Here is a 72,089-nt window from a genome sequence, read left to right on the forward strand (position 1 = left end):
CTCACCATATATTTTTTCTTCCGACCTTCATGATACTTTCAAGTAATGAGCAGTACACCAATCAAACTTGGATGCCCATGTTTTGTTCTCCTAGGTTGAAGCATTCGTTTGCAATAACAGTTTGAATTCTTAGGATTCACTCTGTTTTCTCCTATATTGACAGATGCGTTCGAACTCTAAATCAAACACGGTTTGTGCTAGCTTCTTGAAACGTGACACAATACATAAGTTTTACGTTCTATCTCTAAAGTTTGTTTCCTCTTGATGTAGCCTAAAGCTGGGACTGGCGAATAACACGTATATTGAAAGAGTTTGCCAAACTTCCAAAACACTAGAGTCTCCTGAAATCTCAACATATATTTCTTCATCCAATCTTCATGATACTTTCAAGTAATGAGCAGTACACCAATCAAACTTGGATACCCATGTTTCGTTCTCCTAGGTTGAAGCATTCGTTTGCAGTAACAGTTTGAATTTTTAGGTTTCACTCTGTTTTCTACTATATTGACAGATGCGTTCGAACTCTAAATCAAACATGGTTTGTGCTAGCTTCTTGAATCTTGACACAATACATTAGTTTTACGTTCTATCTCTCAGGTTTGTTTCCTCTTGATGGAGCCTAAAGCAGGGACTGGCGAATAACACGTATATTGAAAGGGGTTGCCAAACTTCCAAAACACTAGATTCTCCTGAAATCTCAACATTTATTTTTTCATCCAATCTTCATGATACTTTCAAGTAATGATCAGTACACCGTCCCACTTGGATGCTCGAGTTTTGTTCTTTTACGTTGAAGCATTCGTTTCCAGTATCAGTTTGAATTTTTAGGTTTCACTCTGTTTTCTCCTATATTGACAGATGCAGTTAGAACACTAAATCAAACACGGTTTGTGCTAGCTTCTTGAAACTTGACACAATTCATTAGTTCTACGTTATATCTCTCAGGTTTGTTTCCTCTTGATGTAGCCTGAAGCAGGGACTGGCGAATAACACTTATATTGAAAGGGGTTGCCAAACTTCCAAAACACTAGAGTCTCCTGAAATCTCAACACATATTTTTTCATCCAATCTTCATGATACTTTCAAGTAATGATCAGTACACCATCCCACTTGGATGCTCGAGTTTTGTTCTTTTGCGTTGAAGCATTCGTTTGCAGTAACAGTTTGAATTGTTAGGTTTCACTCTGTTTTCTACTATATTGGCATATGCGTTCGAACTCTAAATCAAACACGGTTTGTGCTAGCTTCTTGAATCTTGACACAATACATTAGTTCTACGTTCTATCTCTCAGGTTTGTTTCCTCTTGATGTAGCCTAAAGCAGGGACTGGCGAATAACACTTATATTGAAAGGGGTTGCCAAACTTCTAAAACACTAGACTCTCCAGAAATCTCAACATATATTTTTTCATCCAATCTTCATGATGCTTTCAATTAATGATCAGTACACCATCCCACTGGGATGCTAGAGTTTCGTTCTTTTACGTTGAAGCATTCGTTTGCAGTAACAGTTTGAATTGTTAGGTTTCACTCTGTTTTCTCCTATATTGACAGATGCAGTTAGAACTCTAAATCAAACACGGTTTGTGCTAGTTTCTTGAAACTTGACACAATAATGTAGTTCTACCTTCTTTCCCTAAGGTTTGTTTCCTCTTGATGTAGCCTTAAGCAGATACTGGTGAATAACACATTCAATGAAAGGCGTTGTTAGGCTGCCAAAACACTAGAGTCTCCTGAAATCTCAACATAAATTTTTGCTTCCGACCTTCATGATACTTTCAAGTAATGATCAGTACACCAGTCAAACTTGGATGCCCAAGTTTCGTTCTCCTAAATTGAAGCATTCGTTTGCAGTAACAGTTTGAATTTTTAGGTTTCACTCTGTTTTCCCCTATATTGACAGATGCAGTTCAAACTCTATATCAAACACGGTTTGTGCTAGCTTCTTGAAATGACCGAATACATTAGTTCTAGGTTCTATCTCTAAGGTTTGTTTCCTCTTGATGTAGCATAAAGCAGGGACTGGCGAATAACACTCATATTGAAATGGTTTGCCAAACTTCCAAAACACTAGAGTCTCCTGAAATCTCAACATATATTTTTTCATCCAATCTTCATGATGCTTTGAAGTAATGATCAGTACACCAATCCCACTTGGATGCTCAAGTTTCGTTCTTTTACGTTGAAGCATTCGTTTGCAATAACAGTTTGAATTTTTAGGTTTCACTCTGTTTTCTCCTATATTGACAGGTGCAGTTATAACTCTAAATCAAACACGATTTGTGCTAGCTTCTTGAAACTTGACACAATACAGTAGTTCTACATTCTCTCTCTAAGGTTTGTTTCCTCTTGATGTAGCCGTAAGCAGATACTGGTGAATGACACATTCAATGAAAGGCGTGGTTAGGCTGCCAAAACACTAGAGTTTCCTGAAATCTCAACATAAATTTTTGCTTCCGACCTTCATGATACTTTCAAGTAATGAGCAGTACACCAATCAAACTTGGATGCCCAAGTTTCGTTCTCCTAGGCTGAAGCATTCGTTTGCAGTAACAGTTTGAATTTTTAGGTTTCACTCTGTTTTCTACTATATTGACAGATGCGTTCGAACTCTAAATCAAACACGGTTTGTGCTAGCTTCTTGAAACTTGACACAATACATTAGTTCTACGTTGTATGTCTAAGGTTTGTTTCCTCTTGATGTAGTTTAAAGCAGCGACTGGCGAATAACACTTATATTGAAAGGGGTTGCCAAACTTCCAAAACACTAGAGTCTCCTGAAATCTCAACACATAAGTTTTCATCCAATCTTCATGATACTTTCAAGTAATGATCAGTACACCAATCCCACTTGGATGCTCAAGTTTCGTTCTTTTACGTTGAAGAATTCGTTTGCAGTAACAGTTTGAATTTTTAGGTTTCACTCTGTTTTCTCCTATATTGACATATGCATTTAGAACTCTAAATCAAACACGGTTTGTGCTAGCTTCTTGAAACTTGACACAATACAGTAGTTCTACGTTCTCTCTCTAAGGTTTGTTTCCTCTTGATATAGCCGTAAGCAGACACTGGTGAATGACACATTCAATGAAAGGCGTTGTTAAGCTGCCAAAACACTAGAATCTCCTGAAATCTCAACATAAATTTTTGATTCCGACCTTCATGATACTTTCAAGTAATGAGCAATACACCAATCAAACTTGGATGCCCAAGTTTCCTTCTCCTAGTTTGAAGCATTCGTTTGCACTAACAGTTTGAATTTTTAGGTTTCACTCTGTTTTCTCCTATATTGACAGATGCAGTTCGAACTCTATATCAAACACGGTTTGTGCTAGCTTCTTGAAATGACACAATACATTAGTCCTACATTCTATCTCTAAGGTTTGTTTCCTCTTGATGTAGCCTAAAGCAGGGACTGGCGAATAACACTTATATTGAAAGGGGTTGCCAAACTTCCAAAACACTAGAGTCTCCTGAAATCTCAACATATATTTTTTCATCCAATCTTCATGACACTTTCAAGTAATGATCAGTACACCAATCCCACTTGGATGCTCAAGTTTCGTTCTTTTACGTTGAAGCATTCGTTTGCAGTAACAGTTTGAATTTTTAGGTTTCACTCTGTTTTCTCCTATATTGAAAGATGCAGTTAGAACTCTAAATCAAACACGGTTTGTGCTAGCTTCTTGAAACTTGACACAATAATGTAGTTCTATGTTCTATCTCTAAGGTTTGTTTCCTCTTGATGTAGCCTTAAGCAGATACTGGTGAATGACACATTCAATGAAAGGCGTTGTTTGCCTGCCAAAACACTAGAGTCTCCTGAAATCTCAACATAAATTTTTGCTTCCGACCTTGGTGATACTTTCAAGTATGAGCAGTACACCAATCAAACTTGGATGCCCATGTTTCGTTCTCCTAAATTGAAGCATTCTTTTGCAGTAACAGTTTGAATTTTTAGGTTTCATTCTGTTTTCTACTATATTGACGGATGCGTTCGAACTCTAAATCAAACACGGTTTGTGCTGGCTTCTTGAAACTTGACACAATACATTAGTTCTACTTTCTACGTCTAAGGTTTGTTTCCTCTTGATGTAGCCTAAAGCAGGGACTGGTGAATAACACTTATATTGAAAGGGGTTGCCAAACTTCCAAAACACTAGAGTCTCTTGAAATCTCAACATATATTTTTTCATCCAATCTTCATGATACTTTCAAGTAATGATCAGTACACCAATCCCACTTGGATGCTCTAGTTTGACACTTTTACGTTGAAGCATTCGTTTGCAGTAACAGTTTGAATTTTTATGTTTCACTCTGTTTTCTCCTATATTGACAGATGCAGTTCGAACTCTATATCAAACACGGTTTGTGCTAGCTTCTTGAATCTTGACACAATACATTAGTTCTACGTTCTATCTCTAAGGTTTGTTTATTCTTGATGTAGCCTAAAGCAGGGACTTTCGAATAACACTTATTTTGAAAGGGGTTGCCAAACTTCCAAAACATTAGAGTCTCCTGAAATCTCAACATATATTTTTTCATCCAATCTTCATGATACATTCAAGTAATGATCAGTACACCAATCCCACTTGGATGCTCAAGTTTCGTTCTTTTACGTTGAACCATTCGTTTGCAGTAACAGTTTGAATTTTTAGGTTTCACTCTGTTTTCTCGTATATTGACAAATGCAGTTAGAACTCTAAATCAAACACGGATTGTGGGAGCTTCTTGAAACTTGACACAATACAATAGTTCTACGTTCTATCTCTAAGGTTTGTTTCCTCTTGATGTATCCTTAAGCAGATACTGGTGAATGACACATTCAATGAAAGGCGATGTTTGGCTGTCAAAACACTAGAGTCTCCTGAAATCTCAACATAAATTTTTGCTTCCGACCTTCATGATACTTTCAAGTATGAGCAGTACACCAATCAAACTTGGATGCCCAAGTTTCGTTCTCCTAAATTGAAGCATTCGTTTGCAGTAACAGTTTGAATTTTTAGGTTTCACTCTGTTTTCTACTATATTGACGGATGCGTTCGAACTCTAAATCAAACACGGTTTGTGCTGGCTTCTTGAAACTTGACACAATACATTAGTTCTACTTTCTATCTCTAAGGTTTGTTTCCTCTTGATGTAGCCTAAAGCAGGGACTGGTGAATAACACTTATATTGAAAGGGGTTGGCAAACTTCCAAAACACTAGAGTCTCTTGAAATCTCAACATATATTTTTTCATCCAATCTTCATGATACTTTCAAGTAATGATCAGTACACCAATCCGACTTGGATGCTCTAGTTTGATACTTTTACGTTGAAGCATTCGTTTGCAGTAACAGTTTGAATTTTTAGGTTTCACTCTGTTTTCTCCTATATTGACAGATGCAGTTAGAACTCTAAATCAAACACGGTTTGTGGTAGCTTTTTGAAACTTGACACGATACAGTAGTTCTACGTTCTATTTCTAAGGTTTGTTCCTCTTGATGTAGCGTTAAGCAGATACTGGTGAATGACACATTCAATGAAAGGCGTTGTTACGCAGCCAAAACACTAGAGTCTCCTGAAATCTCAAATTAAATTTTTGCTTCCGACCTTCATGATACTTTCAAGTAATGAGCAGTACACCAATCAAACTTGGATGCCCATGTTTCGTTCTCCTAGTTGAAGCATTCGTTTGCTGTAACAGTTTGAATTTTAGGTTTCACTCTGTTTTCTCCTATATTGACAGATGCAGTTCGAACTCTGTATCAAACACGGTTTGTGCTAGCTTCTTGAAACTTGACAAAATACATTAGTTCTACTTTCTATCTCAAAGGTTTGTTTCCTCTTGATGTAGCCTAAAGCAGGGACTGGCGAATAACACTTATATTGAAAGGCGTTGCCAAAGTTCCAAAACACTAGAGTCTCCTGAAATCTCAACATATATTTTTTCTTCCAATCTTCCTGATACTTTCAAGTAATGATCAGTACACCAATCCCACTTGGATGCCCTAGTTTCGTTCTTTTACTTTGAAGCATTTGTTTGCAGTAACAGTGTGAATTTTTAGGTTTCACTCTGTTTTCTCCTATATTGACAGATGCAGTTAGAACACTAAATCAAACACAGTTTGTGCAAGCTTCTTGAAACTTGACACAATACAGTAGTTCTACGTTCTCTCTCTAAGGTTTGTTTCCTCTTGATGTAGCCGTAAGCAGACACTGGTGAATGACACATTCAATGAAAGGCGTTGTAAGACTGCCAAAACACTACAATCTACTGAAATCTCAACATAAATGTTTGATACCGACCTTCATGATACTTCAAGTAATGAGCAGTACACCAATCAAACTTGGATGCCCAAGATTCATTGTCCTAGGTTGAAGCATTCGTTTGCAGTAACAGTTTGAATTTTTAGGTTTCACTCTGTTTTCTCCTATATTGACAGATGCAGTTCGAACACTATATCAAACACGGTTTGTGCTAGCTTCTTGAAACTTGACAAATTCATTAGTTCTACGTTCTATCTCTAAGGTTTGTTTCCTCTTGATGTAGCCTTAAGCAGATACTGGTGAATGACACATTCAATGAAAGGCGTTGTTAGGCTGCCAAAACACTAGAGTCTCTTGAAATCTCAACATAAATTTTTGCTTCCGACCTTCATGATACTTTCAAGTAATGATCACTACACCAATCAAACTTGGATGCCCAAGTTTCGTTGTCCTAGGTTGAAGCATTCGTTTGCAGTAACAGTTTGAATTTTTAGGTTTCACTCTGTTTTCTACTATGTTGACGGATGCGTTCGAACTCTAAATCAAACACGGTTTGTGCTGGCTTCTTGAAACTTGACACAATACATTAGTTCTACTTTCTATCTCTAAGGTTTGTTTCCTCTTGATGTAGCCTTTAGCAGGGACTGGTGAATAACACTTATATTGAAAGGGGTTGCCAAACTTCCAAAACACGAGAGTCTCTTGAAATCTCAACATATATTTTTTCATCCAATCTTCATGATACTTTCAAGTAATGATCAGTACACCAATCCCACTTGGATCCTCTAGTTTGATACTTTTACGTTGAAGCATTCGTTTGCAGTAACAGTTTGAATTTTTAGGTTTCACTCTGTTTTCTCCTATATTGACAGATGCAATTAGAACTCTAAATCAAACACGGTTTGTGGTAGCTTTTTGAAACTTGACACGATACAGTAGTTCTACGTTCTATTTCTAAGGTTTGTTCCTCTTGATGTAGCCTTAAGCAGATACTGGTGAATGACACACTCAATGAAAGGCATTGTTACGCTGCCAAAACACTAGAGTCTCCTGAAATCTCAAATAAAATTTTTGCTTCCGACCTTCATGATACTTTCAAGTAATGAGCAGTACACCAATCAAACTTGGATGCCCATGTTTCGTTCTCCTAGGTTGAAGCATTCGTTTACTGTAACAGTTTGAATTTTTAGGTTTCACTCTGTTTTCTCCTATATTGACAGATGCAGTTCAAAGTCTATATCAAACACGGTTTTTGCTAGCTTCTTGAATCTTGACACAATACATTAGTTCTACGTTCTATCTCTAAGGTTTGTTTCCTCTTGATGTAGCCTAAAGCAGGAACTGGCGAATAACACTTATTTTGAAAGGGGTTGCCAAACTTCCAAAACATTAGAGTCTCCTGAAATCTCAACATATATTTTTTCATCCAATCTTCATGATACATTCAAGTAATGATCAGTACACCAATCCCACTTGGATGCTCAAGTTTCGTTCTTTTACGTTGAACCATTCGTTTACAGTAACAGTTTGAATTTTTAGGTTTCACTCTGTTTTCTCCTATATTGACAGATGCAGTTAGAACTCTAAATCAAACACGGTTTGTGCTAGCTTCTTGAAACTTGACACAATACAATAGTTCTACTTTCTATCTCTATGGTTTGTTTCCTCTTGATGTAGCCTTAAGCAGATACTGGTGAATGACACATTCAATGAAAGGTGTTGTTAGGATGCCAAAACACTAGAGTCTCCTGAAATCTCAACATAAATTTTTGCTTCCGAACTTCATGATACATTCAAGTAATGAGCAGTACACCAATCAAGCTTGGATGCCCAAGTTTCGTTCTCCTAGGTTGAAGCATTCGTTTGCAGTAACAGTTTGAATTTTTAGGTTTCACTCTGTTTTCTCCTATATTGACAGATGCAGTTCGAACTCAATATCAAACACGGTTTGTGCTAGCTTCTTGAAACTTGACACAATACATTAGTTCTACTTTCTATCTCAAAGGTTTGTTTCCTCTTGATGTAGCCTAAAGCAGGGACTGGCGAATAACACTTATATTGAAAGGGGTTGCCAAAGTTCCAAAACACTAGAGTCTCCTGAAATCTCAACACATATTTTTTCATTCAATCTTCATGATACTTTCAAGTAATGATCAGTACACCAATCCCACTTGGATGCTCAAGTTTCGTTCTTTTACGTTGAAGCATTCGTTTGCAGTAACAGTGTGAATTTTTAGGTTTCACTCTGTTTTCTCCTATATTGACAGATGCAGTTAGAACAGTAAACCAAACACGGTTTTGTGCAAGCATCTTGAAACTTGACACAATACAGTAGTTTTACGTTCTCTCTCTAAGGTTTGTTTCCTCTTGATGTAGCCGTAAGCAGACACGGGTGAATGACACATTCAATGAAAGGCGTTGTAAGGCTGCCAAAACACTAGAATCTCCTGAAATCTCAACATAAATTTTTGATTCCGACCTTCATGATACTTTCACGTAATGAGCAGTACACCAATCAAACTTGGATGCAAAGTTTCGTTGTCCTAGGTTGAAGCATTCGTTTGCAGTAACAGTTTGAATTTTTAGGTTTCCCTCTGTTTTCTCCTATATTGACAGATGCAGTTCGAACTCTAAATCAAACACGGTTTGTGCTAGCTTCTTGAAACTTGACAAATTCATTAGTTCTACGTTCTATCTCTATGGTTTGTTTCCTCTTGATGTAGCCTAAAGCAGGGACTGGTGAATAACACTTATATTGAAAGGGGTTGCCAAACTTCCAAAACACTAGAGTCTCCTGAAATCTCAACATATATTTTATCATCCAATCTTCATGATACTTTCAAGTAATGATCAGTACACCAATCCCACTTGGATGCTCAAGTTTCGTTCTTTTACTTTGGAGCATTCGTTTGCAGTAACAGTTTGAATTTTTAGGTTTCACTCTGTTTTCTCCTATATTGACAGATGCAGTTAGAACTCTAAATCAAACACGGTTTCTGGTAGCTTCTTGAAACTTGACACAATACAGTAGTTCTATGTTCTATCTCTAAGGTTTGTTTCCTCTTGATGTATCCTTAAGCAGATACTGGTGAATGACACATTCAATGAAAGGCGATGTTTGGCTGTCAAAACACTAGAGTCTCCTGAAATCTCAACATAAATTTTTGCTTCCGACCTTCATGATACTTTCAAGTATGAGCAGTACACCAATCAAACTTGGATGCCCAAGTTTCGTTCTCCTAAATTGAAGCATTCGTTTGCAGTAACAGTTTGAATTATTAGGTTTCACTCTGTTTTCTACTATATTGACGGATGCGTTCTCTAAATCAAACACGGTTTGTGCTGGCTTCTTGAAACTTGACACAATACATTAGTTCTACTTTCTATCTCTAAGGTTTGTTTCCTCTTGATGTAGCCTAAAGCAGGGACTGGTGAATAACACTTATATTGAAAGGGGTTGGCAAACTTCCAAAACACTAGAGTCTCTTGAAATCTCAACATATATTTTTTCATCCATCTTCATGATACTTTCAAGTAATGATCAGTACACCAATCCGACTTGGATGCTCTAGTTTGATACTTTTACGTTGAAGCATTCGTTTGCAGTAACAGTTTGAATTTTTAGGTTTCACTCTGTTTTCTCCTATATTGACAGATGCAGTTAGAACTCTAAATCAAACACGGTTTGTGGTAGCTTTTTGAAACTTGACACGATACAGTAGTTCTACGTTCTATTTCTAAGGTTTGTTCCTCTTGATGTAGCGTTAAGCAGATACTGGTGAATGACACATTCAATGAAAGGCGTTGTTACGCAGCCAAAACACTAGAGTCTCCTGAAATCTCAAATTAAATTTTGCTTCCGACCTTCATGATACTTTCAAGTAATGAGCAGTACACCAATCAAACTTGGATGCCCATGTTTCGTTCTCCTAGGTTGAAGCATTCGTTTGCTGTAACAGTTTGAATTTTAGGTTTCACTCTGTTTTCTCCTATATTGACAGATGCAGTTCGAACTCTGTATCAAACACGGTTTGTGCTAGCTTCTTGAAACTTGACAAAATACATTAGTTCTACTTTCTATCTCAAAGGTTTGTTTCCTCTTGATGTAGCCTAAAGCAGGGACTGGCGAATAACACTTATATTGAAAGGCGTTGCCAAAGTTCCAAAACACTAGAGTCTCCTGAAATCTCAACATATATTTTTTCTTCCAACTTCCTGATACTTTCAAGTAATGATCAGTACACCAATCCCACTTGGATGCTCTAGTTTCGTTCTTTTACTTTGAAGCATTTGTTTGCAGTAACAGTGTGAATTTTTAGGTTTCACTCTGTTTTCTCCTATATTGACAGATGCAGTTAGAACACTAAATCAAACACAGTTTGTGCAAGCTTCTTGAAACTTGACACAATACAGTAGTTCTACGTTCTCTCTCTAAGGTTTGTTTCCTCTTGATGTAGCCGTAAGCAGACACTGGTGAATGACACATTCAATGAAAGGCGTTGTAAGACTGCCAAAACACTACAATCTACTGAAATCTCAACATAAATGTTTGATACCGACCTTCATGATACTTTCAAGTAATGAGCAGTACACCAATCAAACTTGGATGCCCAAGATTCATTGTCCTAGGTTGAAGCATTCGTTTGCAGTAACAGTTTGAATTTTTAGGTTTCACTCTGTTTTCTCCTATATTGACAGATGCAGTTCGAACACTATATCAAACACGGTTTGTGCTAGCTTCTTGAAACTTGACAAATTCATTAGTTCTACGTTCTATCTCTAAGGTTTGTTTCCTCTTGATGTAGCCTTAAGCAGATACTGGTGAATGACACATTCAATGAAAGGCGTTGTTAGGCTGCCAAAACACTAGAGTCTCTTGAAATCTCAACATAAATTTTTGCTTCCGACCTTCATGATACTTTCAAGTAATGATCACTACACCAATCAAACTTGGATGCCCAAGTTTCGTTGTCCTAGGTTGAAGCATTCGTTTGCAGTAACAGTTTGAATTTTTAGGTTTCACTCTGTTTTCTACTATGTTGACGGATGCGTTCGAACTCTAAATCAAACACGGTTTGTGCTGGCTTCTTGAAACTTGACACAATACATTAGTTCTACTTTCTATCTCTAAGGTTTGTTTCCTCTTGATGTAGCCTTTAGTAGGGACTGGTGAATAACACTTATATTGAAAGGGGTTGCCAAACTTCCAAAACACGAGAGTCTCTTGAAATCTCAACATATATTTTTTCATCCAATCTTCATGATACTTTCAAGTAATGATCAGTACACCAATCCCACTTGGATCCTCTAGTTTGATACTTTTACGTTGAAGCATTCGTTTGCAGTAACAGTTTGAATTTTTAGGTTTCACTCTGTTTCTCCTATATTGACAGATGCAATTAGAACTCTAAATCAAACACGGTTTGTGGTAGCTTTTTGAAACTTGACACGATACAGTAGTTCTACGTTCTATTTCTAAGGTTTGTTCCTCTTGATGTAGCCTTAAGCAGATACTGGTGAATGACACACTCAATGAAAGGCATTGTTACGCTGCCAAAACACTAGAGTCTCCTGAAATCTCAAATAAAATTTTTGCTTCCGACCTTCATGATACTTTCAAGTAATGAGCAGTACACCAATCAAACTTGGATGCCCATGTTTCGTTCTCCTAGGTTGAAGCATTCGTTTACTGTAACAGTTTGAATTTTTAGGTTTCACTCTTGTTTTCTCCTATATTGACAGATGCAGTTCAAAGTCTATATCAAACACGGTTTTTGCTAGCTTCTTGAATCTTGACACAATACATTAGTTCTACGTTCTATCTCTAAGGTTTGTTTCCTCTTGATGTAGCCTAAAGCAGGAACTGGCGAATAACACTTATTTTGAAAGGGGTTGCCAAACTTCCAAAACATTAGAGTCTCCTGAAATCTCAACATATATTTTTTCATCCAATCTTCATGATACATTCAAGTAATGATCAGTACACCAATCCCACTTGGATGCTCAAGTTTCGTTCTTTTACGTTGAACCATTCGTTTAAAGTAACAGTTTGAATTTTTAGGTTTCACTCTGTTTTCTCCTATATTGACAGATGCAGTTAGAAACTCTAAATCAAACACGGTTTGTGCTAGCTTCTTGAAACTTGACACAATACAATAGTTCTACGTTCTATCTCTATGGTTTGTTTCCTCTTGATGTAGCCTTAAGCAGATACTGGTGAATGACACATTCAATGAAAGGTGTTGTTAGGATGCCAAAACACTAGAGTCTCCTGAAATCTCAACATAAATTTTTGCTTCCGAACTTCATGATACATCAAGTAATGAGCAGTACACCAATCAAGCTTGGATGCCCAAGTTTCGTTCTCCTAGGTTGAAGCTTTCGTTTGCAGTAACAGTTTGAATTTTTAGGTTTCACTCTGTTTTCTCCTATATTGACAGATGCAGTTCGAACTCAATATCAAACACGGTTTGTGCTAGCTTCTTGAAACTTGACACAATACATTAGTTCTACTTTCTATCTCAAAGTTTGTTTCCTCTTGATGTAGCCTAAAGCAGGGACTGGCGAATAACACTTATATTGAAAGGGGTTGCCAAAGTTCCAAAACACTAGAGTCTCCTGAAATCTCAACACATATTTTTTCATTCAATCTTCATGATACTTTCAAGTAATGATCAGTACACCAATCCCACTTGGATGCTCAAGTTTCGTTCTTTTACGTTGAAGCATTCGTTTGCAGTAACAGTGTGAATTTTTAGGTTTCACTCTGTTTTCTCCTATATTGACAGATGCAGTTAGAACAGTAAACCAAACACGGTTTTGTGCAAGCATCTTGAAACTTGACACAATACAGTAGTTTTACGTTCTCTCTCTAAGGTTTGTTTCCTCTTGATGTAGCCGTAAGCAGACACGGGTGAATGACACATTCAATGAAAGGCGTTGTAAGGCTGCCAAAACACTAGAATCTCCTGAAATCTCAACATAAATTTTTGATTCCGACCTTCATGATACTTTCACGTAATGAGCAGTACACCAATCAAACTTGGATGCAAAGTTTCGTTGTCCTAGGTTGAAGCATTCGTTTGCAGTAACAGTTTGAATTTTTAGGTTTCCCTCTGTTTTCTCCTATATTGACAGATGCAGTTCGAACTCTAAATCAAACACGGTTTGTGCTAGCTTCTTGAAACTTGACAAATTCATTAGTTCTACGTTCTATCTCTATGGTTTGTTTCCTCTTGATGTAGCCTAAAGCAGGGACTGGTGAATAACACTTATATTGAAAGGGGTTGCCAAACTTCCAAAACACTAGAGTCTCCTGAAATCTCAACATATATTTTTTCATCCAATCTTCATGATACTTTCAAGTAATGATCAGTACACCAATCCCACTTGGATGCTCAAGTTTCGTTCTTTTACTTTGGAGCATTCGTTTGCAGTAACAGTTTGAATTTTTAGGTTTCACTCTGTTTTCTCCTATATTGACAGATGCAGTTAGAACTCTAAATCAAACACGGTTTCTGGTAGCTTCTTGAAACTTGACACAATACAGTAGTTCTACGTTCTATCTCTAAGGTTTGTTTCCTTTTGATGTAGCCTTAAGCAGATACTGGTGAATGACACATTCAATGAAAGGCGTTGTTAGGCTGCCAAGACACTAGAGTCTCCTGAAATCTCAACATAAATTTTTGCTTCCGAGCTTCATGATACTTTCAAGTAATGAGCAGTACACCAATCAAACTTGGATGCCCAAGTTTCGTTCTCCTAGGTTGAAGCATTCGTTTGCAGTAACAGTTTGAATTTTTAGGTTTCACTCTGTTTTCTCCTATATTGACAGATGCAGTTAGAACACTAAATCAAACACGGTTTGTGCAAGCTTCTTGAAACTTGACACAATACAGTAGTTCTACTTTCTATCTAAGGTTTGTTTCTTCTTGATGTAGCCTTAAGCAGATACTGGTGAATGACACATTCAATGAAAGGCGTTGTTAGGCTGCCAAAACACTAGAGTCTCCTGAAATCTCAAGATAAATTTTTGCTTCCGACCTTCATGATACTTTCAAGTAATGAGCAGTACACCAATCCCACTTGGATGCTCAAGTTTCGTTCTTTTACGTTGAAGCATTCGTTTGCAGTAACAGTTTGAATTTTTAGGTTTCACTCTGTTTTCTCCTATATTGACAGATGCAGTTAGAACTCTAAATCAAACACGATTTGTGCTAGCTTCTTGAAACTTGACACACTACAGTAGTTCTACGTTCTCTTTCTAAGGTTTGTTTCCTCTTGATGTAGCCGTAAGCAGATACTGGTGAATGACACATTCAATGAAAGGCGTGGTTAGGCTGCCAAAACACTGGAGTCTCCTGAAATCTCAACATAAATTTTTGCTTCCGACCTTCATGATACTTTCAAGTAATGAGCAGTACACCAATCAAACTTGGATGCCCAAGTTTCGTTCTCCTAGGTTGAAGCATTCGTTTGCAGGAACAGTTTGAATTTTTAGGTTTCACTCTGTTTTCTACTATATTGACAGATGCGTTCGAACTCTAAATCAAACACGCTTTGTGCTAGCTTCTTGAAACTTGACACAATACATTAGTTCTACGTTTTATCTCTAAGGTTTGTTTCCTCTTGATGTAGCCTAAAGCAGGGACTGGCGAATAACACTTATATTGAAAGGGGTTGCCAAACATCCAAAACAATAGAGTCTCCTGAAATCTCAACACATATTTTTTCATCCAATCTTCATGATACTTTCAAGTAATGATCAGTACACCAATCCCACTTGGATGCTCAAGTTTTGTTCTTTCACGTTGAAGAATTCGTTTGCAGTAACAGTTTGAATTTTTAGGTTTCACTCTGTTTTCTCCTATATTGACAGATGCAGTTATAACTCTAAATCAAACACGGTTTGTGCTAGCTTCTTGAAACTTGACACAATACAGTAGTTCTACGTTCTCTCTCTAAGGTTTGTTTCCTCTTGATGTAGCCGTAAGCAGATACTGGTGAATGACACATTCAATGAAAGGCGTTGTTAGGCTGCCAAAACACTAGAATCTCCTGTAATCTCAACATAAATTTTTGCTTCCGACCTTCATGATACTTTCAAGTAATGAGCAGTACACCAATCAAACTTGGATGCCCATGTTTCGTTCTATTAGGTTGAAGCATTCGTTTGCAGTAACAGTTTGAATTTTTAGGTTTCCCTCTGTTTTCTCCTATATTGACAGATGCAGTTCGAACTCTATATCAAACACGGTTTGTGCTAGCTTCTTGAATCTTGACACAATACATTAGTTCTACGTTCTATCTCTAAGGTTTGTTTCCTCTTGATGTAGCCTAAAGCAGGGACTGGAGAATAACACTTATTTTGAAAGGGGTTGCCAAAATTCCAAAACATTAGTGTCTCCTGAAATCTCAACATATATTTTTTCATCCAATCTTCATAATACTTTCAAGTAATGATCAGTACACCAATCCCACTTGGATGCTCAAGTTCGTTCTTTTACGTTGGAGCATTCGTTTGCAGTAACAGTTTGAATTTTTAGGTTTCACTCCGTTTTCTCCTATATTGACAGATGCAGTTAGAACTCTAAATCAAACACGGTTTTTGCTAGCTTCTTGAAACTTGACACAATACATTAGTTCTACGTTCTATCTCTAAGGTTTGTTTCCTCATGATGTAGCCTTAAGCAGATACTGGTGAATGACACATTCAATGAAAGGCGTTGTTTGGCGGCCAAAACACTAGAGTCCCCTGAAATCTCAACATAAATTTTTGCTTCCGACCTTCATGATACTTTCAAGTAATGAGCAGTACACCAATCAAGCTTGGATGCCCAAGATTCGTTCTCCTAGGTTGAAGCATTCGTTTGCAGTAACAGTTTGAATTTTTAGGTTTCCCTCTGTTTTCTCCTATATTGACAGATGCAGTTCGAACTCTAAATCAAACACGGTTTGTGCTAGCTTCTAGAAACTTGACACAATTCATTAGTTCTACGTTCTATCTCTAATGTTTGTTTCCTCTTGATGTAGCCTAAAGCAGGGACTGGCGAATAACACTTATATTGAAAGAGCTTGCCAAACTTCCAAAACACTAGAGTCTCCTGAAATCTCAACATATATTTTTTCATCCAATCTTCATGATACTTTCAAGTAATGATCAGTACACCAATCCCACTTTGGATGCTCAAGTTTCGTTCTTTTACGTTAAAGCATTCATTTGCAGTAACAGTTTGAATTTTTAGGTTCACTCTTTTTTCTCCTATATTGACAGATGCAGTTCGAACTCAATATCAAACACGGTTTGTGCTAGCTTCTTGAAACTTGACACAATACATTAGTTCTACTTTCTATCTCAAAGGTTTGTTTCCTCTTGATGTAGCCTAAAGCAGGACTGGTGAATAACACTTATATGGAAACGGGTTGCCAAACTTCCAAAACACTAGAGTCTCCTGAAATCTCAACACATTTTTTTTCATCCAATCTTCATGATACTTTCAAGTAATGATCAGTACACCAATCCCACTTGGATGCTCAAGTTTCGTTCTTTTACGTTGAAGCATTCGTTTGCAGTAACAGTGTGAATTTTTAGGTTTCACTCTGTTTTCTCCTATATTGACAGAAGCAGTTAGAACACTAAATCAAACACGGTTTGTGCAAGCTTCTTGAAACTTGACACAATACAGTAGTTCTACTTTCTATCTAAGGTTTGTTTCTTCTTGATGTAGCCTTAAGCAGATACTGGTGAATGACACATTCAATGAAAGGTGTTGTTAGGCTGCCAAAACACTAGAGTCTCCTGAAATCTCAAGATAAATTTTTGCTTCCGACCTTCATGATACTTTCAAGTAATGAGCAGTACACCAATCCGACTTGGATGCTCAAGTTTCGTTCTTTTACGTTGAAGCATTCGTTTGCAGTAACAGTTTGAATTTTTAGGTTTCACTCTGTTTTCTCCTATATTGACAGATGCAGTTAGAACTCTAAATCAAACACGATTTGTGCTAGCTTCTTGAAACTTGACACAATACAGTAGTTCTACGTTCTATCTCTAAGGTTTGTATCCTCTTGATGTAGCCGTAAGCAGATACTGGTGAATGAAACATTCAATGAAAGGCGTGGTTAGGCTGCCAAAACACTAGAGTCTCCTGAAATCTCAACATAAATTTTTGCTTCCGACCTTCATAATACTTTCAAGTAATGAGCAGTACACCAATCAAACTTGGATGCCCAAGTTTCGTTCTCCTAGGTTGAAGCATTCGTTTGCAGTAACAGTTTGAATTTTTAGGATTCACTCTGTTTTCTCCTATATTGACAGATGCAGTTCAAACTCTATATCAAACACGGTTTGTGCTAGGTTCTTGAAACTTGACAAATACATTAGTTCTACGTTCTATCTCTAAGGTTTGTTTCCTCTTGATGTAGCCTAAAGCAGGGACTGGCGAATAACACTTATATTGAAAGGGGTTGCCAAACTTCCAAAACACTAGAGTCTCCTGAAATCTCAACATATATTTTTTCATCCAATCTTCATGATACTTTCAAGTAATGATCAGTACACCAATCCCAATTGGATGATCAAGTTTTGTTCTTTTACGTTGAAGCATTCGTTTGCAGTAACAGTTTGAATTTTTAGGTTTCATTCTGTTTTCTCCTATATTGACAGATGCAGCTAGAACTCTAAATCAAACACGATTTGTGCTAGCTTCTTGAAACTTGACACAATGCAGTAGTTCTACGTTCTCTCTCTAAGGTTTGTTTCCTCTTGATGTAGCCGTAAGCAGATACTTCTGAAGGACACATTCAATGAAAGGCGTGGTTAGGCTGCCAAAACACTAGAGTCTCCTGAAATCTCAACATAAATTTTTACTTCCGACCTTCATGATACTTTCAAGTAATGAGCAGTACAGCAATCAAACTTGGATGCCCAAGTTTCGTTCTCCTAGGTTGAAGCATTCGTTTGCAGTAACAGTTTGAATTTTTAGGTTACACTCTGTTTTATACTATATTGACAGATGCGTTCTAACTCTAAATCAAACACGGTTTGTGCTAGCTTCTAGAAACTTGACACAATTCATTAGTTCTACGTTCTATCTCTAATGTTTGTTTCCTCTTGCTGTAACCTAAAGAGGGACTGGCGAATAACACTTATATTGAAAGAGCTGCCAAACTTCCAAAACACTAGAGTCTCCTGAAATCTCAACATATATTTTTTCATCCAATCTTCATGATACTTTCAAGTAATGATCAGTACACCAATCCCACTTGGATGCTCTAGTTTGATACTTTTACGTTGAAGCATTCGTTTGCAGTAACAGTTTGAATTTTTACGTTTCACTCTGTTTTCCCCTATATTGACAGATGCAGTTAGAACTCTAAATCAAACACGGTTTGTGGTAGCTTTTTGAAACTTGACACGATACAGTAGTTCTACGTTCTATTTCTAAGGTTTGTTCCTCTTGATGTAGCCTTAAGCAGATACTGGTGAATGAAACACTCAATGAAAGGCATTGTTACGCTGCCAAAACACTAGAGTCTCCTGAAATCTCAAATAAAATTTTTGCTTCCGACCTTCATGATACTTTCAAGTAATGAGCAGTACACCAATCAAACTTGGATGCCCATGTTTCGTTCTCCTAGGTTGAAGCATTCGTTTACTGTAACAGTTTGAATTTTTAGGTTTCACTCTGTTTTCTCCTATATTGACAGATGCAGTTCGAAGTCTATATCAAACACGGTTTGTGCTAGCTTCTTGAATCTTGACACAATACATTAGTTCTACGTTCTATCTCTAAGGTTTGTTTCCTCTTGATGTAGCCTAAAGCAGGAACTGGCGAATAACACTTATTTTGAAAGGGGTTGCCAAACTTCCAAAACATTAGAGTCTCCTGAAATCTCAACATATATTTTTTCATCCAATCTTCATGATACTTTCAAGTAATGATCAGTACACCAATCCCACTTGGATGCTCAAGTTTCGTTCTTTTACGTTGAAGCATTCGTTTGCAGTAACAGTGTGAATTTTTAGGTTTCACTCTGTTTTCTCCTATATTGACAGATGCAGTTAGAACAGTAAACCAAACACGGTTTTGTGCAAGCATCTTGAAACTTGACACAATACAGTAGTTTTACGTTCTCTCTCTAAGGTTTGTTTCCTCTTGATGTAGCCGTAAGCAGACACGGGTGAATGACACATTCAATGAAAGGCGTTGTAAGGCTGCCAAAACACTAGAATCTCCTGAAATCTCAACATAAATTTTTGATTCCGACCTTCATGATACTTTCACGTAATGAGCAGTACACCAATCAAACTTGGATGCAAAGTTTCGTTGTCCTAGGTTGAAGCATTCGTTTGCAGTAACAGTTTGAATTTTTAGGTTTCCCTCTGTTTTCTCCTATATTGACAGATGCAGTTCGAACTCTAAATCAAACACGGTTTGTGCTAGCTTCTTGAAACTTGACAAATTCATTAGTTCTACGTTCTATCTCTATGGTTTGTTTCCTCTTGATGTAGCCTAAAGCAGGGACTGGTGAATAACACTTATATTGAAAGGGGTTGCCAAACTTCCAAAACACTAGAGTCTCCTGAAATCTCAACATATATTTTTTCATCCAATCTTCATGATACTTTCAAGTAATGATCAGTACACCAATCCCACTTGGATGCTCAAGTTTCGTTCTTTTACTTTGGAGCATTCGTTTGCAGTAACAGTTTGAATTTTTAGGTTTCACTCTGTTTTCTCCTATATTGACAGATGCAGTTCGAACTCTATATAAAATACTGTTTGTGATAGCTTCTTAAAATGACACAATACATTAGTTCTACGTTCTATCTCTAAGGTTTGTTTACTCTTGATGTAGCCTAAAGCAGGGACTGGCGAATAACACTTATAATGAAAGAGGTTGCCAAACTTCCAAAACACTACAGTCTCCTGAAATCTCAACATATATTTTTTCATCCCATTTAATGATACTTTCAAGTAATGATCAGTACACCAATCCCACTTGGATTCTCAAGTTTCGTTCCTTTACGTTGAAGCATTCGTTTGCAGTAACAGTTTGAATTTTTAGGTTTCACTCTGTTTTCTCCTATATTGACAGATGCAGTTAGAACTCTAAATCAAACACGGTTTGTGCTAGCTTATGAAACTTGACAAAATACAGTAGTTCTACGTTCTATCTCTAAGGTTTGTTTCCTCTTGATGTAGCCGTAAGCAGATACTGGTGAATGACACATTCAATGAAAGGCGTTGTTTGGCTGCCAAAACACTAGAGTCTCCTGAAATCTCAACATAAATTTTTGCTTCCGACCTTCATGATACTTTCAAGTATGAGCAGTACACCAATCAAACTTGGATGCCCATGTTTCGTTCTCCTAAATTGAAGCATTCGTTTGCAGTAACAGTTCGAATTTTTAGGTTTCACTCTGTTTCCTACTATATTGATGGATGCGTTCGAACTCTAAATCAAACACGGTTTGTGCTGGCTTCTTGAAACTTGACACAATACATTAGTTCTACTTTCTATCTCTAAGGTTTGTTTCCTCTTGATGTAGCCTAAAGCAGGGACTGGTGAATAACAGTTATATTGAAAGGGGTTGCCAAACTTACAAAACACTAGAGTCTCTTGAAATCTCAACATATATTTTTTCATCCAATCTTCATGATACTTTCAAGTAATGATCAGTACACCAATCCCACTTGGATGCGCAAGTTTCGTTGTTTTACGTTGAAGCATTTGTTTGCAGTAACAGTGTGAATTTTTAGGTTTCACTCTGCTTTCTCCTATATTGACAGATGCAGTTAGAACACTAAATCAAACACGGTTTGTGCAAGCTTCTTGAAACTTGACACAATACAGTAGTTCTACTTTCTATCTCTAAGGTTTGTTTCTTCTTGATGTAGCCTTAAGCAGATACTGGTGAATGACACATTCAACGAAAGGCGTTGTTAGGCGGCCAAAACACTAGAGTCCCCTGAAATCGCAACATAAAATTTGCTTCCGACCTTCATGATACTTTCAAGTAATGAGCAGTACACCAATCAAGCTTGGATGCCCAAGTGTCGTTCTCCTAAGGTTGAAGCATTCATTTGCAGTAACAGTTTGAATTTTTAGGTTTCACTCTGTTTTCTCCTATTTTGACAGATGCAGTTCGAACTCAATATCAAACACGGTTTGTGCTAGCTTCTTGAAACTTGACACAATACATTAGTTCTACTTTCTATCTCAAAGGTTTGTTTCCTCTTGATGTAGCCTAAAGCAGGGACTGGTGAATAACACTTATATGGAAACGGGTTGCCAAACTTCCAAAACACTAGAGTCTCCTGAAATCTCAACACATATTTTTTCATCCAATCTTCATGATACTTTCAAGTAATGATCAGTACACCAATCCCACTTGGATGCTCAAGTTTCGTTGTTTTACGTTGAAGCATTCGTTTGCAGTAACAGTTTGAATTTTTAGGTTTCACTCTGTTTTCTCCTATATTGACAGATGCAGTTAGAACTCTAAATCAAACACGATTTGTGCTAGCTTCTTGAAACTTGACACACTACAGTAGTTCTACGTTCTCTTTCTAAGGTTTGTTTCCTCTTGATGTAGCCGTAAGCAGATACTGGTGAATGACACATTCAATGAAAGGCGTGGTTAGGCTGCCAAAACACTAGAGTCTCCTGAAATCTCAACATAAATTTTTGCTTCCGACCTTCATGATACTTTCAAGTAATGAGCAGTACACCAATCAAACTTGGATGCCCAAGTTTCGTTCTCCTAGGTTGAAGCATTCGTTTGCAGGAACAGTTTGAATTTTTAGGTTTCACTCTGTTTTCTACTATATTGACAGATGCGTTCGAACTCTAAATCAAACACGCTTTGTGCTAGCTTCTTGAAACTTGACACAATACATTAGTTCTACGTTTTATCTCTAAGGTTTGTTTCCTCTTGATGTAGCCTAAAGCAGGGACTGGCGAATAACACTTATATTGAAAGGGGTTGCCAAACATCCAAAACAATAGAGTCTCCTGAAATCTCAACACATATTTTTTCATCCAATCTTCATGATACTTTCAAGTAATGATCAGTACACCAATCCCACTTGGATGCTCAAGTTTCGTTCTTTTACTTTGGAGCATTCGTTTGCAGTAACAGTTTGAATTTTTAGGTTTCACTCTGTTTTCTCCTATATTGACAGATGCAGTTCGAACTCTATATAAAATACTGTTTGTGATAGCTTCTTAAAATGACACAATACATTAGTTCTACGTTCTATCTCTAAGGTTTGTTTACTCTTGATGTAGCCTAAAGCAGGGACTGGCGAATAACACTTATAATGAAAGAGGTTGCCAAACTTCCAAAACACTACAGTCTCCTGAAATCTCAACATATATTTTTTCATCCCATTTAATGATACTTTCAAGTAATGATCAGTACACCAATCCCACTTGGATTCTCAAGTTTCGTTCCTTTACGTTGAAGCATTCGTTTGCAGTAACAGTTTGAATTTTTAGGTTTCACTCTGTTTTCTCCTATAAAGATAGATGTGTTTGGAACTCTAAATGAAACACAGTTTGTGGTAGGTCCTTGAAACTTGACACAATAAAGTAGTTCTAAGTTCTCTCTATATGGTTTTTTCCTTATAAAATAGTCTTAAGCACAGACTTTGGAAAGACAATTATATTTGAAAAAGTCGCCAAGCTTTCAAAAACCTACTAGTTTTCTGAAATCTCAGCAAAAATTTTTTCACCCAATCTTGATGATACTTGGTGGTAATGATCAGTTCACTACACCCACATGGCTGCCCAATTTTCATTCTTCTAGGCGAAAGCGTTCGTTTCCAGTAACAGTTTGAATTTTTAGGTTTCACTTTGTTTTCTCCTATACAGATAGATGTGTTTGGAACTCTAAGTCAAACACGGTTAGTGCTAGCTCCTTGAAATCTTACACAATAAAGTAGTTCTAAGTTCTGTCTCTATGCTTTGTTTCCTCTTAAAGTAGCCCTAAGCAGAGACTGGCGAAAGACACTTTAATTTGAAAGGGTTGCCAAGCTTCCAAAAAATTACTAGTTATCTGAAATCACAGCAAATATTTTTTCACCAATTCTTGATGACACTTGGTGGTAATGATGAGTTAACTAAGCTCACTTGACTGCCCCATTTTCATTCTTCTAGTTTGAAGCATTCATTTCCAGTAACAGTTTGAATTTTTAGGTTTCACTCTGTTTTCTCCTATATCGATAGATGTGTTTTGGAACTCTAAATCTAACAATTTTTGTGCTAGCTCCTTGAAACTTAACACAATAAAGTAGTTCTAAGTTCTCTCTCTATGGTTTGTTTCCTCTTGAAGTAGCCCTAAGCAGAGACTGGTGAAAAACACTTTCAATTGAAAGGGGTTGCCAAGCTTCCAAAAAAACTACGAGTTTTCTCAAATCTCAGAAAATGTTTTTTCACCCAATCTTGATGATACTTTGGTGGCAATGATCCGTTCACTAAGCCACTTGGCTGCCCAATTTTCATTCTTCTAGGTTGAAGCGTTCGTTTCCAGTCACAGTTTGAAATTTTAGGTATTACTCTGTTTTCGACTATATAGATAGATTTGTTTGGAAATCTAATTCACACACCGTTTGTGCTAGCTCCTTGAAACTTGACACAATAAAGTAGATCTAAGCTCTATCTCTATGGTTTGTTTCCTCTTGAAGTAGCCCTAAGCAGAGACTGGCAAAAGACACTTTCATTTGAAAGGGATTGACAAGTGTCCAAAAAACTAGCGGTTTTCTGAAATCTCAGCAAATATATTTCACCCAAACTTGATGATACTTGGTGGTAATGATCAGTTCACTAAGCCCACTTCGCTGCCCAATTTTCATTCTTCTAGGTTGAGGCATTGTTTTTCAGTAACAGTTTGAAATTTTAGGTTTCACTCTGTTTTCTCCTATACAGATAGATGTGTTTGGAGCTCTAAATCAAACACGGTTTGTGGTAGCTACTTGAAACTTGACACAAAAAAGTATTTCTAAGTTCCGTCTCTATGGTTTTTCTCTTCTTGAAGTAGACCTAAGCAGAGACTGGCGAAAGACACTTTCGTTTGAAAGGGGTTGCCAAGCTTTCAAAAAACCACTACTTTTCTGAAATATCAGCAAATATTTTTTCACCCTATCTTGATGATACTTGGTGGTAATGATCCGTTGTCTAAGACCACTTGGCTGCCCAATTTTCATTCATCTAGGTTGAAGCGTTCGTTTCTGGTAACATTTCAAATTTTTAGGTTACACTCTGTTTTCTCCTATAGAGATAGATGTGTTTGGAACTCTAAATCTAACCCGGTTTGTGCTAGCTCGTTGAAACTTGACACAATAAAGTAGTTCTAAGTTCTATCTCTATGGTTTGTTTCCTCTTGAAGCAGCCCTAGGCAGAGACTGTCGAATGACACTTTCATTTGAAAGATGATGGCAAGCTTCCAAAAAACTACTAGTTTTCTGAAATCTCAGCAAATATTTTTTCACCCAATATTGATGATACTTGGTGGTAATGATCAGATCACTTTGCCCACTTGGCTACCCAATTCTCATACTTCTAGGTTGAAGCGTTCTTTCTCAGTAACAGTTTGAATTTTTAGGTTTCACTCTCTTTTCGACTACATAGATAGGTGTGTTTGGAACTCTATATCTAACACTGTTTGTGCTAGCCCCTTGAAACTTGACACAATAAAGTAGTTCTATGTTCAATTTTCACGGTTTGTTTTCTCTTGAAGAAGCACTTCGCAGAGACAGGCGAAAGACACTTTTATTTTTAAGTGGTTGCCAAGTTTCCAAAAAACTGTTGGAAGCTTTTTTCTGAAATCTCAGCAAATATTTTTTCACCCAATCTTGATGATACTTGGTGGGAATGATTCGTACCCTAAGCCCACTTGGCAGCCCAATTTTCATTCTTCTAGTTTGAAACCATCTTTTCCAGTAACAGGTTGAATTTTTAGGTTTCACTCTGTTTTCGACTATATAGATTGATGTGTTTGGAACTCTAAAGCCAACAAGGTTTGTGCTAGCTCCTTGAAACTTGAAACAATAAAGTAGTTCTAATTTCTATCTCTATTTTTTGTTTTCTCTTGAAGTATCCCTAAGCAGAGACTGGCGACAGACTCTTTCATTTGAAAGGCATTGACAATCTTCCAAAAAACTACTAGTTTTCTGAAATCTCAGCAAATATTTTTTCACCCAAATTTTATGATACTTGGTGATAATGATCAGTACACTAAGCCCACATGGCTGCCCAATTTTCATTCTTCTAGGTTGAAGCGTTCGTTTCCGGTAACAGTTTGAATTTTTAGGTTACACTCTGTTTTCACCTATATAGATAGATTGTTTGGAACTCTAAATCAAACACGGTTTGTGCTAGCTCCTTGAAACTTGACACAATAAAGTAGTTTTAGTTTCTATCTCTATGGTTTGTTTGCTCTCGAAGTAGCCCTAAGCTTAGACTTACGAACAACACTTTCATTTTAAAGGGGATGCCAAGCTTCCAAAAACTACTAGTTCTCTGAAATCTCAGCAAATATTTTTTCACCCAATCTTGATGATACTTGGTGGTAAGGATCAGTTCACTAACCCCACTTCGCTGCCCAATTTTCATTCTTCTAGGTTGAGGCATTGTTTTTAAGTAACAGTTTGAAATTTTAGGTTTCACTCTGCTTTCTCCTATACAGATAGATATGTTTGGAACTCTAAATCTAACACGGTTTGTGGTAGCTACTTGAAAATTGACACAAAAAAAGTATTTCTAAGTTCTATCTCTATGGTGTGTTTCCTTTAGAAGTAGCCCTAAGCAGAGATTGCCTAAAGACACTTTCATTTGAGAGGGGATGCCAAGCATCCAAAAAACTACTAGTTTCTGAAACCTCAGCAAATAATTTTTCAACCAATCTTGATGATACTTGGTGGTAATGATGAGTTCACAAAACCCACGTACCTGCCCAATTTTCATCTTCTAGGTTGAAGCCTTTGTTTCCAGAAACTTTTTGAAATTTTAGGTTTCACTCTGTTTTCTCCTATGCAGATAGATGTGTTTGGAACTCTAAATCTAACCCGGTCTGTGCTAGCTCCTTGAAACTTGACACAATAAAGTAGTTCTCAGTTCTATCTCTACGGTTTTTTCTTCTTGAAGTAGCCCTAAGCAGAGACTGTCGAAAGACACTCTCATTTGAAAGGGGTTGCCAAGCTTCCAAAAAACTACTAGTTTTCTGAAATCTCCGCAAATATATTTTCACCCAATCTTGATGATACTTGGTGGTAATGATCACTTCCCTAAGTCCACTTCGCTGCCCAATTTTCATTCTTCCAAGTTGAATCGTTCGTTTCCAATATCAGTTTGAATTTTAAGTTTCACGCTGTTTTCTCTTATATAAATAGATGTTTTTGTAACTGTAAATCAAACACGGTTTTTGCTTGTTCTTGAAACTTGACACAATAAAGTAGTTCTAAGTTTTATCATTATGGTTTGTTTCCTCTAGAAGTAGATTTAAGCAGAGACTGGCGAAAGACATTTTCATTTGAAAGGGCTGCCAAGCTTCCAAAAATCTAAAGTTTTCTGAAATCTCAGCAAATATTTTTTCACCCAATCTTGATGATACTAGGTGGTAATGATCAGTTCACTAAGCCCACTTGGCTGCCCAATTTTGATTTTTCTATGTTGAAGTGTTCGTTTCCAGTAACAGTTGAATTTTTAGGGTTTACTTTTTTTTTCCAATACAGACAGATATGTTTGGAACTCTAAATCTAACCCGGTTTTTGCTAGCTTTTTGAAACTTGACACAATATGTAGTTCTAAGTTCTCTCTCTGTGTTTTTTTTTTTTTTTTTTTTCTCTTGAAGTATCCCTAAGCAGAGACTGGTGAAAGACACCTTCCTTTGAATGGGTTTGCCAAGCATCCAGAAAATTACTAGTTCTCTGAAATTTCAGGAAATATTTTTTGACCCAATCTTGATGATACTTGGTGGTAATGATCACTTCACTACGCCCACTTGGCTGCCAAATTTTCATTCTTCTAAGTTGAAGCGTTCATTTCCAGTAACAGTTTGAATTTTCAGGTTTCACTTTGTTTTCTCCTATATAGATAGATGTGTTTGGAACTCTAAATCTAACACGGTTTGTGCTAGCTCCTTGAAACTTTCCACAATAAAGTAGTTCTAAGCTCTATCTGTATGGTTTGTTTTCTTTTGAAGTAGCCCTAAGCAGAGACTGGCGAAAGACACTTTCATTTGATAGGGGTTGCCAACCTTCCAAAAAACTACTAGTTTTCTGACTACTCAGCTAATATTTTTTAACCCAATCATGATGATACATAGTGATAATGTTCAGTTCACAAAGCGCACATGGCTGCCAAATTTTCATTCTTCTAGATTGAAGCGTTCGCTTCCAGTAACAGTTTGAATTTTTAGGTTTCACTCTGTTTTCTCCTATATAGATTGATGTGTTTGGAACTCTTAATCTAACACGGTTTGTGCTAGCTCTTTGAATCTTGACACAATTAAGTAGTTCTAAGTTCTATCGCTGTGGTTTGTGTCCTATTAAAGTAGCCCTAAGCAGAGACTGTCGAAAGACACTTTCATATGAAAGTGGTTGCCAAGCTTCTAAAAAACTACTAGGTTTCTGAAATCTCAGCAAATATTTTTTCACCCAATCTTGATGATACTTGTTGGTAATGATCAGTTTACTATGCCCACTTGACTGCCCAATTTTCATTCTTCTAGGATGAAGCGTTTGTTTCCAGTAACAGTTTGAATTTTTAGGTTTCACTCTGTTTTCTCCTATAAAGATAGCTCTGTTTGGAACTCTAAATGAAACACAGTTTGTGGTAGGTCCTTGAAACTTGACACAATAAAGTAGTTCTAAGTTCTATCTATATGGTTTTTTTCCTTATAAAATAGTCTTAAGCACAGACTTTGGAAAGACAATTATATTTGAAAAAGTCGCCAAGCTTTCAAAAACCTACTAGTTTTCTGAAATCTCAGCAAAAATATTTTCACCCAATCTTGATGATACTTGGTGGTAATGATCAGTTCACTACACCCACATGGCTACCCAATTTTCATTCTTCTAGGCTAAAGCGTTCGTTTCCAGTAACAGTTTGAATTTTTAGGTTTCACTTTGTTTTCTCCTATACAGATAGATGTGTTTGGAACTCTAAGTCAAACACGGTTAGTGCTAGCTCCTTGAAACCGTACACAATAAAGTAGTTCTAAGTTCTTTCTCTATGCTTTGTTTCCTCTTGAAGTAGCCCTAAGCAGAGACTGGCGAAAGACACTTTAATTTGAAAGGGTTGCCAAGCTTCCAAAAAATTACTAGTTTTCTGAAATCTCAGCAAATATTTTTTCACCAATTCTTGATGACACTTGGTGGTAATGATGAGTTAACTAAGCTCACTTGACTGCCCCATTTTCATTCTTCTAGTTTGAAGCATTCATTTCCAGTAACAGTTTGAATTTTTAGGTTTCACTCTGTTTTCTCCTATATAGATAGATGTGCTTTGGAACTCTAAATCTAACAATTTTTGTGCTAGCTTCTTGAAACTTAACACAATAAAGTAGTTCTAAGTTCTCTCTCTATGATTTGTTTCCTCTTGAAGTAGCACTAAGCAGAGACTGGCGAAAAACACTTTCATTTGAAAGGGGTTGCCAAGCTTCCAAAAAACTAGGAGTTTTCTAAAATCTCAGAAAATGTTTTTTCACCCAATCTTGATGATACTTTGATGGCAATGATCCCTTCACTAAGCCACGTGGCTGCCCAATTTTCATTCTTCTAGGTTGAAGCGTTCGTTTCCAGTCACAGTTTGAAATTTTAGGTATTACTCTGTTTTCGACTATATAGACAGATTTGTTTGGAAATCTAATTCACACACCGTTTGTGCTAGCTCCTTGAAACTTGACACAATAAAGTAGATCTAAGCTCTATCTCTATGGTTTGTTTCCTCTTGAAGTAGCCCTAAGCAGAGACTGGCAAAAGACACTTTCATTTGAAAGGGATTGACAAGCGTCCAAAAAACTAGCGGTTTTCTGAAATCTCAGCAAATATATTTCACCCAATCTTGATGATACTTGGTGGTAAGGATCAGTTCACTAAGCCCACTTCGCTGACCAATTTTCATTCTTCTAGGTTGAGGCATTGTTTTTCAGTAACAGTTTGAAATTTTAGGTTTCACTCTGTTTTCTCCTATACAGATAGATGTGTTTGGAGCTCTAAATCAAACACGGTTTGTGGTAGCTACTTGAAACTTGACACAAAAAGTATTTCTAAGTTCCGTCTCTATGGTTTTTCTCTTCTTGAAGTAGACCTAAGCAGAGACTGGCGAAAGACACTTTCGTTTGAAAGGGGTTGCCAAGCTTTCAAAAAACCACTAGTTTTCTGAAATATCAGCAAATATTTTTTCACCCTATCTTGATGATACTTGGTGGTAATGATCCGTTGTCTAAGACCACTTGGCTGCCCAATTTTCATTCATCTAGGTTGAAGCGTTCGTTTCTGGTAACATTTCAAATTTTTAGGTTACACTCTGTTTTCTCCTATAGAGATAGATGTGTTTGGAACTCTAAATCTAACCTGGTTTGTGCTAGCTCGTTGAAACTTGACACAATAAAGTAGTTCCAAGTTCTATCTCTATGGTTTGTTTCCTCTTGAAGCAGCCCTAGGCAGAGACTGTCGAATGACACTTTCATTTGAAAGATGATGGCAAGCTTCCAAAAAACTACTAGTTTTCTGAAATCTCAGCAAATATTTTTTCACCCAATATTGATGATACTTGGTGGTAATGATCAGATCACTTTGCGCACTTGGCTACCCAATTCTCATACTTCTAGGTTGAAGCGTTCTTTCTCAGTAACAGTTTGAATTTTTAGGTTTCACTCTCTTTTCGACTACATAGATAGGTGTGTTTGGAACTCTATATCTAACACTGTTTGTGCTAGCCCCTTGAAACTTGACACAATAAAGTAGTTCTATGTTCAATTTTCACGGTTTGTTTTCTCTTGAAGAAGCACTTCGCAGAGACAGGCGAAAGACACTTTTTTTTTTAAGTGGTTGCCAAGTTTCCAAAAAACTGTTGGAAGCTTTTTTCTGAAATCTCAGCAAATATTTTTTCACCCAATCTTGATGATACTTGGTGGGAATGATTCGTACCCTACGCCCACTTGGCAGCCCAATTTTCATTCTTCTAGTTTGAAACCATCTTTTCCAGTAACAGGTTGAATTTTTAGGTTTCACTCTGTTTTCGACTATATAGATTGATGTGTTTGGAACTCTAAGCCAACAAGGTTTGTGCTAGCTCCTTGAAACTTGAAACAATAAAGTAGTTCTAATTTCTATCTCTATTTTTTGTTTTCTCTTGAAGTATCCCTAAGCAGAGACTGGCGACAGACTCTTTCATTTGAAAGGCATTGACAATCTTCCAAAAAACTACTAGTTTTCTGAAATCTCAGCAAATATTTTTTCACCCAAATTTTATGATACTTGGTGATAATGATCAGTACACTAAGCCCACATGGCTGCCCAATTTTCATTCTTCTAGGTTGAAGCGTTCGTTTCCGGTAACAGTTTGAATTTTTAGGTTACACTCTGTTTTCACCTATATAGATAGATTGTTTGGAACTCTAAATCAAACACGGTTTGTGCTAGCTCCTTGAAACTTGACACAATAAAGTAGTTTTAGTTTCTATCTCTATGGTTTGTTTGCTCTCGAAGTAGCCCTAAGCTTAGACTTACGAACAACACTTTCATTTTAAAGGGCATGCCAAGCTTCCAAAAACTACTAGTTCTCTGAAATCTCAGCAAATATTTTTTCACCCAATCTTGATGATACTTGGTGGTAAGGATCAGTTCACTAAGCCCACTTCGCTGCCCAATTTTCATTCTTCTAGGTTGAGGCATTGTTTTTAAGTAACAGTTTGAAATTTTAGGTTTCACTCTGCTTTCTCCTATACAGATAGATATGTTTGGAACTCTAAATCTAACACGGTTTGTGGTAGCTACTTGAAAATTGACACAAAAAAGTATTTCTAAGTTCTATCTCTATGGTGTGTTTCCTTTAGAAGTAGCCCTAAGCAGAGATTGCCTAAAGACACTTTCATTTGAGAGGGGATGCCAAGCATCCAAAAAACTACTAGTTTCTGAAACCTCAGCAAATAATTTTTCAACCAATCTTGATGATACTTGGTGGTAATGATGAGTTCACAAAACCCACATACCTGCCCAATTTTCATCTTCTAGGTTGAAGCCTTTGTTTCCAGAAACTTTTTGAAATTTTAGGTTTCACTCTGTTTTCTCCTATGCAGATAGATGTGTTTGGAACTCTAAATCTAACCCGGTCTGTGCTAGCTCCTTGAAACTTGACACAATAAAGTAGTTCTCAGTTCTATCTCTACGGTTTTTTTCTTCTTGAAGTAGCCCTAAGCAGAGACTGTCGAAAGACACTCTCATTTGAAAGGGGTTGCCAAGCTTCCAAAAAACTACTAGTTTTCTGAAATCTCCGCAAATATATTTTCACCCAATCTTGATGATACTTGGTGGTAATGATCACTTCCCTAAGTCCACTTCGCTGCCCAATTTTCATTTTTTCAAGTTGAATCTTTCGTTTCCAATATCAGTTGGAATTTTAAGTTTCACGCTGTTTTCTCTTATATAAATAGATGTTTTTGTAACTGTAAATCAAACACGGTTTTTGCTTGTTCTTGAAACTTGACACAATAAAGTAGTTCTAAGTTTTATCAATATGGTTTGTTTCCTCTCGAAGTAGATTTAAGCAGAGACTGGCGAAAGACATTTTCATTTGAAAGGGCTGCCAAGCTTCCAAAAATCTAAAGTTTTCTGAAATCTCAGCAAATCTTTTTTCACCCAATCTTGATGATACTAGGTGGTAATGATCAGTTCACTAAGCCCACTTGGCGGCCCAATTTTGATTTTTCTATGTTGAAGTGTTCGTTTCCAGTAACAGTTGAATTTTTAGGGTTCACTTTTTTTTTCCAATACAGACAGATATGTTTGGAACTCTAAATCTAACCCGGTTTTTGCTAGCTTTTTGAAACTTGACACAATATGTAGTTCTAAGTTCTCTCTCTGTGGTTTTTTTTTTTTTCTCTTGAAGTATCCCTAAGCAGAGACTGGTGAAAGACACCTTCCTTTGAATGGGTTTGCCAAGCATCCAGAAAATTACTAGTTCTCTGAAATTTCAGGAAATATTTTTTGACCCAATCTTGATGATACTTGGTGGTAATGATCACTTCACTACGCCCACTTGGCTGCCAAATTTTCATTCTTCTAAGTTGAAGCGTTCATTTCCAGTAACAGTTTGAATTTTCAGGTTTCACTTTGTTTTCTCCTATATAGATAGATGTGTTTGGAACTCTAAATCTAACACGGTTTGTGCTAGCTCCTTGAAACTTTCCACAATAAAGTAGTTCTAAGCTCTATCTGTATGGTTTGTTTTCTTTTGAAGTAGCCCTAAGCAGAGACTGGCGAAAGACACTTTCATTTGATAGGGGTTGCCAACCTTCCAAAAAACTACTAGTTTTCTGACTACTCAGCTAATATTTTTTAACCCAATCATGATGATACATAGTGATAATGTTCAGTTCACAAAGCGCACATGGCTGCCAAATTTTCATTCTTCTAGATTGAAGCGTTCGCTTCCAGTAACAGTTTGAATTTTTAGGTTTCACTCTGTTTTCTCCTATATAGATTGATGTGTTTGGAACTCTTAATCTAACACGGTTTGTGCTAGCTCTTTGAATCTTGACACAATTAAGTAGTTCTAAGTTCTATCGCTGTGGTTTGTGTCCTATTAAAGTAGCCCTAAGCAGAGACTGTCGAAAGACACTTTCATATGAAAGTGGTTGCCAAGCTTCTAAAAAACTACTAGGTTTCTGAAATCTCAGCAAATATTTTTTCACCCAATCTTGATGATACTTGTTGGTAATGATCAGTTTACTATGCCCACTTGACTGCCCAATTTTCATTCTTCTAGGATGAAGCGTTTGTTTCCAGTAACAGTTTGAATTTTTAGGTTTCACTCTGTTTTCTCCTATAAAGATAGCTCTGTTTGGAACTCTAAATGAAACACAGTTTGTGGTAGGTCCTTGAAACTTGACACAATAAAGTAGTTCTAAGTTCTATCTATATGGTTTTTTTCCTTATAAAATAGTCTTAAGCACAGACTTTGGAAAGACAATTATATTTGAAAAAGTCGCCAAGCTTTCAAAAACCTACTAGTTTTCTGAAATCTCAGCAAAAATTTTTTCACCCAATCTTGATGATACTTGGTGATAATGATCAGTTCACTACACCCACATGGCTACCCAATTTTCATTCTTCTAGGCTAAAGTGTTCGTTTCCAGTAAAGTTTGAATTTTTAGGTTTCACTTTGTTTTCTCCTATACAGATAGATGTGTTTGGAACTCTAAGTCAAACACGGTTAGTGCTAGCTCCTTGAAACCTTACACAATAAAGTAGTTCTAAGTTCTGTCTCTATGCTTTGTTTCCTCTTGAAGTAGCCCTAAGCAGAGACTGGTGAAAGACACTTTAATTTGAAAGGGTTGCCAAGCTTCCAAAAAATTACTAGTTTTCTGAAATCTCAGCAAATATTTTTTCACCAATTCTTGATGACACTTGGTGGTAATGATGAGTTAACTAAGCTCACTTGACTGCCCCATTTTCATTCTTCTAGTTTGAAGCATTCATTTCCAGTAACAGTTTGAATTTTTAGGTTTCACTCTGTTTTCTCCTATATAGATAGATTTGCTTTGGAACTCTAAATCTAACAATTTTTGTGCTAGCTTCTTGAAACTTAACACAATAAAGTAGTTCTAAGTTCTCTCTCTATGGTTTGTTTCCTCTTGAAGTAGCCCTAAGCAGAGACTGGCGAAAAACACTTTCATTTGAAAGGGGTTGCCAAGCTTCCAAAAAACTACGAGTTTTCTCAAATCTCAGAAAATGTTTTTTCACCCAATCTTGATGATACTTTGGTGGCAATGATCCGTTCACTAAGCCACTTGGCTGCCCAATTTTCATTCTTCTAGGTTGAAGCGTTCGTTTCCAGTCACAGTTTGAAATTTTAGGTATTACTCTGTTTTCGACTATATAGATAGATTTGTTTGGAAATCTAATTCACACACCGTTTGTGCTAGCTCCTTGAAACTTGACACAATAAAGTAGATCTAAGCTCTATCTCTATGGTTTGTTTCCTCTTGAAGTAGCCCTAAGCAGAGACTGGCAAAAGACACTTTCATTTGAAAGGGATTGACAAGCGTCCAAAAAACTAGCGGTTTTCTGAAATCTCAGCAAATATATTTCACACAATCTTGATGATACTTGGTGGTAATGATCAGTTCACTAAGCCCACTTCGCTGCCCAATTTTCATTCTTCTAGGTTGAGGCATTGTTTTTCAGTAACAGTTTGAAATTTTAGGTTTCACTCTGTTTTCTCCTATACAGATAGATGTGTTTGGAGCTCTAAATCAAACACGGTTTGTGGTAGCTACTTGAAACTTGACACAAAAAAGTATTTCTAAGTTCCGTCTCTATGGTTTTTCTCTTCTTGAAGTAGACCTAAGCAGAGACTGGCGAAAGACACTTTCGTTTGAAAGGGGTTGCCAAGCTTTCAAAAAACTACTAGTTTTCTGAAATATCAGCAAATATTTTTTCACCCTATCTTGATGATACTTGGTGGTAATGATCCGTTGTCTAAGAACACTTGGCTGCCCAATTTTCATTCATCTAGGTTGAAGCGTTCGTTTCTGGTAACATTTCAAATTTTTAGGTTACACTCTGTTTTCTCCTATAGAGATAGATGTGTTTGGAACTCTAAATCTAACCCGGTTTGTGCTAGCTCGTTGAAACTTGACACAATAAAGTAGTTCCAAGTTCTATCTCTATGGTTTGTTTCCTCTTGAAGCAGCCCTAGGCAGAGACTGTCGAATGACACTTTCATTTGAAAGATGATGGCAAGCTTCCAAAAAACTACTAGTTTTCTGAAATCTCAGCAAATATTTTTTCACCCAATATTGATGATACTTGGTGGTAATGATCAGATCACTTTGCCCACTTGGCTACCCAATTCTCATACTTCTAGGTTGAAGCGTTCTTTCTCAGTAACAGTTTGAATTTTTAGGTTTCACTCTCTTTTCGACTACATAGATAGGTGTGTTTGGAACTCTAAATCTAACACTGTTTGTGCTAGCCCCTTGAAACTTGACACAATAAAGTAGTTCTATGTTCAATTTTCATGGTTTGTTTTCTCTTGAAGAAGCACTACGCAGAGACAGGCGAAAGACACTTTTATTTTTAAGTGGTTGCCAAGTTTCCAAAAAAACTGTTGGAAGCTTTTTTCTGAAATCTCAGCAAATATTTTTTCACCCAATCTTGATGATACTTGGTGGGAATGATTCGTACCCTACGCCCACTTGGCAGCCCAATTTTCATTCTTCTAGTTTGAAACCATCTTTTCCAGTAACAGGTTGAATTTTTAGGTTTCACTCTGTTTTCGACTATATAGATTGATGTGTTTGGAACTCTAAAGCCAACAAGGTTTGTGCTAGCTCCTTGAAACTTGAAACAATAAAGTAGTTCTAATTTCTATCTCTATTTTTTGTTTTCTCTTGAAGTATCCCTAAGCAGAGACTGGCGACAGACTCTTTCATTTGAAAGGCATTGACAATCTTCCAAAAAACTACTAGTTTTCTGAAATCTCAGCAAATATTTTTTCACCCAAATTTTATGATACTTGGTGATAATGATCAGTACACTAAGCCCACATGGCTGCCCAATTTTCATTCTTCTAGGTTGAAGCGTTCGTTTCCGGTAACAGTTTGAATTTTTAGGTTACACTCTGTTTTCACCTATATAGATAGATTGTTTGGAACTCTAAATCAAACACGGTTTGTGCTAGCTCCTTGAAACTTGACACAATAAAGTAGTTTTAGTTTCTATCTCTATGGTTTGTTTGCTCTCGAAGTAGCCCTAAGCTTAGACTTACGAACAACACTTTCATTTTAAAGGGCATGCCAAGCTTCCAAAAACTACTAGTTCTCTGAAATCTCAGCAAATATTTTTTCACCCAATCTTGATGATACTTGGTGGTAAGGATCAGTTCACTAACCCCACTTCGCTGCCCAATTTTCATTCTTCTAGGTTGAGGCATTGTTTTTAAGTAACAGTTTGAAATTTTAGGTTTCACTCTGCTTTCTCCTATACAGATAGATATGTTTGGAACTCTAAATCTAACACGGTTTGTGGTAGCTACTTGAAAATTGACACAAAAAAAGTATTTCTAAGTTCTATCTCTATGGTGTGTTTCCTTTAGAAGTAGCCCTAAGCAGAGATTGCCTAAAGACACTTTCATTTGAGAGGGGATGCCAAGCATCCAAAAAACTACTAGTTTCTGAAACCTCAGCAAATAATTTTTCAACCAATCTTGATGATACTTGGTGGTAATGATGAGTTCACAAAACCCACGTACCTGCCCAATTTTCATCTTCTAGGTTGAAGCCTTTGTTTCCAGAAACTTTTTGAAATTTTAGGTTTCACTCTGTTTTCTCCTATGCAGATAGATGTGTTTGGAACTCTAAATCTAACCCGGTCTGTGCTAGCTCCTTGAAACTTGACACAATAAAGTAGTTCTCAGTTCTATCTCTACGGTTTTTTCTTCTTGAAGTAGCCCTAAGCAGAGACTGTCGAAAGACACTCTCATTTGAAAGGGGTTGCCAAGCTTCCAAAAAACTACTAGTTTTCTGAAATCTCCGCAAATATATTTTCACCCAATCTTGATGATACTTGGTGGTAATGATCACTTCCCTAAGTCCACTTCGCTGCCCAATTTTCATTCTTCCAAGTTGAATCGTTCGTTTCCAATATCAGTTGGAATTTTAAGTTTCACGCTGTTTTCTCTTATATAAATAGATGTTTTTGTAACTGTAAATCAAACACGGTTTTTGCTTGTTCTTGAAACTTGACACAATAAAGTAGTTCTAAGTTTTATCATTATGGTTTGTTTCCTCTCGAAGTAGATTTAAGCAGAGACTGGCGAAAGACATTTTCATTTGAAAGGGTTGCCAAGCTTCCAAAAATCTAAAGTTTTCTGAAATCTCAGCAAATATTTTTTCACCCAATCTTGATGATACTAGGTGGTAATGATCAGTTCACTAAGCCCACTTGGCTGCCCAATTTTGATTTTTCTATGTTGAAGTGTTCGTTTCCAGTAACAGTTGAATTTTTAGGGTTCACTTTTTTTTTCCAATACAGACAGATATGTTTGGAACTCTAAATCTAACCCGGTTTTTGCTAGCTTTTTGAAACTTGACACAATATGTAGTTCTAAGTTCTCTCTCTGTGGTTTTTTTTTTTTTCTCTTGACGTATCCCTAAGCAGAGACTGGTGAAAGACACCTTCCTTTGAATGGGTTTGCCAAGCATCCAGAAAATTACTAGTTCTCTGAAATTTCAGGAAATATTTTTTGACCCAATCTTGATGATACTTGGTGGTAATGATCACTTCACTACGCCCACTTGGCTGCCAAATTTTCATTCTTCTAAGTTGAAGCGTTCATTTCCAGTAACAGTTTGAATTTTCAGGTTTCACTTTGTTTTCTCCTATATAGATAGATGTGTTTGGAACTGTAAATCTAACACGGTTTGTGCTAGCTCCTTGAAACTTTCCACAATAAAGTAGTTCTAAGCTCTATCTGTATGGTTTGTTTCCTTTTGAAGTAGCCCTAAGCAGAGACTGGCGAAAGACACTTTCATTTGATAGGGGTTGCCAACCTTCCAAAAAACTACTAGTTTTCTGACTACTCAGCTAATATTTTTTAACCCAATCATGATGATACATAGTGATAATGTTCAGTTCACAAAGCGCACATGGCTGCCAAATTTTCATTCTTCTAGATTGAAGCGTTCGCTTCCAGTAACAGTTTGAATTTTTAGGTTTCACTCTGTTTTCTCCTATATAGATTGATGTGTTTGGAACTCTTAATCTAACACGGTTTGTGCTAGCTCTTTGAATCTTGACACAATTAAGTAGTTCTAAGTTCTATCGCTGTGGTTTGTGTCCTATTAAAGTAGCCCTAAGCAGAGACTGTCGAAAGACACTTTCATATGAAAGTGGTTGCCAAGCTTCTAAAAAACTACTAGGTTTCTGAAATCTCAGCAAATATTTTTTCACCCAATCTTGATGATACTTGTTGGTAATGATCAGTTTACTATGCCCACTTGACTGCCCAATTTTCATTCTTCTAGGATGAAGCGTTTGTTTCCAGTAACAGTTTGAATTTTTAGGTTTCACTCTGTTTTCTCCTATAAAGATAGCTCTGTTTGGAACTCTAAATGAAACACAGTTTGTGGTAGGTCCTTGAAACTTGACACAATAAAGTAGTTCTAAGTTCTATCTATATGGTTTTTTTCCTTATAAAATAGTCTTAAGCACAGACTTTGGAAAGACAATTATATTTGAAAAAGTCGCCAAGCTTTCAAAAACCTACTAGTTTTCTGAAATCTCAGCAAAAATATTTTCACCCAATCTTGATGATACTTGGTGGTAATGATCAGTTCACTACACCCACATGGCTACCCAATTTTCATTCTTCTAGGCTAAAGCGTTCGTTTCCAGTAACAGTTTGAATTTTTAGGTTTCACTTTGTTTTCTCCTATACAGATAGATGTGTTTGGAACTCTAAGTCAAACACGGTTAGTGCTAGCTCCTTGAAACCGTACACAATAAAGTAGTTCTAAGTTCTGTCTCTATGCTTTGTTTCCTCTTGAAGTAGCCCTAAGCAGAGACTGGCGAAAGACACTTTAATTTGAAAGGGTTGCCAAGCTTCCAAAAAATTACTAGTTTTCTGAAATCTCAGCAAATATTTTTTCACCAATTCTTGATGACACTTGGTGGTAATGATGAGTTAACTAAGCTCACTTGACTGCCCCATTTTCATTCTTCTAGTTTGAAGCATTCATTTCCAGTAACAGTTTGAATTTTTAGGTTTCACTCTGTTTTCTCCTATATAGATAGATGTGCTTTGGAACTCTAAATCTAACAATTTTTGTGCTAGCTTCTTGAAACTTAACACAATAAAGTAGTTCTAAGTTCTCTCTCTATGATTTGTTTCCTCTTGAAGTAGCACTAAGCAGAGACTGGCGAAAAACACTTTCATTTGAAAGGGGTTGCCAAGCTTCCAAAAAACTACGAGTTTTCTCAAATCTCAGAAAATGTTTTTTCACCCAATCTTGATGATACTTTGGTGGCAATGATCCGTTCACTAAGCCACTTGGCTGCCCAATTTTCATTCTTCTAGGTTGAAGCGTTCGTTTCCAGTCACAGTTTGAAATTTTAGGTATTACTCTGTTTTCGACTATATAGATAGATTTGTTTGGAAATCTAATTCACACACCGTTTGTGCTAGCTCCTTGAAACTTGACACAATAAAGTAGATCTAAGCTCTATCTCTATGGTTTGTTTCCTCTTGAAGTAGCCCTAAGCAGAGACTGGCAAAAGACACTTTCATTTGAAAGGGATTGACAAGCGTCCAAAAAACTAGCGGTTTTCTGAAATCTCAGCAAATATATTTCACCCAATCTTGATGATACTTGGTGGTAATGATCAGTTCACTAAGCCCACTTCGCTGCCCAATTTTCATTCTTCTAGGTTGAGGCATTGTTTTTCAGTAACAGTTTGAAATTTTAGGTTTCACTCTGTTTTCTCCTATACAGATAGATGTGTTTGGAGCTCTAAATCAAACACGGTTTGTGGTAGCTACTTGAAACTTGACACAAAAAAGTATTTCTAAGTTCCGTCTCTATGGTTTTTCTCTTCTTGAAGTAGACCTAAGCAGAGACTGGCGAAAGACACTTTCGTTTGAAAGGGGTTGCCAAGCTTTCAAAAAACTACTAGTTTTCTGAAATATCAGCAAATATTTTTTTCACCCTATCTTGATGATACTTGGTGGTAATGATCCGTTGTCTAAGACCACTTGGCTGCCCAATTTTCATTCATCTAGGTTGAAGCGTTCGTTTCTGGTAACATTTCAAATTTTTAGGTTACACTCTGTTTTCTCCTATAGAGATAGATGTGTTTGGAACTCTAAATCTAACCCGGTTTGTGCTAGCTCGTTGAAACTTGACACAATAAAGTAGTTCTAAGTTCTATCTCTATGGTTTGTTTCCTCTTGAAGCAGCCCTTGGCAGAGACTGTCGAATGACACTTTCATTTGAAAGATGATGGCAAGCTTCCAAAAAACTACTAGTTTTCTGAAATCTCAGCAAATATTTTTTCACCCAATATTGATGATACTTGGTGGTAATGATCAGATCACTTTGCCCACTTGGCTACCCAATTCTCATACTTCTAGGTTGAAGCGTTCTTTCTCAGTAACAGTTTGAATTTTTAGGTTTCACTCTCTTTTCGACTACATAGATAGGTGTGTTTGGAACTCTAAATCTAACACTGTTTGTGCTAGCCCCTTGAAACTTGACACAATAAAGAAGTTCTATGTTCAATTTTCATGGTTTGTTTTCTCTTGAAGAAGCACTTCGCAGAGACAGGCGAAAGACACTTTTATTTTTAAGTGGTTGCCAAGCTTCCAAAAAACTGTTGGAAGCTTTTTTCTGAAATCTCAGCAAATATTTTTTCACCCAATCTTGATGATACTTGGTGGGAATGATTCGTACCCTACGCCCACTTGGCAGCCCAATTTTCATTCTTCTAGTTTGAAACCATCTTTTCCAGTAACAGGTTGAATTTTTAGGTTTCACTCTGTTTTCGACTATATAGATTGATGTGTTTGGAACTCTAAAGCCAACAAGGTTTGTGCTAGCTCCTTGAAACTTGAAACAATAAAGTAGTTCTAATTTCTATCTCTATTTTTTGTTTTCTCTTGAAGTATCCCTAAGCAGAGACTGGCGACAGACTCTTTCATTTGAAAGGCATTGACAATCTTCCAAAAAACTACTAGTTTTCTGAAATCTCAGCAAATATTTTTTCACCCAAATTTTATGATACTTGGTGATTATGATCAGTACACTAAGCCCACATGGCTGCCCAATTTTCATTCTTCTAGGTTGAAGCGTTCGTTTCCGGTAACAGTTTGAATTTTTAGGTTACACTCTGTTTTCACCTATATAGATAGATTGTTTGGAACTCTAAATCAAACACGGTTTGTGCTAGCTCCTTGAAACTTGACACAATAAAGTAGTTTTAGTTTCTATCTCTATGGTTTGTTTGCTCTCGAAGTAGCCCTAAGCTTAGACTTACGAACAACACTTTCATTTTAAAGGGCATGCCAAGCTTCCAAAAACTACTAGTTCTCTGAAATCTCAGCAAATATTTTTTCACCCAATCTTGATGATACTTGGTGGTAAGGATCAGTTCACTAACCCCACTTCGCTGCCCAATTTTCATTCTTCTAGGTTGAGGCATTGTTTTTAAGTAACAGTTTGAAATTTTAGGTTTCACTCTGCTTTCTCCTATACAGATAGATATGTTTGGAACTCTAAATCTAACACGGTTTGTGGTAGCTACTTGAAAATTGACACAAAAAAAGTATTTCTAAGTTCTATCTCTATGGTGTGTTTCCTTTAGAAGTAGCCCTAAGCAGAGATTGCCTAAAGACACTTTCATTTGAGAGGGGATGCCAAGCATCCAAAAAACTACTAGTTTCTGAAACCTCAGCAAATAATTTTTCAACCAATCTTGATGATACTTGGTGGTAATGATGAGTTCACAAAACCCACGTACCTGCCCAATTTTCATCTTCTAGGTTGAAGCCTTTGTTTCCAGAAACTTTTTGAAATTTTAGGTTTCACTCTGTTTTCTCCTATGCAGATAGATGTGTTTGGAACTCTAAATCTAACCCGGTCTGTGCTAGCTCCTTGAAACTTGACACAATAAAGTAGTTCTCAGTTCTATCTCTACGGTTTTTTCTTCTTGAAGTAGCCCTAAGCAGAGACTGTCGAAAGACACTCTCATTTGAAAGGGGTTGCCAAGCTTCCAAAAAACTACTAGTTTTCTGAAATCTCCGCAAATATATTTTCACCCAATCTTGATGATACTTGGTGGTAATGATCACTTCCCTAAGTCCACTTCGCTGCCCAATTTTCATTCTTCCAAGTTGAATCGTTCGTTTCCAATATCAGTTTGAATTTTAAGTTTCACGCTGTTTTCTCTTATATAAATAGATGTTTTTGTAACTGTAAATCAAACACGGTTTTTGCTTGTTCTTGAAACTTGACACAATAAAGTAGTTCTAAGTTTTATCATTATGGTTTGTTTCCTCTCGAAGTAGATTTAAGCAGAGACTGGCGAAAGACATTTTCATTTGAAAGGGCTGCCAAGCTTCCAAAAATCTAAAGTTTTCTGAAATCTCAGCAAATATTTTTTCACCCAATCTTGATGATACTAGGTGGTAATGATCAGTTCACTAAGCCCACTTGGCTGCCCAATTTTGATTTTTCTATGTTGAAGTGTTCGTTTCCAGTAACAGTTGAATTTTTAGGGTTCACTTTTTTTTTCCAATACAGACAGATATGTTTGGAACTCTAAATCTAACCCGGTTTTTGCTAGCTTTTTGAAACTTGACACAATATGTAGTTCTAAGTTCTCTCTCTGTGGTTTTTTTTTTTTTTTCTCTTGAAGTATCCCTAAGCAGAGACTGGTGAAAGACACCTTCCTTTGAATGGGTTTGCCAAGCATCCAGAAAATTACTAGTTCTCTGAAATTTCAGGAAATATTTTTTGACCCAATCTTGATGATACTTGGTGGTAATGATCACTTCACTACGCCCACTTGGCTGCCAAATTTTCATTCTTCTAAGTTGAAGCGTTCATTTCCAGTAACAGTTTGAATTTTCAGGTTTCACTTTGTTTTCTCCTATATAGATAGATGTGTTTGGAACTGTAAATCTAACACGGTTTGTGCTAGCTCCTTGAAACTTTCCACAATAAAGTAGTTCTAAGCTCTATCTGTATGGTTTGTTTCCTTTTGAAGTAGCCCTAAGCAGAGACTGGCGAAAGACACTTTCATTTGATAGGGGTTGCCAACCTTCCAAAAAACTACTAGTTTTCTGACTACTCAGCTAATATTTTTTAACCCAATCATGATGATACATAGTGATAATGTTCAGTTCACAAAGCGCACATGGCTGCCAAATTTTCATTCTTCTAGATTGAAGCGTTAGCTTCCAGTAACAGTTTGAATTTTTAGGTTTCACTCTGTTTTCTCCTATATAGATTGATGTGTTTGGAACTCTTAATCTAACACGGTTTGTGCTAGCTCTTTGAATCTTGACACAATTAAGTAGTTCTAAGTTCTATCGCTGTGGTTTGTGTCCTATTAAAGTAGCCCTAAGCAGAGACTGTCGAAAGACACTTTCATATGAAAGTGGTTGCCAAGCTTCTAAAAAACTACTAGGTTTCTGAAATCTCAGCAAATATTTTTTCACCCAATCTTGATGATACTTGTTGGTAATGATCAGTTTACTATGCCCACTTGACTGCCCAATTTTCATTCTTCTAGGATGAAGCGTTTGTTTCCAGTAACAGTTTGAATTTTTAGGTTTCACTCTGTTTTCTCCTATAAAGATAGCTCTGTTTGGAACTCTAAATGAAACACAGTTTGTGGTAGGTCCTTGAAACTTGACACAATAAAGTAGTTCTAAGTTCTATCTATATGGTTTTTTTCCTTATAAAATAGTCTTAAGCACAGACTTTGGAAAGACAATTATATTTGAAAAAGTCGCCAAGCTTTCAAAAACCTACTAGTTTTCTGAAATCTCAGCAAAAATATTTTCACCCAATCTTGATGATACTTGGTGGTAATGATCAGTTCACTACACCCACATGGCTACCCAATTTTCATTCTTCTAGGCTAAAGCGTTCGTTTCCAGTAACAGTTTGAATTTTTAGGTTTCACTTTGTTTTCTCCTATACAGATAGATGTGTTTGGAACTCTAAGTCAAACACGGTTAGTGCTAGCTCCTTGAAACCGTACACAATAAAGTAGTTCTAAGTTCTGTCTCTATGCTTTGTTTCCTCTTGAAGTAGCCCTAAGCAGAGACTGGCGAAAGACACTTTAATTTGAAAGGGTTGCCAAGCTTCCAAAAAATTACTAGTTTTCTGAAATCTCAGCAAATATTTTTTCACCAATTCTTGATGACACTTGGTGGTAATGATGAGTTAACTAAGCTCACTTGACTGCCCCATTTTCATTCTTCTAGTTTGAAGCATTCATTTCCAGTAACAGTTTGAATTTTTAGGTTTCACTCTGTTTTCTCCTATATAGATAGATGTGCTTTGGAACTCTAAATCTAACAATTTTTGTGCTAGCTTCTTGAAACTTAACACAATAAAGTAGTTCTAAGTTCTCTCTCTATGATTTGTTTCCTCTTGAAGTAGCACTAAGCAGAGACTGGCGAAAAACACTTTCATTTGAAAGGGGTTGCCAAGCTTCCAAAAAACTACGAGTTTTCTCAAATCTCAGAAAATGTTTTTTCACCCAATCTTGATGATACTTTGGTGGCAATGATCCGTTCACTAAGCCACTTGGCTGCCCAATTTTCATTCTTCTAGGTTGAAGCGTTCGTTTCCAGTCACAGTTTGAAATTTTAGGTATTACTCTGTTTTCGACTATATAGATAGATTTGTTTGGAAATCTAATTCACACACCGTTTGTGCTAGCTCCTTGAAACTTGACACAATAAAGTAGATCTAAGCTCTATCTCTATGGTTTGTTTCCTCTTGAAGTAGCCCTAAGCAGAGACTGGCAAAAGACACTTTCATTTGAAAGGGATTGACAAGCGTCCAAAAAACTAGCGGTTTTCTGAAATCTCAGCAAATATATTTCACCCAATCTTGATGATTCTTGGTGGTAATGATCAGTTCACTAAGCCCACTTCGCTGCCCAATTTTCATTCTTCTAGGTTGAGGCATTGTTTTTCAGTAACAGTTTGAAATTTTAGGTTTCACTCTGTTTTCTCCTATACAGATAGATGTGTTTGGAGCTCTAAATCAAACACGGTTTGTGGTAGCTACTTGAAACTTGACACAAAAAAGTATTTCTAAGTTCCGTCTCTATGGTTTTTCTCTTCTTGAAGTAGACCTAAGCAGAGACTGGCGAAAGACACTTTCGTTTGAAAGGGGTTGCCAAGCTTTCAAAAAACTACTAGTTTTCTGAAATATCAGCAAATATTTTTTTCACCCTATCTTGATGATACTTGGTGGTAATGATCCGTTGTCTAAGACCACTTGGCTGCCCAATTTTCATTCATCTAGGTTGAAGCGTTCGTTTCTGGTAACATTTCAAATTTTTAGGTTACACTCTGTTTTCTCCTATAGAGATAGATGTGTTTGGAACTCTAAATCTAACCCGGTTTGTGCTAGCTCGTTGAAACTTGACACAATAAAGTAGTTCTAAGTTCTATCTCTATGGTTTGTTTCCTCTTGAAGCAGCCCTTGGCAGAGACTGTCGAATGACACTTTCATTTGAAAGATGATGGCAAGCTTCCAAAAAACTACTAGTTTTCTGAAATCTCAGCAAATATTTTTTCACCCAATATTGATGATACTTGGTGGTAATGATCAGATCACTTTGCCCACTTGGCTACCCAATTTGCATACTTCTAGGTTGAAGCGTTCTTTCTCAGTAACAGTTTGAATTTTTAGGTTTCACTCTCTTTTCGACTACATAGATAGGTGTGTTTGGAACTCTAAATCTAACACTGTTTGTGCTAGCCCCTTGAAACTTGACACAATAAAGTAGTTCTATGTTCAATTTTCATGGTTTGTTTTCTCTTGAAGAAGCACTTCGCAGAGACAGGCGAAAGACATTTTAATTTTTAAGTGGTTGCCAAGTTTCCAAAAAACTGTTGGAAGCTTTTTTCTGAAATCTCAGCAAATATTTTTTCACCCAATCTTGATGATACTTGGTGGGAATGATTCGTACCCTACGCCCACTTGGCAGCCCAATTTTCCTTCTTCTAGTTTGAAACCATCTTTTCCAGTAACAGGTTGAATTTTTAGGTTTCACTCTGTTTTCGACTATATAGATTGATGTGTTTGGAACTCTAAAGCCAACAAGGTTTGTGCTAGCTCCTTGAAACTTGAAACAATAAAGTAGTTCTAATTTCTATCTCTATTTTTTGTTTTCTCTTGAAGTATCCCTAAGCAGAGACTGGCGACAGACTCTTTCATTTGAAAGGCATTGACAATCTTCCAAAAAACTACTAGTTTTCTGAAATCTCAGCAAATATTTTTTCACCCAAATTTTATGATACTTGGTGATAATGATCAGTACACTAAGCCCACATGGCTGCCCAATTTTCATTCTTCTAGGTTGAAGCGTTCATTTCCGGTAACAGTTTGAATTTTTAGGTTACACTCTGTTTTCACCTATATAGATAGATTGTTTGGAACTCTAAATCAAACACCGTTTGTGCTAGCTCCTTGAAACTTGACACAATAAAGTAGTTTTAGTTTCTATCTCTATGGTTTGTTTGCTCTCGAAGTAGCCCTAAGCTTAGACTTACGAACATCACTTTAATTTTAAAGCGGATGCCAAGCTTCCAAAAACTACTAGTTCTCTGAAATCTCAGCAAATATTTTTTCACCCAATCTTGATGATACTTGGTGGTAAGGATCAGTTCACTAATCCCACTTCGCTGCCCAATTTTCATTCTTCTAGGTTGAGGCATTGTTTTTAAGTAACAGTTTGAAATTTTAGGTTTCACTCTGCTTTCTCCTATACAGATAGATATGTTTGGAACTCTAAATCTAACACGGTTTGTGGTAGCTACTTGAAACTTGACACAAAAAAGTATTTCTAAGTTCTATCTCTATGGTGTGTTTCCTTTAGAAGTAGCCCTAAGCAGAGATTGCCTAAAGACACTTTCATTTGAGAGGGGATGCCAAGCATCCAAAAAACTACTAGTTTCTGAAACCTCAGCAAATAATTTTTCAACCAATCTTGATGATACTTGGTGGTAATGATGAGTTCACAAAACCCACGTACCTGCCCAATTTTCATCTTCTAGGTTGAAGCCTTTGTTTCCAGAAACTTTTTGAAATTTTAGGTTTCACTCTGTTTTCTCCTATGCAGATAGATGTGTTTGGAACTCTAAATCTAACCCGGTCTGTGCTAGCTCCTTGAAACTTGACACAATAAAGTAGTTCTCAGTTCTATCTCTATGGTTTTTTTCTTCTTGAAGTAGCCCTAAGCAGAGACTGTCGAAAGACACTCTCATTTGAAAGGGGTTGCCAAGCTTCCAAAAAACTACTAGTTTTCTGAAATCTCCGCAAATATATTTTCACCCAATCTTGATGATACTTGGTGGTAATGATCACTTCCCTAAGTCCACTTCGCTGCCCAATTTTCATTCTTCCAAGTTGAATCGTTCGTTTCCAATATCAGTTTGAATTTTAAGTTTCACGCTGTTTTCTCTTATATAAATAGATGTTTTTGTAACTGTAAATCAAACACGGTTTTTGCTTGTTCTTGAAACTTGACACAATAAAGTAGTTCTAAGTTGTATCATTATGGTTTGTTTCCTCTCGAAGTAGATTTAAGCAGAGACTGGCGAAAGACATTTTCATTTGAAAGGGCTGCCAAGCTTCCAAAAATCTAAAGTTTTCTGAAATCTCAGCAAATATTTTTTCACCCAATCTTGATGATACTAGGTGGTAATGATCAGTTCACTAAGCCCACTTGGCTGCCCAATTTTGATTTTTCTATGTTGAAGTGTTCGTTTCCAGTAACAGTTGAATTTTTAGGGTTCACTTTTTTTTTCCAATACAGACAGATATGTTTGGAACTCTAAATCTAACCCGGTTTTTGCTAGCTTTTTGAAACTTGACACAATATGTAGTTCTAAGTTCTCTCTCTGTGGTTTTTTTTTTTTTCTCTTGAAGTATCCCTAAGCAGAGACTGGTGAAAGACAACTTCCTTTGAATGGGTTTGCCAAGCATCCAGAAAATTACTAGTTCTCTGAAATTTCGGGAAATATTTTTTCACCCAATCTTGATGATACTTGGTGGTAATGATCACTTCACTACGCCCACTTGGTGGCCAAATTTTCATTCTTCTAAGTTGAAGCGTTCATTTCCAGTAACAGTTTGAATTTTCAGGTTTCACTTTGTTTTCTACTATACAGATAGATGTGTTTGGAACTCTAAATCTAACACGGTTTGTGCTAGCTCCTTGAAACTTTCCACAATAAAGTAGTTCTAAGCTCTATCTGTATGGTTTGTTTCCTTTTGAAGTAGCCCTAAGCAGAGACTGGCGAAAGACACTTTCATTTGATAGGGGTTGCCAACCTTCCAAAAAACTACTAGTTTTCTGACTACTCAGCTAAAATTTTTTAACCCAATCATGATGATACATAGTGATAATGTTCAGTTCACAAAGCGCACATGGCTGCCAAATTTTCATTCTTCCAGATTGAAGCGTTCGCTTCCAGTAACAGTTTGAATTTTTAGGTTTCACTCTGTTTTCTCCTATATAGATTGATGTGTTTGGAACTCTAAATCTAATACGGTTTGTGCTAGCTCTTTGAATCTTGACACAATTAAGTAGTTCTAAGTTCTATCGCTGTGGTTTGTGTCCTATTAAAGTAGCCCTAAGCAGAGACTGTCGAAAGACACTTTCATATGAAAGTGGTTGCCAAGCTTCTAAAAAACTACTAGGTTTCTGAAATCTCAGCAAATATTTTTTCACCCAATCTTGATGATACTTGGTGGTAATGATCAGTTTACTATGCCCACTTGACTGCCCAATTTTCATTATTCTAGGATGAAGCGTTTGTTTCCAGTAACAGTTTGAATTTTTAGGTTTCACTCTGTTTTCTCCTATAAAGATAGCTGTGTTTGGAACTCTAAATGAAACACAGTTTGTGGTAGGTCCTTGAAACTTGACACAATAAAGTAGTTCTAAGTTCTATCTATATGGTTTTTTTCCTTATAAAATAGTCTTAAGCACAGACTTTGGAAAGACAATTATATTTGAAAAAGTCGCCAAGCTTTCAAAAACCTACTAGTTTTCTGAAATCTCAGCAAAAATTTTTTCACCCTATCTTGATGATACTTGGTGGTAATGATCAGTTCACTACACCCACATGGCTGCCCAATTTTCATTCTTCTAGGCTAAAGCGTTCGTTTCCAGTAACAGTTTGAATTTTTAGGTTTCACTTTGTTTTCTCCTATACAGATAGATGTGTTTGGAACTCTAAGTCAAACACGGTTAGTGCTAGCTCCTTGAAACCTTACACAATAAAGTAGTTCTAATTTCTGTCTCTATGCTTTGTTTCCTCTTGAAGTAGCCCTAAGCAGAGACTGGCGAAAGACACTTTAATTTGAAAGGGTTGCCAAGCTTCCAAAAAATTACTAGTTTTCTGAAATCTCAGCAAATATTTTTTCACCAATTCTTGATGACACTTGGTGGTAATGATGAGTTAACTAAGCTCACTTGACTGCCCCATTTTCATTCTTCTAGTTTGAAGCATTCATTTCCAGTAACAGTTTGAGTTTTTAGGTTTCACTCTGTTTTCTCCTATATAGATAGATGTGTTTTGGAACTCTAAATCTAACAATTTTTGTGCTAGCTTCTTGAAACTTAACACAATAAAGTAGTTCTAAGTTCTCTCTCTATGGTTTGTTTCCTCTTGAAGTAGCCCTAAGCAGAGACTGGCGAAAAACACTTTCATTTGAAAGGGGTTGCCAAGCTTCCAAAAAACTACGAGTTTTCTCAAATCTCAGAAAATGTTTTTTCACCCAATCTTGATGATACTTTGGTGGCAATGATCCGTTCACTAAGCCACTTGGCTGCCCAATTTTCATTCTTCTAGGTTGAAGCGTTCGTTTCCAGTCACAGTTTGAAATTTTAGGTATTACTCTGTTTTCGACTATATAGATAGATTTGTTTGGAAATCTAATTCACACACCGTTTGTGCTAGCTCCTTGAAACTTGACACAATAAAGTAGAACTAAGCTCTATCTCTATGGTTTGTTTCCTCTTGAAGTAGCCCTAAGCAGAGACTGGCAAAAGACACTTTCATTTGAAAGTGGTTGCCATGCTTCCAAAAAACTTATAGTATTCTGAAGTATCAGCAAATATTTTTTCTCCCAGTCTTGATGATACATGTTGGTAATGATCAGTTCAAGAAGCCCACTTGACTGCCCAATTTTCATTCTTCTAGGTTGAAGCGTTTGCTTCCAGTAACAGTTTGAATTTTGAGGTTTCACTCTGTTTACTCCTGTATAGACATATGTGTTTGGATCTCTAAATGAAACACGGTTTGTACTAGCTCCATGAAACTTGACACAATAAAGTATATCTACGTTCTTTCTCTCTCATATGTTTCCTTTTGAACTAGCCCTAAGCAGAGTATTGCAAAAGACACTTTCATTTGAAAGGGGTTGCCAAGCTTTCAAAAAAACTACTAGTTTTTTGAAATCTCAGCAAATATTTTTTCACCCATTCTTGATGACACTTGGTGGTAATGATCAGTTCACTAAGCCCACTTGGCTGCCCAGTTTTCACTGTTCTAGGTTGAAGCGTTCGTTTCCAGGAACAGTTTGAATTTTTAGGTTTCACTCTGTTTTCTCCTATATAGATAGATGTGTTCGGAAAACTAAATCAAACCCGGTTTGTGCTAGCTCCTTGAAACTTAACACAATAAGGAAGTTCTAAGTTCTATATCTATGGTTTGTTTCCTCTTTAAGTACCCCTAAGCAGAGACTTGGGAAAGACTGTTTCATTTGAATGGGGTTGACAAGCTTTCAAAAAACTACTAGTTTTCTGCAATCTCAGCAAATATTTTTTCACCGAATCTTGACGATACTTGGTGGTATTGATCAGATCACTAAGCCCACTTGGCTGCCCAGTTTTCATTGTTCTAGGTTGAGCGTTCGTTTCCAGTAACAATTTGAATTTTTAGGTTTCAATCTGTTTTCGACTATATACACAGATGTGTTTGGTACTCTAAATCTAACACGGTTTGTGCTTTCTCCTTGAAACTTGACACAATAAAGTAGTTCTAAGCTCTATCTCTATGGTTTGTTTCCTCTTGAAGTAGCCCTAAGCAGAGACTGCCAAAAGACACTCTCATTTGAATGGGGTTGCCATGCTTCCAATGAACTACTAGTATTCTGAAATATCAGCAAATATTTTTTCACCCAGTCTTGATGATACATGGTGGTAATGATCAGTTCAAGAAGCCCACTTGGCTGCCCAATTTTCATTCTTCTAGGTTGAAGCGTTTGCTCCAGTAACAGTTTGAATTTTTAGGTTTCACTCTGTTTACTCCTATATAGACAGATGTGTTTGGATCTCTAAATCAAACACGGTATGTTGTTGCTCCATGAAACTTGACACAATAAAGTATTTCTACGTTCTTTCTCTATGGTTTGTTTCCTCTTGAACTAGCCCTAAGCAGAGTCTTGCAAAAGACACTTTCATTTGAAAGGGGTTGCCAAGCTTCCAGACAACTACTAGTTGTCTGAAATCTCAGCAAATATTTTTTCACCAATTCTTGATGACACTTGGTGGTAATGATCAGTTCACTAAGCCGACTTGGCTGCCCAATTTTTATTCTTCTACATTGAAGCGTTCGTTTCCAGTAACAGTTTGAATTTTTAGGTTTCACTCTGTTTTCTCCTATATAGATAGATATGTTTGGAACTCTAAATCAAACCCGGTTTGTGCTAACTCCTTGAAACTTGACACAATAAAGTAGTTCTAAGTTCTATCTCTATGGTTTCTTTCCTCTTGAATTACCCCTAAGCAAAGACTTGTAAAGACAGTTTCATTTGAACAGGGTTAACAAGCTTCAAAAAAACTACTATTTTTCTGAAATATCAGCAAATATTTTTTCACCCAAACTTGATGATATTTTGTAGTAACGATCAGTTCACTAAGCCCACTTAGCTGCCCAGTTTTCATTCTACTAGGTTGAGCGTTCGTTTCCAGTAACAGTTTGAACTTTTAGGTTTCACTCTGTTTTCGACTATATAGATAGATGTTTTTGAAACTCTAAATCTAACACGGTTTGTGCTAGCTCCTTGAAACTTGACACAATAAAGTAGTTCTATGTTCTATCTTTATGGTTTGTTTCCTTTTGAAGTAGCCCTAAGCAGAGACTGGCGAAAGACACTTTCATTTGAAAGGGATTGACAAGCTTCCTAAAATCTACTAGTTTTCTGAAATCTCAGCAAATATTTTTCACCCAATCATGATGATTCTTGGTGACAATGATCAGTTAACTAAGCCTACTTTGCTGCCCAATTTTCATCATTCTAGGTTGAAGCGTTCGTTTCCAGTAACAGTCTGAATTTTTAGGTTTCACTCTGTTTTCTCTTATACAGATTGATGTGTTTGGAACTCTAAATCTAACACGGTTTGTGCTAGCTTCTTGAAACTTGACACAATAAAGTAGTTCTAAGTTCTATCTTTATGGTTTGTTTCCTCTTGAAGTAGCCCGAAGCTGAGACTTGCAAAAGACCCTTTAATTTTTAAAAAGTTACCAAGCTTCCAAACAACTACTAGTTTTCTGAAATCTCAGCAAATATTTCTTCACCCAATCTTGATGGTACTTGGTGGTAATAATCAGGTCACTAAGCATTCTTGGCTGTCCAATTTTCATTCTTCTAGGTTTAAGCGTTCATTTCCAGTAACAATTTGAATTTTTAGGTTTCACTGTGTATTCTCCTATAGAGATAGATGCGTTTAGAACTCTAAATCAAACACGGTTTATGCTAACTCTTTGAAACTTGACACAATAAAGTAGTTCTAAGTTCTATCTGTATGGTTTGTTTCCTCTTGAAGTAGCCCTAAGCAGAGACTGGCGAAAGACACTTCCATTTGAAAGGGATTGACAAGCTTCCAAAAACCTACAAGTTTTCTGAAATCTCAGCAAATATTTTTTCACCCAATCTTGATGATACTATGTGATAATGATCAGTTCACTAAGCCCACTAGGCTGCCCAATTTTCATTCTTCCAGGTTGAATCGTTCATTTCCAGTAACAGTTTGAATTTTTAAGTTTTACTCTGTTTTCTCCTATACAGATAGATGTGTTTGGAACTCTAAATCTAACCCGGTTTGTGCTAGCTCCTTGAAACTTGACACAATAAAGCAGTTCTAAGTTCTCTCTTTATGTTTTGTTTCCTTTTGAAGTAGCCCTAAGCAGAGACTGGCGAAAGGCACTTTCATTTGAAAAAGGTTGCCAAGCTTGCAAAAAACTACTAGTTTTCTGAAATCTCAGCAAATATTTTTTCACCAAGTCTTGAGGATTCTTGGTGGTAATGATCAGTTACCTAAGCCCACCTGGCTGCCCAATTTTCATTCTTCTAGGTTGATGCATTCGTTTCCACTAACAGTTTGAATTTTTAGGTTATACTCTGTTTTCTCCTATACGGATATATGTGTTTGGAACTCTAAATCTAAACCTCTTTGTGCTAGCTCCTTGAAACTTGACCCAATTAAGTAGTTCTAAATTCTGTCTCCTTGGTTTGTTTCCTCTTGAGGTAGCCCTAAGCAGAGACTGGTGAAAGGCACTTTCATTTGAAAGGGTTGCCAAGCTTCCAAAAAACTACTAGTTTTCTGAAATCTCAAGAAATATTTTTAAATCCAATCTTGAGGATACTTGGTGGTAATGATCAGTTCACTTAGTCCACTGGGCTGCCCAATTTTCATTCTTCTAGGTTGAAGGGTTCGTTTCCAGAAACAGTGTGAATTTTTAGGTTTCACTCTGTTTTCGACTGTATAGATAGATATCTTTGGAGCTTAAATTTAACACGGTTTATGGTATCTCCTTGAAACTTGACACAATGTAGTAGTTCTACGTTCTTTCAGTATGGTTTGTTTCCTCTTGAAGTAGCCCTAAAGAGAGACTGGCGAAAGACACTTTCATTTGAAAGGGGTTTCAAGCTTCCAAAAAACTAGTAGTTTTCTGAAATCTCAGCAAATATTTTTTCACCCAATATTGATGATACTTGGTGGTAATGATCACTTCACTCAGCCCACTTGGCTGCCAAATTTTCATTCTTCTAGGATGAAGCGTTCGTTTCCAGTAACAGTTTGAATTTTTAGGTTTCACTCTGTTTTCAACTATATAGATAGATGTGTTTGGAACTCTAATTTTAACACGGTTTGTGCTAGCTCTTTGAAACTTGACACAATAAAGTAGTTCTAAGTTCTATCTCTATGGTTTGTTTCCTGATGAAGTAGCCCTAAGCAGAGACTGGCAAAAGACACTTTGATTTGAAAGGAGTTGACAAGCTTCCAAAATATTACCAGTTTTCTGAAATATCAGCAAATATTTTTTCACCCGAACTTCATCATAGTTGGTGGTAATGATCAGTTCACTAAGCCCTCTTGGCTGGCCAATTTTCATTCTTCTAGGGTGTAGCGTTCGATTCGGATAACGGTTTGAAGGTTTGAATTTATGTTACATTCTGTTTTCTCCTATATATAGAGATGTGTTTGGAACTCTAAATGAAACACGGTTTGTGCTAGTTCCTTGAAACTTGACACAATAAAGTAGTTCTACGTTCGATGGTTTGCTTTTTCTTGAAGTAGCCCTAAGAAGAGACTGGCGAAAGACACCTTCAATTGAATAGGGGTGCCATGATACCAAAAAAATTACTAGATTTCTGAAATCTCAGCAAATGTTTTTTTTCACCCAATCTTGATGATTCTTTGTGGTAATTATCAGTTCACTAAGCTCACGTGGGTGCCCAATTTTAATCTTCTAGGTAGAAGCCTTCTTTTCCAGTAACAGTTTGAATTTTTAGGTTTCACTTTGTTTTCGACTATATAGATAGATGTGTTTGGAACTCTGAATCAAACACGGTTTGTTGTAGCTCCTAGAAACTTGAAGCAATAAAACTGTTGTACGTTCTTTCTCTATGGTTTTTATCCTCTTGAAGTAGCCCTAAGCAGAGACTGGCGAAAGACACTTTCATTTGAAAGGGGTTGCCAAGCTTCCAAAAAACTACTAGTTTTGTGAAATCTCAGCAAATATTTTTATACCCAATTTTGATAATTCCTGGTGGTAATGATCAGTTTACAAAGTTCACTTGGCTGCCAAATTTTTATTCTCATAGGTTGAAGCGTTTGTTTCCAGTAAGAGTTTGAATTTTTAGGTTTCACTCTGTTTTCTCCTATACAGATAGATGTGTTTGGAAGTCTAAATCTAACCCGGTTTGTTCTAGCTCATTGAAACTTGACAAAATAAAGTACTTCTAAGTTCTATCTCTATGGTTTGTTTCCTCTTGAAGTAGCCCTAAGCACAGACTGGCGAAAGACACTTTCATTTAGAGGGGTTGCCAAGCTTCCAAAAAACACAGGAAATATTTTTTCACCCAATCCGATGATACTTGGTGTTCATGATCAGTTCACTAAGACCACTTGGCTGCCCAATTTTCATTCTTCTAGGTTGAACCGTTTGTTTCCAGAAACAATTTGAATTTTTAGGTTTCACTCTGTTTTCTCCTATATAGATAGATGTGTTTGGAACTCTAAATTTCAGATGGCTAGTGCTAGCTCCTTTAAATTTGACACAATAAAGTAGTTCTAACTTCTATCTCTATGTTTTTTTTTTTTTTAAGTAGCCCTAAGCAGAGACTGGCGAAAGGCACTTTCATTTGGCAAGCATCTAAAAAACTATATTTTTCTGAAATCTCATCAAATATATTTTCACTAAATCTTGATGATACTAGGTGATAATGATCAGTTCACTAAGCCCACTAGGCTGCCCAATTTTCATTCTTCTAGGTTGAATCGTTCATTTCCAGTAACAGTTTGAATTTTTAGGTTTTACTCTGTTTTCTCCTATACAGATAGATGTGTTTGGAACTCTAAATCTTACCCGGTTTGGGCTAGCTCGTTGAAACTTGACACAATAAAGTAGTTCTAAGTTCTCTCTCTATGGTTAGGTCCTTTTGAAGTAGCCCTAAGCAGAGACTGGCGAATGACACTTTCATTTGAAAGGAGGTGCCAAGAATTCAGAAAACTACTAGTTTTCTGAAATTTCAGCATAGATTTTTTTACCCATAATTGATGATACTTGGTGGTAATGATAATTTCACTGAGCCCACTTAGTTGCCCAATTTCCATTCTCTAGGTTGAAGAGTTCGCTTCCAGTAACAGTTTTAATTTTTAGGTTTCACTCTGTTTCTGACTATATAGATAGATGTTTTTGGCACTCTAAATCAAACACGGTTTGAGCTAGCTTCTTGAAAGTTAACACAATAAAGTAGTTCTAAGTTCTATCTCTATCGTTTGTTACTTCTTGAAGTAGCCCTAAACAGAGACTGGCGAAAGACACTTTCATTTGAAATGGGGTCCTAAGCTTCCAAAAAACTACTAGTTTTCTGAAACCTCAGCAAATATTTTTTCACACAGTCTTGAGTATACTTAATGGTAATGATCACTTTAGTAAGCCCACTTGGCTGCCCAATTTTCATTCTTGTAGGTTGAAGCATTCGTTTCCAGTAACAGTTTGAATGTTTAGGTTTCACTCTGTTTTCGACTATATAGATACATGTGTTTGGAACTCTAAATCAAACACGGTTTGTGATAGCTCTTTGAAACTTGACACAATAAATTAGTTCTGCATTCTATGTCTATGGTTTGTTTCCTCTTGAAGTAGCCCAAAGTAGAGACAGTCGAACGACACTTTCATTTGAAAGGGGTTGCCAAGCTTCCAAAAAACTACTAGTTTTCTGAAAGTTCAACAAATATTTTTTCACCAAATCTTGATGATACTTGGAGGTAATGATCAGTTCACTAAGCCCAATTGGATGCCCAATTTTCATTCTTCTAGGTTGAAGCGTTCGTTTCCAGTAACAGTTTGAATTTTTAGGTTTTACTCTGTTTTCTCCTATACAGATAGATGTGTTTGGAACTCTAAATCTTACCCGGTTTGGGCTAGCTCATTGAAACTTGACACAATAAAGTAGTTCTCAGTTCTCTGTCTTTGGTTAGGTCCTTTTGAAGTAGCCCTAAGCAGAGACTGGCGAATGACACTTTCATTTGAAAGGAGGTGCCAAGAATTCAGAAAACTACTAGTTTTCTGAAATTTCAGCATAGATTTTTTTACCCATAATTGATGATACTTGGTGGTAATGATAAGTTCACTGAGCCCACTTAGTTGCCCAATTTTCATTCTCTAGGTTGAAGAGTTCGCTTCCAGTAACAGTTTTAATTTTTAGGTTTCACTCTGTTTCTGACTATATAGATAGATGTGCTTGGCACTCTAAATCAAACACGGTTTGAGCTAGCTCCTTGAAAGTTAACACAATAAAGTAGTTCTAAGTTCTATCTCTATCGTTTGTTACTTCTTGAAGTAGCCCTAAACAGAGACTGGCGAAAGACACTTTCATTTGAAAGGGGGTCCTAAGCTTCCAAAAAACTACTAGTTTTCTGAAATCTCAGCAAATATTTTTTCACCCAGTCTTGAGTATACTTGATGGTAATGATCACTTCAGTAAGCCCACTTGGCTGCCCAATTTTCATTCTTGTAGGTTGAAGCATTCGTTTCCAGTAACAGTTTGAATGTTTAGGTTTCACTCTGTTTTCGACTATATAGATACATGTGTTTGGAACTCTAAATCAAACACGGTTTGTGATAGCTCTTTGAAACTTGACACAATAAATTAGTTCTGCATTCTATGTCTATGGTTTGTTTCCTCTTGAAGTAGCCCAAAGTAGAGACAGTCGAACGACACTTTCATTTGAAAGGGGTTGCCAAGCTTCCAAAAAACTACTAGTTTTCTGAAAGCTAAACAAATATTTTTTCACCAAATCTTGATGATACTTGGAGGTAATGATCAGTTCACTAAGCCAAATTGGATGCCCAATTTTCATTCTTCTATGTTGAAGCGTTCGTTTCCAGTAACAGTTTGAATTTTTAGGATTCACTCTGTTTTCTCCTATATAGATAGCTGTGTTTGGAACTCTAAATCAAACACGGTTTGTGCTAGCTCTTTGAAACTTGACACATTAAAGTAGTTCTATGTTCTATCTCCGTGGTTTGTTTTCTGTTGAAGTAGCCCTAATCAGAGACTGGCAAAAGACATATTGATTTGAAAGAGGTTGACAAGCTTCAAAAAAACTACCCTTTTTCTGAAATATAAGCAAATACTTTTTCACCCAATATTTATGATACTTGGTGGTAATGATCAGGTAACTAAGCCCACTTGGCTGGCCAATTTTCATTCCTCTGGGGTGTAGCATTCGTTTCGGATAACGGTTTGAATTTATGTTATATTCTGTTTTCTCCTATATAGATGTGTTTGGACCTCTATATGAAACATGGTTTGTGCTAGCTCTTTGAAACTTGACACAATAAATTAGTTCTACGTTCTATCTCTATGGTTTGTTTCCTCTTGAAGTAGTCCTAAGAAGAGACTGGCGAAAGAAACCTTCATTTGAAAAGGGGTGCCATGATTCCAAGAAATTACTACATTTCTGAAATCTCAGCAAATGTTTTCTTCACTCAATCTTGATGATTTTTGGTGTTCATGATCAGTTCACTAAGCCCACTTGGCTTCCCAATTTTCATTCTTCTAGGTTGAAGCGTTCGCTTCCAGTAACAGTGTGAATGTTTAGGTTTCACTCTGTTTTTGAATATATAGATAGGTATGTTAAGAACTCTAAATCAAACAGGGTTTGTGCTAGCTCATTTAAACGTGACACAATAAAGTAGTTCTACGTTCTATCTCTATGTTTTGTTTCCTCTTGAAGTAGCCCTAACCAGAGAGTGGCAAAAGACACATTCAATTGAAAGAGGTTGCCACGCTTTCAAAAAACTACTAGTTCTCTGAAATCTCTGCAAATATTTTTTCACCGAATCTTGATGATACTTGGTGGTAATGATCAGTCCACTAAGTCCACTTGGCTGCCCAATTTTCATTCTTCTAGGTTAAAGTGTTGGTTTCCAGTAACAGTTTGAATTTTTACGTTTCACTCTGTTTTCTCCTATACATATAAATGTGATTGGAACTCTAAATCTAACCCAGTTTGTGCTAGCTACTTGAAACTTGACACAATAAAGTAGTTCTAAGTTCTCTCTCTATGGTTTATTTCCATTTGAAGTAGCCCTAAGCAGAGACTGGCGAAAGACACTTTCATTTGAGAAAGGTTGCCAAGCTTCCAAAAAACTACTAGGTTTCTGAAATCTCAGCAAATATTTTTTTCACCCATTCTTGATGATACTTGGGGGTAATGATCAGTTCCCTAAGCCCACTTGACAAACCAATGTTCATTCACTAGGTTAAAGCATTCATTTCCAGTAAGAGTTTGAATTTTTAGGTTTCACTCTGTTATCGACTATATAGTTAGATGTGCTTGGAACTCTAAATCAAACTCGGTTTGTGCTAGCTCCTTGAAACTTGACACAATCAAGAAGTTCTACGTTCTATCTCTGTGGATTTTTGCATCTTGTAGTAGCCCTGAGTAGAGACTGGCGAAGGACACATTCAATTGAAAGGGGGTGCCCAGCGTCCAAAAAACTACTAGTTTTCTGAAGTCTCAGCAAATATTTTTTAACCCAATCATGATGATACTTGGTGGTAATGATCAGTTCACAAAGTCCACTAGGCTGCCCAATTTTCATTCTTCTAGGTTGAAGCATTCGTTTCCAGAAACAGTGTGAATTTTTATTTTTCACGCTGTTTCCACTATATAGATAGATGTGTTTGGAACTCTAAATTTACCACGGTTTGTGGTACCTTCTTGAAACTTGACACAATATAGAAGTTCTACGTTCATTCACTATGGTTTCTTTCCTCTTGAAGTAGCCCTTAAAGAGAGACTGGCGAAAGACACTTTCATTTGAAAGGTGTTTCAAGCTTCCAAAAAACTACTAGTTTTCTGAAATCTCAGCAAACATTTTTTCACCCAATCTTGATGATACTTGGTGGTAATGATCAGTTCACTAAACCCAATTGGCTGCCCAATTTTCATTCTTCGAGGTTGAAGCGTTCGTTTCCAGTAACAGTTTGAATTTTTAGGTTTCACTCTGTTTTTGACTATATAGATAGATGTGTTTGGAACTCGAAAATTAACATGGTTTGTGCTAGCTCCTTGAAACTTGTCACAATTAAGTAATTCTATGTTCTATCTCTATTGTTTGTTTCCTCTTGAAGTAGCCCTAAGCAGAGACTGGAAAAACACTTTCATTTGAAAGGGGGTGCCAAGCTTCTAAAAAACTACTAGATTTCTGAAATCTCAGCAAATATTTTTTCACCCAATCTTGATGATACTTGGTGGTAATGATCAGTTCAATAAGCCCAGTTGGCAGCCCAGATTTCATTCTTCTAGGTGGAATCGTTCATTTCCAGTAACAATTTGAATTTTTAGGTTTCACTCTGATATCTCTTATATAGATACATGTGTTTGGAACTCTAAATCTAACCTGGTGTGTGCTATCTCTTTGAAACTTGACACAATCAAGTAGTACTAAGTTCTATCTATGGTTTGTTTCCTCTTGAAGTAGCCCTAAGCAGAGACTGGCAAAAGACACTGTCAATTGAAAGGGGTTGCCAATCTTCCAAAAAACTACTAGTTTTCTGAAATCTAGAAAATATTTTTTCACCCAAAATTGATGATACTTGGTGGTAATTATCAGTTCACTAACCCACTTGGCTGGCCAATTTTCATTCTTCTAGGTTGAACACTTCGCTTCCAGTAACAGTTTGAATTTTTAGGTTTTAATCTGTTTTTGACTATATAGATAGATGTGTTTGGAACTCTAAATCTAACACGGTTTGTGCTAGCTCCTTGAAACTTGACACAATGAAGTAGTTCTAAATTCTAACTCTATGGCTTTTTACCTCTTGAAGTAGCCCGAAGATGAGACTGGAGAAAGACACTTTCATTTGAAAGGGGTTGCCAAGCTTCCCAAAAACTACTAGTTTTCTGGAATCTCAGCAAACATTTTTCACCCAATCTTGATGATACTTGGTGGTAATGATCAGTTCACTAATTTCACTTGGCTGCCCAATTTTCATTCTTCTCGGTTGAAGCGATCGCATACGATAACAGTTTGAATTTTTAGGTTTTACTCAGTTTTCTCCAATACATATAGATGTGTTTTGAACTGTAATTCTAACACGGTTTGTGGTAGCTCCTTGGAATTTGACACAATAAAGTAGTTCTACGTTCTATATCTATGGTTTGTTTCCTCTTGACATAGCCCTAAGCAGAGACTGGCGAAAGACACTTTCATTTGAAAGAGGTTGCCAAGCTTCCAAAAAACTACTAGTTTTGTGAAATCTCAGCAAATAGTTTTTCACCCAATATTTATGATACTTGGTGGTAATTATCATTTCACTAATTTCACTTGGCGGCCCAATTTTCCTTCTTCTAGGTTGAAGTGTTCGCTTCCAGTAACAGTTTGAATTTTTAGGTTTCATCCTGTTTTCTTCAATAAAAAATAGATCTGTTTGGAACTCTAAATGAAACACAGTTTGTGGTAGCTCCTTGAAACTTGACACTATAAAGTAGTTCTAAGATCTCTCTCCATGGTTTTTTTCCTCTTGAACTATGCCTAAGCAGAGACTGGCGAAAGACGCTTTCATTTGAAAGGGGTTTCCCAGCGTACAAAAAACTTCTAGTTTTCTGAAATCTCAGCAAATATTTTTTCACCCAATCTTGATGATACTTGGTGGTAATGATCAGTTCACTAATTCCACTTGGCTTCGCCATTTTCACTCCTCTAGGTTGAAGTGTTGGTTTCCAGTAACAGTTTGTATTTTAAGTTTCACTCTATTTTCTCCTATATAAATAGATGTGTTTGGAACTGTTAATGAAACACGGTTAATACTAACTCCTTGAAACTTGACACTATAATGTAGTTCTAAGTTCTCTCTCCAAGGTTTGTTTCTTCTTGAAGTATGCCTAAGCAGAGAATGGCGAAAGACACTTTCATTTGAATGGGGTTGCCCAGCGTCCAAAAACATCTAGTTTTCTGAAATCTCAGCAAATATTTTCTCACCCAATCTTGATGATACTTGGTGGTAATTATCAGTTCACTAATTCCACTTGGCGGCCCAATTTTCCTTCTTCTATGTTGAAGCGTTCGCTTCCAGTAAAAGTTTGAATTTTTAGGTTTCATTCTGTTTTCTTCTATACAAATAGATGTGTTTGGAACTCTAAATGAAACACGGTTTGTGCTAGCTCCTTGAAACTTGACACTATAAAGTAGTTCTAAGTTCTCTCTCCAAGGTTTGTTTCCTCTTGAAGTATGCCTAAGCAGAGACTGGCGTAAGACCCTTTCATTTGAAAGGGGTTGCCAGGCGTCCAAAAAACTTCTAGTTTTCTGAAATCTCAGCAAATATTTTTTCACCCAATCTTGATGATACTTGGTGGAAATGATCAGTTCACTAATTCCACTTGGCTTCGCATTTTCATTTCTCTAGGTTGAGGTGTTTGTTTCCAGTAACAGTTTGTATTTTAAGTTTCACTCTATTTTCTCCTATATAAATAGATGTGTTTGGAACTGTTAATGAAATACGGTTAATACTAGCTCCTTGAAACTTGACACTATAATGTAGTTCTTAGTTCTTTCTCTATGGTTTTTTTCCTCTTGAAGTTTGCCTAAGCAGAGACTGACGAAAGACACTTTCATTTGAAAGGGGTTGCCAAGCGTCCAAAAAACTACTTGTTTTCTGAAATCTCAGCAAATATTTTTTCACCCAATATTTATGATACTTGGTGGTAATTATCAGTTCACTAACTCCACTTTGCGGCCCAATTTTTTTTTCTTCTAGGTTGAAGCGTTCGCTTCCAGTAACAGTTTGAATTTTTAGGTTTCATTCTGTTTTCTTCTATACAAATTGATCTGTTTGGAACTCTAAATGAAACACGGTTTCTGCTAGCTTCTTGAAACTTGACACTATAAAGTAGTTCTAAGTTCTCTCTCCATGGTTTGTTTCCTCTTGAAGTATGCCTAAGCAGAGACTGGCGAAGACACTTTCATTTGAAAGGGGTTGCCCAGCGTCCAAAAAACTTCTAGTTTTCTGAAATCTCAGCAAATATTTTTTCACCCAATCTTGATGATACGTGGTGGTAATGATCAGTTCACTAATTCCACTTGGCTGCCCAATTTTCATTCTTCTAGGTTAAAGCATTCGTTTCAAGTCACAGTTTGAATTTTTAGGTTTCACTCTGTTTTCTCCTATATAGATAGATGTCTTAGGAACTCTAAATCTAACACGGTTTGTGCTAGCTCCTTGAAACTTGACACAATAAAGTAGTTGTAAATTCTCTCTCTATGGTTTTTTTTCCTACTGAAGTAGTCCTAAGCAGAGACTGGCGAAAGACACTTTCATTTGAAAGGGGGTGCCAAGCTTCCAAAAAAACTACTAGTTTTCTGAAATCTCAGCAAATATTTTTTCACCCAATCTTGATGATACTTGGTGGTAATAATCAGTTCACTAATTCCACTTTGCTTCCCAATTTTCATTCCTCTAGGTTGAAGTGTTTGTTTGCAGTAACAGTTTTTATTTTAAGTTTCACTCTATTTTCTCCTATATAAATAGATGTATTTGAAACTGTTAATGAAACACGGTTTGTGCTAGCTTTTTGAAACTTGACACTATAATGTAGTTCTTAGTTCTTTCTCTATGGTTTTTTTCCTCTTGAAGTTTGCCTAAGCAGAGACTGACGAAAGACACTTTCATTTGAATGGGGTTGCCAAGCGTCCAAAAAAACTACTAGTTTTCTGAAATCTCAGCAAATATTTTTTCACCCAATATTTATGATACTTGGTGGTAATTATCAGTTCACTAATTCCACTTTGCGGCCCAATTTTCCTTCTTCTATGTTGAAGCGTTCGCTTCCAGTAACAGTTTGAATTTTTAGGTTTCATTCAGTTTTCTTCTATACAAATAGATGTGTTTGGAACTCTAAATGAAACACGGTTTGTGCTAGCTCCTTGAAACTTGACACTATAAAGTAGTTCTAAGTTCTCTCTCAATGGTTTGTTTCCTCTTGAAGTATGCCTAAGCAGAGACTGGCAGAAGACACTTTCATTTGAAGGGGGTTGCCCAGCGTCCAAAAAACTTCTAGTTTTCTGAAATCTCAGCAAATATTTTTTCACCCAATCTTGATGATACTTGGTGGTAATGATCAGTTCACTAATTCCACTTGGCTGCCCAATTTTCATTCTTCTAGGTTGAAGCCTTCACTTTCAGTAACAGTTTGAATTTTTAGGTTACACTCTGTTGTCTCCTATACAGATAGATGTGTTTGGAACTCTAAATCAAGCACAGTTTGTGCTAGGTGCTTGAAACTTGGCACAATAAATTAGTTCTCAGTTCTATCTCTATGTTTTGTTTCCTCTTGAAGTAGCCCTAAGCAGAGACTGGGGAAAGACACTTTCATTTGAAAGGGGTTGCCAAGCTTGCAAAAAACTTCTAGTTTTCTGAAATCTCAGCAAATATTTTTTCACCCTATATTGGTGATACTTGTTGGTAATGATCAGTTCACTAATTCCACTTTGCGGCCCAATTTTCATTCTTCTAGGTTAAATCGTTCGTTTCCAGTCACAGTTTGAATTTTTAAGTTTCACTCTGTTTTCTCCTATATAGATAGATGTCTTAGGAACTCTAAATCTAACACGGTTTGTGCTAGCTCCTTGAAACTTGACACAATAAAGTAGTTCTAAGTTCTCTCTCTATGGTTTGTTTCCTATTGAAGTAGTCCTAAGCAGAGACTGGCGAAAGACACTTTCATTTGAAAGGGCGTGCCAAGCTTCCAAGAAAACTACTAGTTTTCTGAAATCTCAGCAAATATTTTCTCACCCAATCTTGATGATTTTGGTGGTAATAATCAGTTCACTAATTGCACTTGGCTTCCCAATTTTAATTCCTTTAGGTTGAAGTGTTTGTTTCCAGTAACAGTTTGTATTTTAAGTTTCACTCTATTTTCTCCTATATAAATAGATGTGTTTGGAACTGTTAATGAAACACGGTATGTGCTAGGTCCTTGAAACTTGACACTATAATGTAGTTCTTAGTTCTTTCTCTATGGTTTTTTCCTCTTGAAGTAGCCGTAAACAGAGACTGGCGAGAAACACTTTCATTTGAAAGGTGTTGCCTGGCTTCCTAAAAACCACTAGTTTTTTTATGAGAAAGAATGAAGGATGGTAAACCTCACATATTACAGAATTAATCTTCAATAAACACTACTTTTTATGATTAGGCATGTTGCTTTACAATATCATCTATGGTCCTCAGGATTCAGTTCTTAGATATGAGAGCATTCCTCTGAATTATAATATAATTTTTTAAAAATTGAACTAAATGTGTTTTTAATTCTTGTGTAAACGGCTAAAGCAGTTGTTCAATATTAAGGAATGTGAGCCAAGAATTCCTAAGGATCGTAACAGAGACAATTGTTCATGAACTGTGAACAGTTTCTTCTCCCTCCCATATTTTTCCCTAATTCTGCTCATGGAGGATAGTCTACACAGTATGTTAGAATTCTGTATGACTGCTAGGGACTTAATGTTTCATACCAAAATTTATATATTTGAAGGCCCAGCTCCCATTATCTTTGTAACTGGGGACTGGATCTTTGGAAAATAATCTCCAGTTAGGTCATGGGGTTGGGGCCTCATCATGGGATTGACATAAATATAGGAAGAGGAAAAGAGATAGTTCGAGGAGTAAGCTCTGCCTTCTCTAGAGCACATACTGAGGGGAAAAAAACATGCAAACACACAGTGAGAAGGGGACTGTCTACTTGTCAGGAATGAGACTCTGACCAGATATCAAATCTATCAGCACCTTGAGCTTGAACTCCTCAGATTCTAGAACTGTGAGAGTTACATGCTTATCTGCATAAGCTTTCCAGTCTAAGGAGTTTTCTTTTAGCAGAATGAACAGCCTAAGATAATGACATTCTCTGAATCTTTTCATTTTCATAGTTCTACATAAATGAATGATTTACTTTTATTGCATTTTACAAGCAGATGTGTATCAGGTGATTAGTGTATATATCAAATTATTGACTTACAATCACACAGAGATATTTTTCTCAAAAAATAAAGCAAATATCATGAAACATTTTGATACTGGTCAATACCAATAAGTTCAGATTTGAGTCTTGAAATCATACAGAATATATTTCTATGCACAGAAAAAGATGACCTGATTTGAATTCTAAAATTATACTGGCATTGTACATAAATAACTATTCTTTCTTTTGCACCATTTTATCATTAGTGGCTAGAAGCGTACCTGGTAAATCTTAGGTGCACAATGACATATTGATAAAATAAAACAAGAAGGGATGCTTGTATTCTTATTCTTAATAAACCCTTTGGTGATATTATAGCACAAGTCTCACTCTCCATGGGAAGGCAATTACTGAGATAAACATGGATGTCCAAAACTGTTCCTAAGTCTGCCCCCAATGCAAATATGTCTTTGGCATGGCCAATTAGTTGATATGATAATAAATGATTGGCCATGGACCATTTTAATAACTTTCAAAATATATAAACTATGAGAATTGGTTGATATAGAGAAACTACTAACCTCATCAGATGTAGAATTCTATGTCATCTCCAAATACATTGTGCTCTAGACCATGTTCTTGTTCAGGCCTTGATACCTGTGCAGAATGAGAATAGTTTTCATAGTGAGGAACAAACAAGTTACCCAAAACTTGAGAACATTATGTTTGTTTGACAGTTCATACCTCTGTTGCAGCAAGTACTATCTAAATTCAAAATACCAAATATAATTATATGTCCTAAGAAAACCAAAGTAGTCATTTTTTTGCTTTAGATGAGAATGTAAAGTAAAATAGCTGAAAATTCTCTAGTTCAATTTTGCCATTTTTTAATATGATTATAAATCATCTGGAGAATCTTCAAAAATAGTTTTTCTGTTTCAGAAGTTTTGGAAAAAGGCCTGATTATTTGATCGTTCTTTCTCATAATCTATCAGGTGATGATAATGATGTTGTTCTGTGTGCCAAACTTTGTAAATAAAATAATGTCAATGTGTTGTCATTGTCATGATTCTGGGAAAGGAATGTGCTAAGTTGACTGGTTTCTAGTTGGAGTATCTGGTGCACTGGAGGCAGAGTTGTTGAAGATGGGACTATACCAAGATTTCCTCCTTGTATAGCTATAGCTGTAGCCAGGTGCAGGTGAGGGCTTCAAATGAGCATTCTTGGTTGGAACACACAAACCTGGCCCTTCATTTTGTCTAGACTTCCTCATAATATAGTTGGGGAACTTCCAAGTGTTAACAGTCAAAGACTCAGAGCAGGGGGATACTTTATTGCCCTTTGTGACCTTGGCCTGACATTCTGTGCCACTTCTACTACTACTACTGCAACCACCATCATCACCACCTCCTCCTTTTACTCTTTGTCACTAAGGCCATCTCATAATCAAGGTACCAAAGAATTTTTACATATCAATCTGTAAAATTGAATATCTGAATATCTTTAATATTCGGTAATCTTTACAAAAAATCAGCTAGTATAATAAATTTTTGAGCATGACATTCAATTTTATCAGATTCAAAGTGCTTCATATTAACATCCTTGCTTCCTGTACTCTTACAACTTACTAAGACCTTTAGTATGAAATATACACTAGAATTTAGACCATTTTTCAATAGTAAAGGTTAGCCATTGGCAAGCCTTGGCTTCATTCCTCAATAATACAAAGGGAAAAAGAAATCACTGAAGACAACACACATGGGAGAAAAAATAAAAGTTACTCTGAGTACCACTTTTTCAAGTGATTTTATTCAGTTCCTGATCTTGGTAAAAACTGTCATAATGATTTTTCCAAATTTAATTCTCTCATTACTATATTTTCTAAAGCTTTCTCACCTTTCTATATCTCATGATTACAACAGAGCACAATCTTTGTCATTAGCTATAGCTAGGAGGTGGACCTCCACTGTTTCCTTTTGAAGGGTTTTATTTTTCACATTTCATAAACCACTACGAATGTAGGCTCTAAATTCCTGATATAAAAATCCCAGAAATATCAAAGTTATAGTTGCTCCATGGTGCTTTTAATCCCTTTAATCTTAATGTATTTTCTAAAAGAAATAATTCATGTAAAATGTATAAAACTATGACTAGCATACATTAAATAGTCAAAAAGTGGTTGATTAAAAATGATAGCGAGTATTATCAACTAACGCTTTAGAATTATTCCAAATAATATGTGTTTTATAAAACACATAATGAGATGATGATGATGATGATGATGATGATGATGATGATGTAATATAACTTCCTATTCTTCTGGTTGTACATATACTGGTGGTGTATTCACATATGAACATAAGAAAGTTATGTTTCTGGGGCTGGGATGTTGCTCAGCAGTAGAGTGCTCGCCTAGCACAGGCGGGAGCCGGGTTCGATTCTCAGTATCACATAAAAATAAAGACATTGTGTTGTGTCTATCTACAAACCAGATTCATTTTTTCCTCTCTCTCCTTTTAAAAAATGAAAGTTATGTTTCATTCATTTTAATGTCTATCCTTTTAAAAAAGACATGTCACGTTAGTATATTTCCTCGATTCTCAGCATCACATAAAAATAAAGACATTGTGTTGTGTCTATCTACAAACAAGATTCATTTTTTTCTCTCTCTCCTTTAAAAAAAAGAAATTTCTGTTTCATTCATTTTAATGTCTATCCTTTTAAAAAAGACATGTCACCTTAGTATATTTCCTATTGTTCCACTCTTTTTTACAAAGATAATCTGAAATAGATTGTGGTAGAAAGATCAGTTGCACATTATCATAGTTAGGCCATCATTTTCAAAAAATACATTTCATTTATTATAAGACAATATAATCAATACCATAGTTCTGTTTAATGCCGAGCTTTGCATTCCTTTTAAAATATATATATTTTCTCAATATCAAAAGAAAGTTAAAACTGTTCTAAAATTTTCATTTATAATGCAAAGCCATGCTTTGTTTTATCTTTAAATGTATATCTCATGCTGTTGCAAAATTCCATTTGCTCATTAAGGAAGAAGAGTTTTCAGAAAAACTGACTTTTTAGTTCTTGTTAACTCATTATCATAAAACAACCTTTGGTCTCATATCCAATTATATTGATGATTTGAAATGAATTATCAGGGAGTTTCAACCTGAATAGGAACAGATCATCTAAAATCAGATTCTGCTAATTTTAGAGATTTATATTAACAGAGCCTTTCATACATTACATACATTGTGTTAGCTTTCCTTATTAATGTGTTTAATGAAAGATCTTTCATATGTATGAAGCAAAACTGATAAAATGGCAGGGATAATTTAATGAATGAAACTGTTTTCAACTTTTAAAAAATTTTTGTAGGTTAAAACTGAGTCTGATTAAAGTAATTATTTATATAGAGATAGAGAATTTGCACATATTGAGGTTGATGATGTATATTCTCTAAAAATATAATACATATTTTTGGCTCCATGCACTGAAAAAGTCAAGAATCAATGACCAACTCAGGAACAATAAGCAACTTTCATATGAAGATTGAGTCTCCTAAACTCATTTCTTACTTAAAAAAGAAGAAGAAGAAAGCACATCTGAAGATTCAACCCAGGTCTGTGATTGGGATTTCACCAGATGAATCAGAATTAAATAATTACACCAGATGGTATGTAAAATATATATTTATCTTTATGCATATTAGATTTTTTTTCTTCATAGCCAAATAGCATATTCTGTTATAAACTCAATGGCTTTTTCATATTCTTCACCAGAAAAATCACAAAAAAGACACAGCTGTGATGGAGGGTGTAAAAATTGGAGATTTCAGTCCTCACATGTGAAAATATGTATTTTTTAAATATCATGATTCAGCTGACTTGTAAAGTAGTTCAAAAAGTAAAAAAAAATTATATTTTTCTTAGTATTTAGTAAAAAAAGAAAAAATTACATTTTTCTTGGTATTTAGCTTAACTATTCTAGCTATTATGGTATCTTCTCATTGATATGCATTGCTTATTAAAGTCGTTTCAGAAAAAATACTATTTTGCAGAGTACATATCTGTATTATTTATTATGGTAAGATTGTTTATAATTTCCCACTCACAGTTGAACACATAATTGCACATTGATTCCTGTAACCCATATTTTTATCCACTGATCTTTAGACATAAGATCCTCAATGATTTAGTAAAAGCCCAAGCCTTTCCTGAAGTGGAAATTTTGCATTTTATTTGCTGAGTCAGCTGGAAGATTTAAATTGAGGATTATCACTTTCCATTGACTATATTTCAAAATATTTTCTGATAGGTCAATTATTCAAACAAGGGCTGCAATAAAGTTTTTGCAGTAGTTCCTTGTACAGTTGTTTGAAATGTTTGGATACTAATGATGAAATTGCTTAGATATTGTGTTGGAAAGTTGTTGGCAATGTAGAGATGACCTCACTCTTTTTGATGTAAGGGATGCCCCATTTGAAGATGCTACTTATTCTTTTGATAGACGGTTTAAATTCATTTGTAAATCAGAAATAATTTCAGAAAGCATGTCCATACATACACTATATTAGTGTATTTTATTTCAAATCATTAGTATTATTCCTTTAATTTTCTTCCAATGGCCACCAATGAAAAAGTGTATTTCTACATGTAATTGTGTGCCCAACATTTCACCTCTAGTTACCCCAAACCCTATTGTGCTACCACTACTGTGTTCATCTCCTGTTTGTATGTTGGCTCTGTGGCTAAGTATATTTCATCACTTTTTCTTCTTTTACTTCTCTTTCTCATACAGCCTCAGAAAAAGAACTAATCTAGTAGCATGCTACCCTCTTGCTCCCTCAATCTCCAGATATGTTGATAGAGTACCTGCCAAGTGAGGAACTGCACAACGTGACTGTTTGGTTTTAGCCAAATGCATCATTTACAATTGTATGTCCTTTTCTCCCTTCCCTCACATATCTCAAAAGTTATTTTTTGAATTTACTAAACTCAGTCATGTGTTAATCTATAAGAACATTTCTCAAAAATAGGTAAGTACTAAAATTATCAAGAATTTAAAAAATGAACTCTTTTATGATCCTACCCCATGAATAGATTTTAATAAGTATATGGTGCTATTTGGTATTCATTTTTATTTTAAAAATATGATTCTAATGTGAAGCCAAAGTTAAGAATCACTTATTTAATATTTTAGATGAAGTTATTTAAGGCAGTATTTTTAATTAATATTACTTTTTAAGATATGCATTATAAAATATAAGAGAGTTCATGATACAGTCATAAGGGTATCAATATTTTCAAAATATTTTCCTTGCAATACTTAAAAGTTCTAGCCACAACTATTGCTGGTGTTATATTCAAGTTTACTGCATTAAGTAATCATAATATCTGCACAAAATATTTAAAATAACTATTTTAAAACATGAGCTCTGTATTCATCCTGAGTTCCTCACTCTTCCGAAACTGAGGATGGCAGTTTTATTTGGCTGTGAAAATGGAGATTAGAGTTCAATACTACCAATGAACTTGAATTTGAAGTAAAAATTACTAGAGAGAAGCACTGCATCAAAATATCCCTTGACTCTTTCAAACATTCTGAAGCTGTGTCAATGCAAGGTAAGAACAACTATCAGATGATGGAGAGAACCAGAATTCATAAAGGTCATGCATGATATTGGAAGTGTTAGAGTTCCTACCTAATCTAAATTCTGTTGGATATTGCAGAATAGTCAAACTCTTCAAGAAAGGATCACATGGTAGTTAGAAATATATTTGGATATACCCCAGTTAGGCCTCAGAATATGTCTCGATATGATCCAAGTGAAACAGGAAATTTAGTACTTGACAGAACAACAT

Source organism: Callospermophilus lateralis, chromosome 2 (assembly GCF_048772815.1).
Source record: "Callospermophilus lateralis isolate mCalLat2 chromosome 2, mCalLat2.hap1, whole genome shotgun sequence".
Lineage (NCBI taxonomy): Eukaryota > Metazoa > Chordata > Mammalia > Rodentia > Sciuridae > Callospermophilus > Callospermophilus lateralis.